The sequence below is a fragment of the Schistocerca serialis genome, chromosome 1 (assembly GCF_023864345.2).
Source record: "Schistocerca serialis cubense isolate TAMUIC-IGC-003099 chromosome 1, iqSchSeri2.2, whole genome shotgun sequence".
NCBI lineage: Eukaryota > Metazoa > Arthropoda > Insecta > Orthoptera > Acrididae > Schistocerca > Schistocerca serialis.
In genome coordinates this window covers 770,455,766-770,527,854 of record NC_064638.1, presented here as the reverse complement: position 1 = coordinate 770,527,854, position 72,089 = coordinate 770,455,766, and the positions used below count along the sequence as shown (strand labels likewise).

At 39.2% G+C, this 72,089-nt stretch overlaps 1 protein-coding gene across 1 annotated transcript; it reads left to right on the top strand.

Moving 5' to 3' along the window:
- Positions 1-12,375: 12,375 nt before the first annotated feature.
- Positions 12,376-55,588, top strand: LOC126482987 (kelch domain-containing protein 4). The gene is made up of 9 exons (XM_050106580.1): positions 12,376-12,620; positions 12,708-12,878; positions 19,003-19,238; positions 28,257-28,423; positions 28,533-28,682; positions 42,733-42,948; positions 49,930-50,072; positions 50,165-50,393; positions 55,190-55,588. Exons 1-9 carry the CDS (start codon positions 12,507-12,509, stop codon positions 55,420-55,422), a joined length of 1,659 nt encoding a protein of 552 aa, XP_049962537.1. The 5' UTR covers positions 12,376-12,506; the 3' UTR covers positions 55,423-55,588.
- The last annotated feature ends 16,501 nt before the right edge of the window (positions 55,589-72,089 follow it).

The window sequence follows — 72,089 nt, the reverse complement described above, 5'->3', positions numbered from 1 at the left end:
ACAACAGAATCTCGTCTGTGAAAATAAAACAAGTTGTCCATCTGGTGGTCCAGATCAGAATACTCTAACCTACTAGCCCACTGGTCCATATCGGAATATCAAATCTCACTTTCCACGCACAACACCCCCAAATCGGATGACTAGCCGCCAAAAATTAGAGGTGCCTCATTACATCAACTCATCACAGTCTGATCTCCAAGCAGTATGCACGCATTTTTGGTGCATGGGAATCCAGTGAGCATGAGAACACACAAAAACATAGCAAAACAGGCCAGCTACGTGGGCGACAGTCGGACGGCCACCTCGCTGTGCCAGACGCACTCTTTCTTGGAAGACGAACATTCACAATGCTTACAGATACAGAATTCAGGGAGTAGGCACTCGGTCATTCAGCCAGCAAACTCCAACAGACGTCCAAAACACCCCTCGCCTGCTGTAAAAAGATTCTGGAGGCTCCAGCTCGGAGCGGCCCATAGTGACAGTAAGACAGGGCCAATGACACAGATAACAACCTAAAGCACTGGCTTGGCATAGCAACAGTGCAGCCGCGCCAGTCCAACGACCCCTCGGTGTCAACCAAAGTCAGACCCTCACTTCCCACCTCGCCTGCTTAGTCTAAGAATTCGTCCGGCGGTCCGGCTCAATGAAAACACCGCTCTTTAAAGTGTATCTCCTGCACAAAGTGACAGTGAAACAGATGCCAGAAAAATACAGAGAAATGAAGGAATAATCCGCCAACTAAGTAACCAGGGCAATGAGTTGTCAAGGCTCTCCGTGCACAATCGCTGTCATTTCATAACATTAACTGATGTTCTATCAATATATAAACACCATATACGCAATGAAAATGAAAGGGTGACAAAGTAAAACGGTTTGACGTCTTTCAATCTTAATCAAAAACTAAGGCTAACTCCTCATAGCTAAGGTTCACAGTCACGTAAAATTTTATAAATCGCATTGTGATCACGTTTCGACTGTAACATTATTTATTCGTAAAACCCAGTATTGCAGTTTTGACATGTGGCCGTGTGAGCTAAAATCATCTGACATGCCGTGAACACCGAAGCTGGTTTCATTGTACTGAGGCTCTGAATGCGACTTTTGGTGTGTATTGCTCTCTTTGAATTTCACTGTAAATATGTTGCTCGTATTTTGATTGATTTTTGCTCACATCCATAATATTGGGTGGAATAAGTGGTTCTATGTTTTCCTTTTTTTTTTTTTGCTTTTTTTTCATTTGAAACAGAATCTGGTTTCGTCACATGGCGTTCTGTGGACTCATGTACATATGTACATCTGTTCCTGCTTTTCAATCCCTATGTGAACTGCTCGATTTGACAGATGATTTGACACAATTGGTATTCAACATTATTACATCTTGTCACAGAATAAGTACGTAATTCTGTTTTGAATGGTGTTGCATGACGGTAAGTATGTTTTGCAGCCTTAGTGACAGTATGCATGTCATTGAACCAGGGATATTGATTTCTGCTGCAGAGCATTTTTGTAATATCTGTCAGTAACATGTGAACATGTACGCGTGATTAATTTTGTATTTTTAACATTTGCAAAGAAGAATGCCCTACTCATTAACACTACAAAACACACTCAGTGGCAAGGAGCAACACCGTTCAAAGCAGAATCAAGAGGTAATAGCGTTGGATACGAATTCCATGAAAAATTGCTAACATGGAGTTCTCTATTAAAAGCGAGGAAGTAAGGAAAACATATACAAACAAAAATAAGTAGAATACAAATGTGTACTTACTGTGCATTTAACTCGAGCAGTTCACAAATGGACTTGTTATCAGGAACAAATATACATGCGTCCACAGAATATCATGCGACAAAACCAGCTTATGTTTTATTCAGGATGACAATTATTGAACTACATGAAATAAAATCGTCATAACTTCTGCACGGTTTGCTTTAGGACATTCAAACTGCACGGTTGGCTGTGGGGCATAATGGGAATTAGCATGCACATCCATGGTTTGGTTTAGCGATGAAGCCCACTTTCGTCAACACGCAAAATTGGAGCATTTTGGAGACTGAAAATCCGCATTTCGCGATCGAGAAGTCTCTTCATCCTCAACAGGAGACTGTGTGATGTGCAATGTCCACTCACAAAGTTATCGGTGCGATAGTCGTTGATGGCACGGTGGCTACCGAACGGTACATGAAGGTTTTGGAAGATGATTTCATCACCATTATCAAAAGTGACCCTGATTTCGACAAGATGTGGTTTATGCAAGACGGAACTCGACCCCATCGAAGGAGGAGAGTGTTTGATGTCCTGGAGGAACACTTTGGGGATCACATTCTGTCACTGGGGTACCAAGAGGTCAATGGCATGGGCCTCGATTAGTCACCATATTCTCCGGATCTGAACACATGCGACTTCTTTTTTTGGTGCTATATTGAAGACAAGGTGTACAGCTGAAAACAGCCATTCAGGAGGTTATCGACAGCATCGATGTTCCGACACTTCAGCGAGTCATGCACAATTTCGCTTTTCGTCTGCGCCAGATCATAGCCAATGATGGCAGGCATATCGAACATGTCATAACCTAAATCCGAATATCTGGAGTGACGTTTACATGTTGAATAAAGTGTGTGCATGCCATAGTTTATAACTAATTTATGTTTCTTCATTGTTGTTGTTGTTGTTGTGGTCTTCAGTCCAGAGACTGGTTTGATGCAGCTCTCCATGTTACTCTATCCTGTGCAAGCTTCTTCATCTCCCAGTACCTACTGCAACCTGCATCCTTCTGAATCTGCTTAGTATATTCATCTCTTGGTCTCCCTCTAGGATTTTACCCTCCACGCTGCCCTCCAATACTAGATTGGTGATCCCTTGATGCCTCAGAACATATCTACCAAAAATTTCTCTTCTCCCCAATTCTGTTCAATACCTCCTCATTAGTTACGTGGTGTCCGCCCCCGGTAACTGAGTGGTCAGCGCGACAGAATGTCAATCCTAAGGGCCCGGGTTCGATTCCCGGCTGGGTCGGAGATTTTCTCCGGTCAGAGACTGGGTGTTGTGTTGTGCTAATCATCATCATTTCATCCCCATCGACGCGCAAGTCGCCAAAGTGGAGTCAAATCGAAAGACTTACAACCGCCTAACGGTCTACCCGACGGCAGGCCCTAGTCACATGACATTTACATTTAGTTATGTGGTCTACCCATCTAATCTTCAGCATTCTTCTGTAGCACCACATTTCGAAAGCTTCTTTTCTCTTCTTGCCTAAACTATTTATCGCCAATGTTTCACTTCCATACATGGATACACTCCACACAAATACTTTCAGAAACGGCTACCTGACATTTAAATCTATACTCTATGTTATCAAATTTCTCTTCTTCACAAACGCTTTCCTTGCCATTGCCAGTCTACATTTTATATCCTCTCTACTTCGACCATCATCAGTTATTTTGCTCCCCAAATAGCAAAACTCATTTACTACTTTAAGTGTCGCATTTCCTAATCTAATTCCCTCAGCATCACCCGATTTAATTCAACTACATTCCATTATCCTCGTTTTGCTTTTGTTGATGTTCATCTCATATCCTCCTTTCAAGACACTGTCCATTGCATTCAACTGCTCTTCCAGGTCTTTTGTTGTCTCTGACTGAATTGCAATGTCATCGGCGAACCTCAAAGTTTTTATTTCGTCTCCGTGGATTTTAATTCCTACTCCAAATTTATCTTTTGTTTCCTTTACTGCTTGCTCAATATACAAATCGAATAACATTGGGGATAGGCTACAATCCTGACTCACTCCCTTCCCAACCATTGCTTCCCTTTGATGCCCCTCAACTCTTATATTTGTCATCAGGTTCAATTGTGCAAATTTTAAATAGCTTTTTCGCTCCCTGTATTTCACCCCTGCCATCTTCAGAATTTGAAAGAGAGTATTCCAGTCAACATTGTCAAACGCTTTCTCTAAGACTACAAATGCTAGAAACGTCGGTTTGCCATTCCTTAATCTATCTTCTAAGATGAGTCGTAGGGTCAGTATTGCCTCATGTGTTCCAACATTTCTACGGAATCCAAACTGATCTTCCCCGATGTCGGCTTCTACCGGTTCTTCCATTCGTCTGTAAAGAATTCTTTTTAGCATTTTGCAGCCGTGACTTATTAAACTGATAGTTTGGTAATTTTCACATCTGTCAACACCTGTTTTCTTTGGGATTTCAATTATTATATTCCTCTTGAAGTCTGAGGGTATTTTGCCTGTCTCATACATCTTGCTCACCGGTAGAGTTTTGTCAGGGCTGGCTCTCCCAAGCCTATCAATAGTTCTAATGGAATGTTGTCTACTCCCGGAGCCTTGTTTCGATTTAGGTCTTTCGGTGCTCTGTCAAACTCTTCACGCAGCATCATGTCTCCCATTTCACCTTCATCTACATACTCTTCCTTTTCCATAATATTGTCCTCAAGTACATCGCCCTTGTATAGAGCCTCTATGTACTCCTTCCACCTTTCTGTTTCCCTTCTTTGCTTAGAACTGGGTTTCCATCTGAGCTCTTGATATTCATACAAGTGGTTCTCTTTTTTCTCCAATGGTCTCTTTAATTTTCCTGTAGGCAGTATCTATCTTACCCCTAGTGTGATAAGCCTCTACATCCTTACATTTGTCCTCTAGTCATCCCTGCTTAGCCATTTTGCACTTCCTGTCGATCTCATTTTTGAGACTTTTGTATTCCTTTTTACCTGCTTCATTTACTGCATTTTTATATTTTCTACTTTCATCAATTAAATTCAATATTTCTTCTGTTACCCAAAGATTTCTACTAGCCCTCGTCTTTTTACCTACTTGATCCTCTGCTGCCTTCACTGTTTCATCCCTCAAAGCTACCCATTCTTCGTCTACTGTATTTCTTTCCCCCGTTCTTGTCAATCGTTCCCTAATGCTCTCCCTGAAACTCTCTACAACCTCTGCTTTTGTCAGTTTATCCAGGTCCCATCTCCTTAAATTCCCACCTTTTTGCAGTCTCTTCAGTTTTAGTCTACAGTTCATAACCAATAGATTGTGGTCAGATTCCACATCTGCCCCTGGAAATGTCTTACAGTTTAAAACTTGGTTCCTAAATCTCTGTCTTACCATTATATAAGCTATCTGAAATCTGAAACCTTCCAGTATCTCCAGGCCTCTTCCGTGTATACAACCTTCTTTTATGATTCTTGAACCAAGTGTTAGCTATGATTAAGTTATGCTCTGTGCAAAATTCTACTAGGCGGTTTCCTCTTTCATTCCTTACCCCCTTTCCACATTCACCTACTACGTTTCCTTCTCTTCCTTTTCCTACTATCGAATTCCAGTCACCCATGACTATTAAATTTTCGTCTCCCTTCACTATCTGAATAATTTCTTTTATCTCATCATACATTTCATCAATCTCTTCGTCATCTGCGGAGCTAGCTGTCATATAAACTTGTACTACTGTGTAGATGTGGGCTTCGTGTCTATCTTGGCCACAATAATGCGTTCACTATGCTGTTTGTAGTAGCTTACCTGCGCTCCTATTTTTTATTCATTATTAAACCTACTCCTGCACTACCCCTATTTGCTTTTGTATTTATAACCCTGTAGTCACCCGACCAGAAGTCTTGTTCCTCCTGTCACCGAACTTCACTAATTCCCTCTATATCTAACTTTAACCTATCCGTTTCCCTTTTTAAATTTTCTAACATACCTGCGAGATTAAGGGATCTGACTTTCCATGCTCCGATCCGTAGAACGCCAGTTTTCTTTCTCCTGATAACGACCTCTTCCTGAGTAGTCCCCGCCCGGAGATCCGAATGGGGGACTATTTTACCTCCAGAATATTTTATCCATGACGATGCCATCATCATTTAACCATACAGTAAAGTTGTATGTCCTCGGGAAAAATTACGGCTGTAGTTTCCCCTTGCTTTCAACCGTTCGCAGTGCCAGCACAGCAAGGCCGTTTTGGTTAGTGTTACAAGGCCAGATCAGTCAATCATCCAGACTGTTGGTCGTACAACTACTGAAAAGGCTGCTGCCCCTCTTCAGGAACCACACGTTTGTCTCGCCTCTCAACAGATACCTCTCCACTGTGGTTGCAGCTACGGCACGGCTATCTGTATCGCTGAGGCACTCAAGCCTCCCCACCAACTGCAAGGTCCATGGTTCATGGAGGGCGGGGAGGGGAGGGGAGGGGGGAGGGACGTTTTTCATATAGTTCAGTAATTTTTTTTCATTGATACTGGATGACAATTACGTTCCTCATAAAGTTCAGAAATAAAAAACGGATATGGAATCATTTACTTCTCCCAATATTACAGATATGAGCAAAAATCAAGCAGAATACAAGCAACACATTTACAATTCATAAAGTGCAATAAACACAAAAAGTCGTAATTAGAAACATACTGCGACGAAACCAGCTTCTGTTTACTACAAGTGGAAGACTAAATCACCCAATACGAAAACGAGATGACTTAGGATCGATAAACTTACAGCACTCTAACTGGCCTTTCAGCGAACCAAGTTCGTGTTACCAGGAATCACTACATGCGTTTCAGCCAACTGGTGAACACAATGAGAAACTGTCTCAGGAGACACTGGCAGCACACCAGACGACAGTTGTATGAACAGCACGTTAATAGGCTCCAGGGATTTATAAAGAAGGAGATACAAACACATCAAAACACGCAGTGGGATCAGAAACTTGCTGAGCTGTATACCACCTAACCAGAAGTGTGGAATCTAGCTCGAGTGACACTGTACACACTCTATACAAGAGCCTGACAGACCCACCCAGTTTATGAAGGAGAAGGCGAACCTGATAGATAGAATACCAGCAGCGTCATACACACCGAATCTGGCTCCCTCAGACCGACCATTCGCTCTTGAAACAGACGAGGAGGTTACGCGACTTTTAGCCCAACCTACGGGAAGCAAAATCAGACGTGCTAGCACACATTAAATCACTCATCTAGAAAAGCCCCTGGTCCTGATGGCATTCAAAACCATGTCCTCAAGGAGTTTACAGATAAGGCTACAGAACACATGTCAAACATCACGAATGTCTTCCACAGACACCAACACTTCCCTGCCTTTTGGAAGGTGGCCAGGGATCCTGATGTTACAGAAGCCAGGAAAACACTACTCCCTCCCACAAAATTATCACCCCATTAGCTTGCTGAACTCGCTCAGAAAGATTGTTGAGAAGGTGATTCGATAACGACTCACTAGGCGCTGTATCAACAACACTGGACTAGAGTATTTTGGCTGCAGGAATCACCACACCACAACACAACTCTTCCACATAACTGAATACATAACAGACAAAAAAAAATGGTTCAAATGGCTCTGAGCACTATGGGACTTAACAGCGGAGGCCATCAGTCCCTAGAACTTAGAACTACTTAAACCTAACTAACTTAAGGACGTCACGCACATCCAAGCCCGTGGCAGGATTCGAACCTGCGACCGTAGCGGTCGCGCGGTTCCAGATTCAAGCGCCTAGAACCGCTCGGCCACTCCGGCCGGCACATAACAGACAGATACAACACAAGCAAAGCAACCGGGCTGTTCCTAGACATCGAAAAAGCCTTCGATCGTCTATGGCACAATGGCCTGGTTAGCAAACTCAGTAATGTAAGATTCCCCGACGGATTCGTACATCTCATACCGAGAGATTCATACATCTCATATACTTACACAACACAAGCAAAATTTTCAGCATTGACATTCAGGGTAACCAATCAACAGAACATGGTATACAAGCCAGGGTATCCCAGGGCAGGATACCCCTCTTCTTTAATTTCTACATTTCCAGTATTCCAGCAACACACAACACAATGGTTACGATGGTCACATGTGACACAGCCATCTTAGTGCAAGAGTGTAAACCATCAAACATAAATTCATGAGTATAGACAGCACTCAATACTGTCGAGCTTTGGTTGGAGAAATGACATATCAAGGTTAACACACCAAGTGTGAGGCAGTTCTGTTCACATGTAGACTAAAACAACTGCACAAACATCAAACTGTAGACAAATCACACTACAGACATTCCCGATACGTTTCCATGTGAAAGTCAAATCCCTCGGTGTCTGGCTGGACCAGAAACTCACATGTGGGGAAAACATACAACACGTAGTGAGTAACGCATACATGAGGTTCAAACAGATGTTTAACAGGCAAGGCACAGTGAATAGGAGGGCGTCGAGGTCGATGTACATGACACTTGTCAGACAAGTATGCAGTTTCAGTCTGGAGCACCAACACGTCTGTGCTGCCTGCTGATGATAGAGAACAAGGTGCTATGAATTATAAGCGATGCCCCAACATACACGTGCACCATGGACTTACATAACTAATTCCGACTCGAAAATCTCAAGGAAATATCCAAAAAACTCGCTACAAGACTGTACAAAAACTCGAGACACTCGAACAATCCCTTCATCCTAAATCTGTGGAACTAAGACCACAACTATAGGTGGAAGCACAACCGCCCAGAAACAGTTTTTCTTGGGGATACTACCCACCTATGACAGGTTAAATTATGCACACAAACACAGCAATTTCGGCGAACCCCAGCTATGCATACAGCCTACCAAATGGCACAGACAGCGAAGCCAAACACACGGAACACGAACAAACCCCACACGACCCAACACGACGAGCGGCCGATTTACGACCAATAGACCACTCAGATGATAACTTGGAATGTCACAGGTATTCTGACGCTGCAGGTGGCCCAGAAAACTTCACCGGACAATAGCTACAACGGGTAATGTCCCACTACTAACCTTTCCAACGTCCACACATAACAATTGTTGTTGGCACAAATCCGCCAGCAGGCCTCCTGCCCGTTCAGACTGCCACAGAGGTTTTTTCCCCATGGGTCTTGCCATGGCACTTTTTTCCCCTCTGCCCATACAAACCGCTACTGTTAAACAGATTACTTCTACTACCTCCTAGATGGGACCGTATTAGTGGGTGGGCGTAGAACGGCTCCACTTCTATTACATTACTGCACTGGCGAACACGATGAATAAGGAGTGGAGTGTGGTTAGCCAATCACATCACTCATTCGTAATTTCCTATGCTTAATGAGTGAGCAAGTATTCGGTTTTACTCATGCCAGTTTAAGCTGTGCTGTTAGGTTCTACCCTAACCACCGCCTTGGAAATAGTGATAAACCTATCACAGAAAAATAGCGAAATGTTTCGATAAAAATAACTGCACATCTTTGATGAGCTTAGCTCTCGGTTCTCACCTTAACACCACCTTGTAAATAGCAACACATTCCGAAAAAACAGGTAGATATTCGTGACAAGAGATTATAAATTCCGTTGGTGCTCATAGCACCCACATATACTTTAGCTGCACTATTAGGTCCAATCTACCCACAGTCTCAGAAATTAGTAGTTTTCAGGTTGTACTCGTCAGCGTAATACCCTATATACATATGGAAAAAACTATACAGTATGTGCCTTATGAAATGGAAACGCACGTAGTTCAGAAAACAGCCAAATATTTGTGACAACCAAGACTATAAATTTATAAGCGATTCTCGTTGGCAACCATATATTATCAACTTATTGTTTGGATACGACCAACTAGAGAGAATTACCATCTGCAGCACGTAACAGAAGGGTTAATTGTTGGCAGCTCAAACATACACCAAATGATGGTACACCTTAGGGACAGAAAGGACACCAAATGCACTCAGTGTGTATTCCTGGGGGTCTCATTCAACTAGTTGAAGAGGCTATTCCAGTAGCCACAGGAGGAACGTGTGCAACCAGCTGTGAATTGTGGAGCACGTTGGAACAAATGACGCATGTCGTATGGGCTCTGCAGTCATACTTGTGTCATTCCATCGATTGGCAGAGAAGGTTGAGAAGATCAGCCTTGCTCGTGGAGTTTCAACAAAGCTCACAATTTGTAGCATTGTTCCCAGAACTGATCGCGGGCCATTGCTTCTGAGTCGAGCAGAAGGACTGGACAGGAGCCTGTGAAGGTTCTGTGACAAGCTTGCTGCGACTTCCACGACTTGCATCCCAGGGTTGAGAACTGTAGGGTCCCCCTAAATGGGTCAGATGTGCACTACATATCAGAAGCTGCTACTCAGATAGCTGGCTGAGTGTAGGGTGCACATAGGCGTTTTTTAGATTTCAAAGTGGTGCAAAGACTAGCAGCTTGCTTTTAAATGTTCAGAAACGTAAAACTGCACTTCACAAAACGAAAAAACGTAGTAACTTATGACTATCAGTGAATCACTGTTGGAATCGACCAACTCATACCTGGGTGTAACACTATGCAGGAATATGAAATGGAATCATCACATAGGCCCAGTAAGGCAGGTGGTAGACTTCGGTTTATTGGCAGAATGCTGGGAAAGTGCAGTCAGTCTACAAAGGAGATTGCTTACAAATCACTCGTGTGACCAGTTCTAGAATATTGTTTAAGTGTATAGGCCTGGACCAAATTGGGCTAACACGGGATATTAAACGTATAAAGAATAGGGTAGAGCAAATTATCACAGTTTTGTTTGATCTGTGGCAGAGTGTCACCGAGATACTGAAGGAACTGAACTGGAAGACAGGAATAAACTAAGTCTATTAACAAAGTTTTAAGAACTGGCCTTAAATGATAACTCTAGGAATATACACACATCAAAAAAAGTTTTGCATCATCCCAATTCCCAGAATTCCTGAAGATAGACGTTGACTGTTCATATTGTATGAAAGACACAGTCCCTTTGACCTTTCAGAGATGTCACCATACCCGCCCAAAGATGTAAACAACCATGCATGAGCAGCGCCTATTAGACGAAGGGGTTCCGACAGCCGATCAGTTCCAGTCATTCCGCCAGGAAGGAGGCAAAAAGCTCATGTTGTCTGTAGTTGAAGCATGCCAAGACCGTCAATACCGCGGTCCGATAGCGTCCGCATTGTTACTTTGTGTCAGGAAGGGCTCTCAACAAGGGAAGTGTTTGGACATGGAGGAGATAGAGAGAGACAGGAACTGTTGGTAACATGTCTCGCTCAGGCCGCCCAAGGGCTACTATTGCAGTGGATGTCCGCTACCTACAGCTTATGGTTCGCAGGAACCCTGGCAGCAACGCCACCATGTCGAATGATGCTTTTCGTGCAACCACAGGAAGTCGTGGTGGACAACAGGCTGCACAATAGGCTGCATGATGCTCAACTTCACCCCCGACGCCCACGGCGTGGCCCATCTTTGCAACCTCGACACCATGCAGCGCAGTACAGATGGGCCCAATAACATGCCGAATGGACCACTCAGGGTTGGCATCACGTTCTCTTCACCGGTGAGTGTTGCATATACCTTCAACCAGACAATAGTCGGAGACGTGTTTGGAGGCCATAGACACACTGTGCAGCGAGTGCAGCAAGGTGGAGGTTCCCTGTTGTTTTGGAGTGGCGTTATGTGGGGCCGATGTACGCCGCTGGTGGTCATGGAAGCCGTCATTATGGCTGTACGTGAATGGCATCCTCCGACTGATAGTGCAACCATATCGGCGCCGTCATTATGGCTGTACGTGAATGCCATCCTCCGACTGATAGTACAACCATATCGGCAGCATACTGGCGAGGCATTCGTCTTCATGGACGACAATTCGCGCCCCCATCGTGCACATCTTGTAAATGACTTCCTTCAGGATAACGACATTGCTCGACTAGAGTGGCTAGCATGTTCCCCAGACATGAACCCTATCGCACATGCCTGGGATAGAGTGAAAAGGGCTGAGGTATTTACGCCAAATCGCCGTTGAGGAGTGGGACAATCTGGACCAACAGTGTCTTGGATAGTATGCCATGACGAATACAGGCATGCATCAATGCAAGAGGACGTGCTACTGGGTATTAGACGTACCGGTGTGTACAGCAATCCGGACCACCACCTGTGAAGGTCTCGCTGTATAGTGGTTCAACATGCAATGTGTGGTTTTCATGAGCAATAAAAAGGTCGGAAATAATGTTTATGTTGATCTCTATTCCAGTTTTCCGTATAGGTTCCTGGAACTCTCGGAACCGAGGTTATGCAAAAAAAATTTTGATGTGTGTACTACAGTCCCATACGTATCGCTCACATACGGATCGTGGCGATGAAATTACATTAATTACTGCACGCGCAGAGGAATTCAAACAATCATTTTTCCCGCGCTTCATACGTGAATGGAACGGGAAGAAATCCTATTAACCAATTCAGTGGGACGTACCCTCTGCCATGCATCTCACTGTTGTTTGCAGAGTATAGATGTAGATATATACGAAAGTCAGTCACTCAAAGAACACCGTCGCTCCGTCCGATCCGCTTGTTACACTGTATGTTTAGCTTTAGCTTTAGCAGACCAGTTGCAGACATGAAACAATCGAATAGCGACACGAGAGTGTTATGTTTGTTTATGTTTTGCTGCCCACATGGTGTGCAATCGTAGTGTTGTAGCGTAAATTGTTTGAGGAAGAGTAACAGTAACAACCGTGTGCCATGGGCAAGAAAGATAAAAATAAGAAAAAGGGGAAGGGAGCTGAGAAAACCGCTGCGAAGACAGAGAAGAAGCTGTCTCAGAAACAGAAGAAAGAACTCGCTGCAATTGGTGAAGTAATGCCGCTAAAAGCTCATTTTCAGTTATGCGCCATAAAAACGCTTCTGTTTCCTGAAATAACTTTTCATATATCTTCTTGCTAGGATGATATTGAAAAAATTGTTGCCCAAATCGAAAAAGAAGAGCAGAAGAAAATGCAAACTGTGGAACTGCGTGTCGGCCCACCAAGCAGAAGAGTGAACTTTTCTTTTGTTCCCCATCCTGAAAAGGATGAGCTTATTTTATTTGGCGGAGAATATTTTAATGGACAAAAAGTAAGATTTCAGCATGCAAACTATTCCAAGTACATGTACGAAACTAGGCATTTTGTTTCAGAGAGATGGCAGGCATCATTTGGCATTCTTATGTTGTGGATTATGGCAATGCATTATTTGGAATTCTCTATCGTTTTTACAGTATTATAAAAGCTTGTTATAAATCAATGAGCGAGGCAGTTAGAATACCCTATAAAAATTGCAGAAATGTTCCACTTTCGATGACGTAGGCCTATTCCTCTGCTGGCATTCCATAAATATTTTTATGATATCCTTCACTCTTATCCTCTCCAAGAAGTTTCCAAATAATTTCATTTAATTCAGTCTATTGTACAATATTCCTATTATCCTTTCCAATTCTTGCCTTTTCTTTAACTTTGCCCTTCGTCCATTTTAGTTTACTTTGTCTTCTTATTGCTTACAACTCTTTTGGTGTTTGTGTAAGTGCCTCAGTTAAAAAGCACCCTTTTTTTCTATGTATAACATGCATTTTTTTAATGTGCTGAACTTGTTTAATTAAACTTAATGTACAAAAATTGGAAAAAGAGAGAGAGAGAGAGTTAGAGGATGGCCTTAAGGAAATTATAGGACATACTTGGTTGTGGAAAGTTGAAAACTGTAATGTATGGAAAATTCTCGAAGAGGCCTGTATCCAGCAGTGGATGATAAATGGGATTATTGTTATTGCCTCCCAAAACTTAAATACTTTCTCATAATCTACACTTCCAGCTTCCTGACTGATGAGTCTGTTTCTTTTCATCTTTGTATCTGTGTGTTACCTCGGAGTTTCTGATCACTTGCAGTTTCCAATTGGTATAAAATCAGCTTATCCTGAACAGTTTCTGTATCGTTACTTAAAAGTTAGTCAGTTTTATGTACAGTTTTTGTCCTACTTTTGCTTTAAAATATCGCATTATCATCGTGTCGGGAGTTGCTTTCATGTACTAGTTTCTGTAACTCACCATAAAGGTTTGTGTGAGCACATTGGTGCACAGACTTGGATAATTTACATGGAGCATCTTTTGTTTATTTTTGAGACAAGTGTTGCTATTCTATCTAAGATTCCTTCACTGTTTGTAATATTGTTTTTAATTTTCTTGTTTACAGCATAGTCATCATCTTAATTTATCCCACCATCTGTACCTCTGTAATAAAACTTATGGAGTGCTTTGAGAACATAACAGAATTCTTTTTTTGAGGGAAATTTTTTTATTCATCCACATCAAAGTTATCCCTTTCAAAACAATTCGTGTTAGATGTTATACACTTACTCCAGCACTTTTTCCAACTCTCAAAACCATTTTAGAGCTTGATTTTTGGGATAGCTTTTAGCTCTCTCACTGATGCATCTTTAATCTCATCTATGCTTAAAGCAAGGTAATCCTTTGTTTTTGAGAACAGAAAAAAGTCACATTGGGCCATGTCTGATGAGTATAGAGGCTGACTCATCATTACAGTATTGTTTCTGATCAACAATTCACAAAAAAGCAACAAAGTTTGAGCAGGTGCAGTATTTTTGTGCAAAAGCCATGAATTGTTTTAAAAACCATTCAAAAGCCAAGATTGCACAAAGCATCCCCCCCCCCCCTCCCCCAACAACTGGTTTCATAAGTCTTAGCTGTCATCTTCAGGTCTTTTTGTAGGAAAACATGTTCATTTTACACTGAACCTCATTCACAAGATGTTAACTGGATAAAGCGTAGCATTTGACACCTTGTGCATGAGGTTCAGCATAAAATGAACATATTAACTACAAAAAAATGTTTAAGACCTGAAGACTACAGTTCAGACTGTTGAAAGTGGTTGTCTTGAATAAAAAAAATATTTTGTACGATCTTGGCTTTTGAATGGTTTTTAACAATTAAAACTGATCACCCATCAATACTCTCCTAATGAGTATTTATTGCAAAGTGCGGTCACAGAAGTTACTGTTCCTGCCCGATGGGCTTGACCCATTGCTGATCTCCCTCAATCCACTATTCCTGGTATTCTTTCAGCCCAGATGGAATACCAACATCCCAGAAAATATGTATGTAATAGTTTGACCTCCTACAATGCTACCAGTGGTACACTACCTTGACAGTATATGAAGAGTTTACAACCAATCTGCACCCTGACAGAGATATACTGGAAGCATTCTCCATGGAGGTCAGAGTGCTTCTAAATCTCAGAGCCAGAGTTCAGAATGATCAGCTTGCTTGCTGATTACAAACCATAATTGCCAATTGTTATTTACCATTCAGACTGTCTCTCTGTACCTGAATGCTCGTATTATCTAACAGTCCCATATTACTTGCTTCAGTCTGTTGTAGATTGATAGAAAATGTTTTATGCGTTCATATTATGACCTTTTTGAAGAAAAAAGTCTCTTGTCCATGAAATCCAGAGGGCCATAGATAATGGTTCCTATGTTGATGCCATGTACGTTGTCTTCCAGAAGGCACTTGATACAGTTGTGCCTTATTGCTTAGTTTCATTTCTGGGGTGCACTGAAGGACAAAGTGTACACAACAAATCCTCACACGATAGAGGAACCCAAGGAATCAATTAATTCAATATCTCGGAGAGAATTACATTATGTGATTAATAATTTCTTGAGTAGTTGTCATAGATGTGTGGAAAATAATGGCAGAGTGTTCCAGCATCTCCTTGCTTGACATGGGTGAATACAAAATTTATTTGCTTATATTTTAAATGTTGTCATGTCGTACTGCACCAGTAGACAGGTGACACAGCATCTGATCACTGGGCAATGGAATGTTCGATGCACGACATCTATGTGCGCCACTCAGATGGTCATCAGATAAATAGAACATCTAGTACGTGGAGATACCACAATCTCATGTAAGACAGCATGGTCAGCACCTAATAGAATGTGAAAGTGGACTCCTTTTGGCTGACTGCTTGACTTTGGCAATATTCAGATTTGTGGAGCATTCAGTTTTGACAGTCATCCATTGTTCATTGCAACCCTTTCACATCTGTATCTGCCAAAGTAATAGACTCCCTGCAGCTTTCTTAATATTGTGCACCATTGGTTGGAGACTAGCAGCTGGCAGACTAGAGAATTGCCATCCCATGCAGCTGCTTTTGGAGTGATGCAGTGACTATGAAGAATGAAATGCTGATGAATGGCCTCAAATAGTGTCCAGCATTGGATCGTGGTTCTGCACTACTAAATGACCATCATCAGCAGGTACAGCAGTGGTCTCGGGAGATATCCTATTCTTCCAATGGTCTGGAGAGGAACAGTTGTGTAACTACTGATATCATGGTGTGGGGAACAGGGAGCCATCCGATATGATTTCAGGTCATGCCTGGTAAAGATTGAGGGAACTCTCACAACACAACAGTATGTCATTGACATCCTGTGTCCTCATACATTACCCCTCATGTGACAGTACTAAGTGCCATTTTTAACAAGACATTGCTTGTCCACACACACAATGTTTTTCTAAGAACTGTGTGCATAATGTTAAGGTACTGCCACAGCCAGCAAGATTCCCAGAACTGCCCCCAGTAGAACATATGTGGGACCAACTCAGGAATCAACTCCATTCCAGTGCCAGTATCCGGGATATCTAGGACAAATTACAACTGTTGTGGGTCAGCTTGCCTCAGGAGAGGATACAATAGCTTTATAACACCCTTCCCAGCCAAAACAGTGTGTGCTTCCAAGCTAGAGGAGGTGCAACGTTGTATTGATAAGTGAGCCCATACTGCCATGTTCTATATAAATTTGACTTGATTTTACAATAACGTCATGTGTCCTTTCAACCCATGAAGTTTCATTTCATTTCCTCCTCTTCTTCTAGGTGCTTCACTTTTACAGGGTGTTTCAAAAATGACCGGTATATTTGAAACGGCAATAAAAACTAAACGAGCAGCGATAGAAATACACCGTTTGTTGCAATATGCTTGGGACAACAGTACATTTTCGGGCAGACAAACTTTCGAAATTACAGTAGTTACAATTTTCAACAACAGATGGCGCTGCGGTCTGGGAAACTCTATAGTACGATATTTTCCACATATCCACCATGCGTAGCAATAATATGGCGTAGTCTCTGAATGAAATTACCCGAAACCTTTGACAACGTGTCTGGCGGAATGGCTTCACATGCAGATGAGATGTACTGCTTCAGCTGTTCAATTGTTTCTGGATTCTGGCGGTACACCTGGTCTTTCAAGTGTCCCCACAGAAAGAAGTCACAGGGGTTCATGTCTGGCGAATAGGGAGGCCAATCCACGCCGCCTCCTGTATGTTCCGGATATCCCAAAGCAATCACACGATCATCGAAATATTCATTCAGGAAATTAAAGACGTCGGCCGTGCGATGTGGCCGGGCACCATCTTGCATAAACCACGAGGTGTTCGCAGTGTCGTCTAAGGCAGTTTGTACCGCCACAAATTCACGAAGAATGTCCAGATAGCGTGATGCAGTAATCGTTTTGGATCTGAAAAATGGGCCAATGATTCCTTTGGAAGAAATGGCGGCCCAGACCAGTACTTTTTGAGGATGCAGGGACGATGGGACTGCAACATGGGGCTTTTCGGTTCCCCATATGCGCCAGTTCTGTTTATTGACGAAGCCGTCCAGGTAAAAATAAGCTTCGTCAGTAAACCAAATGCTGCCCACATGCATATCGCCGTCATCAATCCTGTGCACTATATCGTTAGCGAATGTCTCTCGTGCAGCAATGGTAGCGGCGCTGAGGGGTTGCCGCGTTTGAATTTTGTATGGATAGAGGTGTAAACTCTGGCGCATGAGACGATACGTGGACGTTGGCGTCATTTGGACCGCAGCTGAAACACGGCGAACGAAAACCCGAGGCCGCTGTTGGATCACCTGCTGCACTAGTTGCGCGTTGCCCTCTGTGGTTGCTGTACGCGGTCGCCCTACCTTTCCAGCACGTTCATCCGTCACGTTCCCAGTCCGTTGAAATTTTTCAAACAGATCCTTTATTGTATCGCTTTTCGGTCCTTTGGTTACATTAAACCTCCGTTGAAAACTTCGTCTTGTTGCAACAACACTGTGTTCTAGGCGGTGGAATTCCAACACCAGAAAAATCCTCTGTTCTAAGGAATAAACCATGTTGTCTACAGCACACTTGCACGTTGTAAACAGCACACGCTTACAGCAGAAAGACGACGTACAGAATGGCGCACCCACAGACTGCGTTGTCTTCTATATCTTTCACATCACTTGCAGCGCCATCTGTTGTTGAAAATTGTAACTACTGTAATTTCGAAAGTTTGTCCGCCTGAAAATGTACTGTTGTCCCATGCATATTGCAACAAACGGTGTATTTCTATCGCTGCTCGTTTAGTTTTTATTGCCGTTTCAAATATACCGGTCATTTTTGAAACACCCTGTATTTGTCAGGCCATGTATATAAGGTCCAACATATGTAATATCATTCATATCCACTACCCTAAGCAGTGTCTTATATACAAGAAATTATTTGTTTTAAGCTAGCACTGGTTTTTGTGCTAACTTGCTTAGTTAATGAGCAAATCATCATACATTATTTTCTTGTAATTTATTTTTGATGTTCAACAATTACCATTAACTGGGTGCACGATTTTACACATTTCTTCTCTATCACATCACTTTGTTCAGTTAAGTGATAGATCTATAGCTTGTCTAGCACATTCCAGATTAAACATGCTACCTGATAGTTCTGTGCCTGCTAGTGTTTTCTTTCCCTTGTTAAAATATTGCATACAATAGATATTATAGGAAAATTATAAGTTACTGACAAAAGCATCACAAAATGCAGAAACAGCACGCCATTTTGTATATTATGGGCTGAAAGAGCGATTCTGCACCTAATGTATAGTGTAAATAAACTGTCAGAAACCTTAATTTGAGGAAAGCCCGTATTTTGAAACATTCTTTGTTCATTTTATATTTTCTAACTCATTCGCTCTTTGCTGCATTTCTGGTTCAGTTTTATTACTGAAGCTGACGCTATCATCTTAAGTGCATTGTCATTATGACAGTTTGTTTGATTAGATTTCAGTACATAAGGCTGTAATGTGATTGCTGTGTCTTACTTATTATATGAATATTTATCTTTATTGTAATCTTTCTGATGTCCGCAATTTTTAATTTTCCAGACGGAGATGTACAATGATCTCTTCTTTTACAACATCCCACGCAACGAGTGGGTGTTAGTTAAGTCGCCAGGAGCTCCTCCACCACGCAGTGGTCACCAGGCTGTTGCTGTAGCAGCTGGGAAAGGGCAGCTGTGGATTTTTGGTGGGGAATATGCCAGCCCTTCACAGTCTCAATTCTATCATTACAGAGACCTTTGGGTTTACCATTTAGCTACAAAAAAGTGGGAGAAGATAAGGTATACAGAGTTAATAGATATATTTCATGAAGGAAATGTAGCAATCAGTTGTGTGCAGTAAAATTCAGATTTTGTTTATTTCTGTAGTGAGGGGGAAAACTGAAAGTAAGGAATCTAATATATCTTAGAAAATGTCCACTCAAAATATGCATGCTGTAAATGAAGGTCCACATTGTTCAACAGAGGTAATTCAGTTGTTTAAAAAGCAATCAGATGTTAATGACCGGAACAGGACTACAGAAGAGCATATTTTCTTCCTCAAAAGTTGGTCCATTAAAATAGTGGGAGAGCGGTGGGGCAGGAGTCATATTAAGAAGACCCTACAAAAAACTATGGAATAGATAAGTCATTTCTGTCCTAAAATTTAGAGACCCTGACAGATGAGAGGCTAGAGGAAACTGCAAAATAAAATGCAGTTAATAAAAAATTAAAGGCGAGGAGATCACTATCACATTTTTGGTTTTTCCATGTTTCATGATACATTCACCCTTGATAAATTGGCTTTTTAGAAAGATTGTGACTCAATGACTTTTTTGTGGACCTTGGTCAAGCAGTTCCAATTTTAGCATTTAATGAATTAATACAATTCATCTGTCTTAATACAAATTTTAGAAAAATACACACACTTGTATTCAGTTAATTTTCGAAGGGAAGGTGTAAGCAATATGCAGGGTATTGCACACGCCATGGGCTCAAGACACAAAAATATTTGTAAGGTATTACAGGTATACAACCTAAACATCTATCACCTTCAAGAATTTCACATACAAGGACCATTCACAAAGGAAGACACTGTGGTAATTGTGGCAAGTGGGCAGCAGCATAGATAGGGACCCTAATTATTCAATTGAGGGTGACCTGGTAAAGATAGCTTCAGCAATGTAACATACTGGTGTTGGAAAACAGGCAACCAGAAAGCAAATTTTAATATACACATTTCATGCAAACAGCCTCTAATTGAAACTGGAGATTTTCAGAAACTGACAGAAAAATTAGGGGCTTCCTGTTTTAATCGAGCCAGTGCACAAAATTAGTTATTCTTATTGCATCATAATATCTGAGGACTTAGGGATAAGTTTAATGAGTTGCTTATTTGTGTTGAAGAATTAGATTTGTACAAACCAATTAATATAATCTCTTCTGCAAACATCATGTGACCACTGGTATAGATATGTCGACTGTTACCGCATTTAAGTTAGCCTCTTACATCTATAGAGAAAATATGGAGAAAGAGGAGTTGCCAAATTTGCCAGAAACTGTTTTAATTTTAAGAACACTGTATTAACAAATTTTGCCTAGAGCAGCACTTAGGAACTTGGGCAAAGAAACCACAATTTCATGATAAGTCTTTATAATTGTAAATAGACACACACAACCTTCAGGAAACTTTAGCCTCTTCATAAAAAAATCTGGAAGCTATGCTATCCCAACTTACAGGAAAAAAACAAGGAAGTAGTGGTTGCTGGTGATTTTAAAGGAGAGTTATTGAAAAGCTCTGTCAGTGATCAATTATTGCCATCAGTAACTATTTGAGACTGCTGTTGATAATATTTTTGTAGACAAATCTAGGGGAAAAGAGTCAAATCACATCTCATCTGACTTGTAGCATCTTATGTTAAATGTTGAAACTTGTCAGGATATAAAATCTGAGCATGGGAGGGTACTAAATTAGTAAAAAATTGAGAATTTTAGATTATTACTCAAAAACATGAACTGGATAGATGTTTACAATACTTCTGACTCAAATGGAAAATACAACCATTCATTTATAAAGTTACTTTCTAATTTGGAAATTGTTTTTCCCTAAAGTTACTCAACTCAAACAGAAGTCTAAAAATAAACCATGGATTACACAAGGAATAAAGATATGTGGAAAAAAGGAAACTATCCACTATTTAGGAACAGCTCTGATGTTAACATTGTTATACATCACAAAGAATACCTCAAAATATTGAAGCAAGTAATCCAGAAATCTAATCAGCTTTATTGTGAGAAAAAGATAATTACATCAGGCAACAGAATAAAAACTATATGGGATATACTGAAGACAGAGACAGATGGGACCAGAAAGGAACAAATGAGACATGGGTAACAAGGGTATGCAGTGTTTCAAACATCTTAAACAAGTACTTTGTTTCTGTTACTGACAAGTTGGTGTTATCAGGCTCAGAAAGCAATGCAATGGAATGTCTGAGACCAGTCTCTACAAATTACTTCAGTAATATGGAAATGACTCTCACTTTTTCCAAAGAAGTAGCACCCTTTGTGAAATCCTTAAAATCAAAGTATTCTTGTGGTTATGATAACATATCAGCAAAGTTAATCAAAGAGTGATCATGCAAGTTGCATTGTATCGAAGTTATTTGTGTAATAAATCTCTTTATTAGTGGAACATTTGCGAATGCCTAAAATATGCTGAAGGTAAGCCTCTTGACAAGAAGGGAGATAGAGAGATGCCATCAAACTATTGACCAATTTCACTTTTGCCAGCTTTTTCAAAAATATCTGAAAAGGTGTATTCAAGCATTGTCTGAAGCGTTTAGCTGCAAATAATGTTTTTTCCAAGTCACAGTTTGGGTTTCTTAAAGGTTCCAACACAGAGAAGGCTATTTACACACACAGTGAGAATGTACTGTACTTAATTCATTGCATGACAAATTAGAGGCTACTGGGATTTTTTGTAACCTGTATAAAGCTTTTGACTGTGTGAATCACAGCATTCTTTTGAGTCAATTAGAATATTATGATGTCACTGGCAGTGCTGCAATATGCTTCAGCTCTTACCTGCTGAACAGGTACAGTTGGTGCCCTTGTGAAATACCTATGGAGTAAGCAATCTGTCTTCAACTAATTGGGAATTAAGTACATGTGGTGTTCCTCAAGGTTCCATCTTGGGTCCATTGCTTTTTCTTTTGTGCATTAATGATCTCTTGTTTGTTACATTACTAGATGCTAAGTTTATTTTCTTTGCAGACGATGCAAACATTACAGTAAATAGCAAGTTACATACATATTTAGAAATGGCTGTTAATCAAATTTTCGCTGGCATTAATAAATGGTTTAAAGCTAATTCACTGTCATTAAACTTCGAAAATACCGACTATACACAGCTCAGAATTAACTACTGCTTCTCAGTATATTTATTCCTTAATGAAATTTGTTGCAAATAATAAATCTCTTTCCAACAAATAGCTCGATACATAGTATCAGTACTGGGAATAAGAACAATCTACATAACGACATAAATCCACTTACCTTTGTCCAAAAAGGCGCCAATATTCAGGAACAACATTTTCAATAAATTACCAGCAACCATTAAAAGCTTGGCTTCATATAAAGCAAAGTTTAAAGGAAAATTTCTGTTAGATTTCAGTTTTGAAAGCACTTGGTTGCAACAGTCAAGATTAGGTATTTTATGTATGATAAATTTATTAAAAGTGCCTGACTGTTTCATTCTGACAGCGTATTAATTCTGTAAATATTACCAATTCCACTTTACTGTAATGAACTCACATCTCCTGGCAAATGCTCAGGGAAGTGGATTATTATGTTCAAATGTTCTATGTTTTTTATGTTATACTTTCTTATGACATGTTCCACACCCATCAGAATCATCTCATTTTGGGGTCTATGGAATGAAAACTAAGTCAAATCTAATCAATTTTATGTATAGTGTAAGCAAATTGTGCTATGGTTTCTTCATTCAAATGCTAGCGTTGCTGCCTCCCTCACACGTTACAAACTTAGACCATAGATGACATCATTATATTGAAACCAGCATCTCGATCAGCTGACTGTTGGGGGCAACCACTTGCAGGTGACTGCTGCAACGCTGATCAATTTCGTTTTCAGTAAATGTTTCTTTATTAAAAGATGGAATCGTGTGCAGTATTTAGTTGCTTAAAAGGTATGTGAAAAGAAGTAATATTTAATTCTACAGGTAAAAATATACAATAAAAATAAAAATTGTGACCCGTTTTACAATATTAACTCTGTGAGCTTTCAGGCTGAAGGTAAAAAATGATATCATCACAAAGCATATGCGAAAGATATTCTATTTGAGAGTATGTATTTGTGTCTAAATAGTATTAATTGAATGATATGGACCATTATATATCTATCTTGTAAAAACACAGTGGTCCCCAATCTAAAACCAGATGACTGGCGAAGATCTGAGATGAAAGAACATTTATATCTAACTCACTATAAGAATTTTCTCTCTGATAACCATTTTCTGATATATGATGCTTCTTATCTCGATATCATTCCGGTATGTGCAATGGATTAAGCAAAAGTCATAAATGATAAATTCTTATTTTGTATAAAAACCAGACGTTATGGAGAGAAATGAATGTCATTTCTGGTAAAGGTGTAATAAAAGTAAAGGTGTTATAAAACATATCAAATATATTGGTGAGTAATGATCAGAAAACTAAATGCTTCCTGCCAAACTGATATCTTGTCCTGTGCTCCTGTGGAACCAATGAACTAAATGGCCTCAGTGCTACAAAACCAGAAATTTACCAAAGAATTATACAATACAGTGTTCAAACGTTTGTTATGCTTTCACCTGGCAAAATATAAAGGTGATAACCACCACAGTAATATTGGGAATTTAAGAGAAATTAGATTAACTGCACTGTAACATCTGTAATGCTAACACATAAGCTTACCATATTTTGTGTGTCCAACTCAGGATGTATTGCCATACATTAGTCTAACCCGTAACATATTTTAGAAATTAATTTAAAGCCTTAAAAGTTTACTGAAACATTAAATTTTATTTATTGAGCTGCACTTTTCATTAGACATGGTGTTTTTCAGAAATGGCTTACGTACAGTGTGGGCTGCCCAACCAATTCTTAAACCAAGTCTATCTAAATCACTTTTAACTTTTCTAAACACATTTTCATCCCCCTTTCTCTGCACACCACCATCATTACTGTTAGTGTTGTAAGCAGTACAATAAATCAACTGTTCTTCAGGTTCACATTTCTTTACGCACTGCAAAAGACGCCAAATCAAAATTTTAGTAGTGTCACCTGACACTTCATTGAAACTTAAAAGTTATCGTTTATGACCTAAAATTTTCAAACTAAAAAGTTTGACTTGAATTCCCTCATTCAGACTGAAATGACTTGCAACAACCGGAGCAAGTTTTACTTCACTTCTGTTACATAATTAATGTTTCCCAAAGAGCACAAAATATTATCAAATAAAAATTGCAAAACAACGTTAACAATAATTACCTCTGTTTCGGTTCAAACAGTTGAAAATTTTGGTTCATGTAATGTTTTAACTGGTTTAGATGTGCAGCCTGATGTTTTGAAATTTGAGTTTGTACGTAACAGTGTGGTATGAAGATGTAACCTTGTGAGCAGATCACTCCAGACCACAATTCGCAGCCTTGAGTTTAAAAAAATGTCATATGTTTGGTGTAGTAGTAGCACCAATAGCACTACTATGTTTAGCTGTTTTCACATGGTCTTCATATGCAACAGAAAATTCTCCAGTACGTAGTCTGCAATACTCATTGTTGCTGTCAATACACAATTTCAAAAATTTGTATTCCACTTGCAAGTTAAAATTAAACACACCCTTTCTTTTACCCATAGTCACATGATAAGACAAAACAAGTAGAGAGAAAATGATCAGAAAGTGTAAACAAGTTACTTCACACACAAAAACAGCACAAACACATTGTACCTAATGTGTTGCCGAATGACTAATAGTAAGTGAAAAGTTGTGGCAGAACTGGTGGCCACACTTTCCCATTGATGTCACTGGTTGCTCCAAAGTCAGCTGAGAGAGGCACGACCATAAGAGAGTGTTTAAAAATGTGAGGGTAAACATATAGGTCTAAAATTAAAATAAATCATCACCAGTCAAAAAATTCTCTGTCCCCAGTTGTTTTTGCAAGCCTGGACAGCACTAAAGAACTAGGACTGTCTGGGCCAATTCCAGGCGCATGGTAAGTGTACTAATACATCAAGTCATTCAGTGCTTGATTTTAGCTATAAATGAGAAAAGCTCTAAATGTCGGTTCCACTTGAGATAATGCTTAATGACAGAAATTCAGATTATTAACCTCTGTCATGTGACTTAGATATCGGTTTCAATCTTAGACACAACAGAGACTGAAGTGTACGCAGTTTATATGCAACTGAGGTTTAAGGTTCAAATGCAGCTTATGTCACATACGAGGAGAGACTACCTTATCTAACTTGTTGGTAATAGTTTTCTAAGACCTGTACTTCTGCTTACTTATCAGTTACTGTCAGTTTCTTCTTCTTCAATGCTATAGCCCTTGATGGGCCAAGGCCTCTACAACACTGTGCCTCCATGCGTCTTTGTTCTCTGACGTTTTCTTCCAAGTATCATTTTCTGCTCAATATAGTCGTAACAGCTGGACACAAGACTATTTTCTGCGTACAGCAGTCTCTGGTTCCAAAATTATGAATCTCTTATATGTTGTGCAAACACAGCAGTGTCAGGGATATATTGGGTGCATTTATTGGAATACACTTTTAATAAAACACGATTTGTGTAACATTGTTATGCATCCCCTGAAGCTTGTAGACATTTCATACACATAACTTAGGACATGACTGATTAAAAAAAGAATGTTCTTTCACAAAAGATTGTACTCTGTGTTTGATTTATGACTCAAACTTTTTTGTCTGTGTCATTGAGACAAATTGTAGAATTAATATTCAGTTTTTCAGTAGCTGCTTCCAGCTGGTATATAATCCTTTAATAAAAATATTGACCGCTTAATTTCAGTTTCCATTGTACTTGATCTAGAAATTCTTCATTACATCAGCATTTGAGCTACACCAAAATGTGTTATTTATAAAATATTACACTTCATAAGTAACACTAATGAGCCACTTTATGAACCATTAATTCAAAGCTGGCTTGACTCTTAATTCAGTTCATAGTGAAATCAATATAATTTATGTTACTTTATATTATTTTAATCATTTTTAATCTCTCTCCATTTTAAACACCAACCTTCGTATCTTAACATAATCACTGTGTACATTTTGGGTCATTTATTCAGGTATACCAAGCTGAATATAAAAAAACTAATTCAACTGAATGTCAGTACACTGATTATAATGTTGCTTCAAACTGACGGAGGAAGGTTAAGAATTGTAGAAGTTAATGCATCAGTGTTAAGGCCGTTAAAAACATAGAATTAGCTCACTTTGACAAGATTGGGGATGGAAATTGAATGTTACTTGTTTAAGGAACTGTTTTGATATTACCAGGGATTGCACAGAAATGGCCTCTCATATGTAAGCATGCACATTGGTAATTATAGAACTTTCTCTCCCCCCCCCCCCCCCCCCTCCTTCTCTTTCTTTTAAGATTTTGAATTTGGTTTCATTGCAAAATTGTATGATGTCTATTGTAACAAAAAAAAAAAAAAAAAAAAAAAAAAAAATTGAACCATCACTTGTCCATCACTGGTCCTCATCACCTTAGCGGACATTCTGTGTTGCTTTTTGTTGGCTGTCTTTGAAATAATTCTAACAAAACCTCATTTTTATTGTATACGAGCTTTTGCCCACAATTTCTTCCACATGGATCTCGAACATACATGAATTTTGAAAATTCCTTAAGCTTATTATCAGTGAGAAAAAGAGACATAAAAGACTGAAGGCAAAGCTGTCAAAAATATGCAAGAGTAAAGAACTGATGTGTTTGTAAGCACACATACAGACGTATGAAGTATGAATTGTTTTATGATAAAACGTTCCAAAATACAACTTTTACAGATTCTATCAATTCTGTCCTGGTTTATTTAGTTTAGCTTTATAAAACTTCTGCTGTCCCGATTTTTTTCCTTCCAGTGTTATGAAATGATCCTTAAACAAAACTGAGTTGATCCACATAAAAAAGAGAAAAGAAAATTGCCAATTTCACTCATTTTTAGGGACAACTCATGCTTGACCAAAAATCTGAATATTTGTTTTAACAAAAAAGCACCTTAAGTTTCCTAAGACAATTTCCCTTTATCTCCCGTGGGTCGCAGTTTCTCCATACTGACCCAGTTAAAGAAAATACTGTTTACATATAGATAAGTTGGCTTCTAGGTGGCATAACAAGATGAAATGTGCACCAGATTTTAAGTTAGATCTCCAACAACACAACTGTGAAAACTGCATCCAATTTTGTGGAGTAGTTTTTTCATTATACACATACAAACTTACGGACAGACAAACAAAAATTCTAAAAATAATTGTTTTGGCTTCTGTTGCTGTTATAAAGTCCCCCATATTAAGTTTTCTTAAATATCTCCTATGTACAAGCACTGACCAGTTAAAATTTTATGATATGTATAGATGTTGCTATAAAGCTTCACTATAGTTTATACTGTGGGCAGAGTCTGATAATATAAGCTTCATCACTTGTCTTGAAAACAAACAAATGGGGAAAAAACTGCTGCATGAAGTTCAGCTAAAAATGTATTGAATAACAATTTTGTGAACATTATCACTCGTTATGCACATATTTTTCCCTATATCCTGTCATTCCATAACTAGTTTCCATGTGTCAGCAAGAAATTTCATTTGAGTTACGCTTTTCCTTGAAACTATTTCTTTTTTTTATTTGCACTTACCTACAAAACAGGCCTCTACTCTACCTAATCCTCCAGTAATAAATGTTGGTTATTCCTCATTTTGACAATGACCATCTCTATCCATTTACTATTGTTGTTCAGACTCTGTATCCAAATTACCATCTTCCCATTTCACGTGACAAATTCTTATTTTCTTTCGATCCAGATTTAGATTTTCCATGGTTTTCCTATGTAATTTAGTGCCATTTCCAGAGTGGTTTCTTTGAAATCCAGGCTTCCATCTCTAATGATCTTGTCACTGTGATGGAATATTAAATGTTGATCTTCCATCACTTATACTATGAGTAGTGCTTAGGCTTGTACAATAACTATTTCAATTTTGTTTTCAAGTGTACAGATACCTCACGATAAATATTTGGTACTTTTAGTGCTCCTGGAGGACCAAGTGCTAGAAGTGGACATAGAATGGTAAATGTGAAGAAAAAACTCATGGTGTTTGGTGGTTTCAGAGACAATGTAAGAGATTACCAATATTTTAATGATCTTTATGCTTTTAATATGGAGGATTACACATGGAAAAAATTAGAACCATCAGGTAATAATGTACAGCTTCTAATAGTATAACCAATGTCACTGATGATAATATGTAAAGTACTAATCAACCGATTCAATACATTGTTTAAACTCATTATTTCTTCATACAGGTACTGCTCCTGTTCCACGATCAGGATGTCAGATGCTTGCACTCTCAGACAACAGAATATTGATCTTTGGAGGTTATCATAAAGAAAAACTCAAGAAAGATGTTGATAAAGGAGTGATCCATACGGACATGTTCTTGTTGTCCATGGACAGTAAGTAATAGCTTTATTTAGAAGAGGAAACATACTTGCATTATGTCAGCAGCGCAGCACCTACTTTAGGTTAGGAAGAACAGAAACTGAGCAGCATAATTGTAGCATACTGAATCCATTCAAACAGCTGTTTGTTACTTTATTAAAATGATAGTGTGTAGGTCAAACTGTATTTTTACTGTTAACAAAACAGTGCTTGCCTTCAGTGAATTCCTTCACTCATTGCCAAAAATCTTTATATTCCATTTTTTGGGTGGAATATTTGCCCTAAAAAAATTTTTCGCAGTCCTCTGGGTAATGTATCCACACACGTTTCTTCTTTCTCATAACTTCAGAACTGCTGTTAATTGAAAATTGCTACTTTATTGGCAAACTGGACTGCTTCTTTATGTTGTCATTATGCTTTTCATTCTGCACATGTTGAAATACTGTTTTTACACTACCATGAAATTCTGCTGTCACAATATTTACAAAAAGTCATTGCTTTATCAGAAGCATAAAATGCTTCAGTTCCAAATTCTCATGCTCTATGGTCAGCAGTCACAGCCAGTAGTGGATACAGAGAAACCTCAAGGAGGGGAAACTAAAGATATCTTGAGCTACCTTTACTTTTACTGTAATAAAAAATAGTAAAGTCACATGCAAAGTTGAAGAAAGTTTTATTTAAACTGATTATACACATATACAAGACAATGCCATCTTATGAAATAAAAAGCTTACAGTCGTGATTCTCTTCATTAAACAATGAATTCGTTGTGCCTATTCTTCCTGACAGCGGCCCTACAAGGGGGGGACGCACGCCCCCTGTATGTATCTGCCACTGGTCACAGCAGGCTTTGGCATTTTCATAATTGTGAATTACTTAAGCACATGTGTTCATCACTGAGTTTAAGATACACTGAACATAGACAGAATTTGTTCTCACACAAGATTTCACAGGAAAGGGAAAGCATCAACAGCTGCCAACTTTGAACATCTGTGAACAGCTGCATGACCAAAAGCATCTAGCAATACAAATTATGACTGACTAAATAATTGCATAGTTTTGATGTGACTGCAGAAACTGTTCCAACAACTTTTAAAAACTATATTCAAATAATTATGGCTATATTATATAATATATTTGTAAGTTAATATGTATTATGGGCTGAGTTTACTCTGTGATGGATAAGAGTTTGTCTTGCTTTTAATCAAGTAACAAATGCTGAAAGGTTTCATCTAATTGAAATATAAATTGCATAATATATTTAAATTTTTGATAATGTTATAGAAATACACACCAACAGCAGTAAAACATACCATTCAACCTTGACTGCCACCTTACCATTGCACACAATATTGTTTAATCACTAAGGTTGGCAGCAGGCAGACACAAAAATACCTCTTAGTCTCATTTCTTAACACAGGAAATGAACTGTTACTTTAAACTAGGTCATATGCGACAATTGGCCCTGGCAAGTCAGATTTACCATTTTTTTTGTATCGAGGAGCAGGGAAAAATGCTATTTTCCATGACATTTTGGTAAAAATAGCTGATTTCACAACTTATTTGAAGACTGTTTTCCACCAAAAGTAACTCGGGTTAGACTAAAGTCTACAGAAGAAACCATAGTTTCTCAAGAAATGAAGGAATCTTGAAGACACAAGGAAACTGTGTATGTCAGGCAGAGACAGTGTTCATACTATAACTCATTACAACATGTACTGCAAATTTTGAAGGTAGTAATACACACTTCAAATCAAATGCATTATGAGAAATAGGTAGTCACATCAATTAACACCACAGGATACAGTAGAGAAGGAGATTGTTAGAACCAGAGATGAGGAGAAGCAAATACCTTTAAGAGCAAGTGATACAGTCCTAACAGATGTGTGCAATGCCACAAAACTATTTAACAAGCATTTCATGACTTACTGAGAAGATAGTCATCACATAGGGTTCAGTAGATACTGCCCTGGAATCTCAGACAGGCCATTACAAATAGTAACTTTACTGGTATGAGTATGACTCTCATTACACCAGAAAAAGTGATGTCCATAATATCTTTAAAAAAACTAGTGGTAATGATGAATTTAGTAACACACAAAGTTATTTGTGTAACCACTCATTTATCACTGAAACATTTCTCGACTGGTTGAAATAAGCTAAAGTTAAGCTTCTGTATAAGAAAGGAGAAATAGACATACCGTACAACTTTTATCCACCTTGAAAAAGGTAGTATACAGGTGCCCTCTTAACCACATGACTGCAAATAATACATTTAAAGTCACAGTTTGGATATCTAAAGGGTTCCTATATTGAGAAGGCTGTTTATGTATGCAGTGAAAATGTACTTAATTCATATAACAACAAATTAAAGGTTACTGGCATAGCGTGATCTGTTAAAGATGGTTTGACTGTGTAAATCACAATGTCCTTTTAAATACATTACAATATTATAGTGTAGCAAAAGATGCCATCACATGGTTCAGATCTTATTTCTCTGACAGGAAACATATGGTTACAATAGGAAAGAGTCTTGTATTGAGCTATCAGCCATCATCCAGCTGGGGAGTAATTGATGTGGTGTCACACAATACTCCTTCTTAGGGCTCGTACTTTTTCTTTGTGTGTGTTAGTGACCTTTCATCAGTAACATTACAAGATGCCTTCTTTTATATACACAAACTTTGCAATAGACAGCAAATCATATTTTAGAAAGGGTGGCTAATGAAATTTCCACAAACATGAATAAATGTTTGTAGTCAATACTTGGTCTCTAACCTTTGAAAAGACACACTGTATGCAGTTCAGATCTGGAAAGAAGTGTCCTGTCCCTCCTGCTGCCCCAAGTGTGTGTCTAAAATATGAAACTGACCGTGGCAAATTCTTGGGATTGTGACTTGTAATAAATACAATTTTGGGGGAGCATACTACATAACTGATAAAGTGTGTAACCAAAACTTTATTTACAATTCAAATGTCAGGCGCTGGTGATTAAAAATTTTAAAAAAAGCTTTCATATTTTGCTTACTTCCATTCTGTAATGTCATATAGATTATTTTTGGGGCACCTCATCAAGCCAAGCTAAGCTAAAGTTTTCTGAATCCAAAAATGTGTAATGCAAATTACTAGTAGTATGAACTCAAGAGTGTCCTACAGAGGTCTGTTCAAGTTACTGGCAATGTTAACTACTGCTTCCCAGTATGTTTATTCCATGGAGAAGCTTGTTATAAATAATTTAAAACCTTGAATGGAATAATGACAATGTTATGAAAAGGATAGATTGCTACTCACTGTATAGTGATGATATTGAGTCGCAGGCAGGTGGAACAAAACGACTGCTAAACAAGCAAGCTTTCCGTCAAAAGGCATATTACACACACACACACGGCCAAAAGCTTACTTGTTTAGCAGTCTTTTTGTTGTGCCTGCCTGTGACTCAGTATCTCCACTATAGGGTGAGCAGCAATCTGTCCTTTTCATAAACTGTCATTATAAATAATATATATCTTTTGAAAATGACAGCTAAGTTCATGGAATCAATAATAGAAATAAGAATTATCTATATAAAAATTTAGTCGCGTACCTTGGTCCAGGAAGGTTATTCAAATATACTCATTTCAGTAATTTGCCAAGAGCAATAATAAATTTTAACTGCTAATGAAGTGAACTTTAAGAGGAGCTTAAAGTATTTGTAAGTGGCCAGCTCCTACATCATAAACAAATTTCTTAATAGACCATTTGGTATATGTAGAGCGTTAAATGCATTAAATATACTGTTTATATTAAGAAATGTGAATAGTAAGAACAGTTGAATGAATCAAGATATTGGACATTTTATTTAAACATTGTGTAAATATTACAGAAGAAACAATTTTCAGTACGGTAATGTAATTGGTGTAAAAAAGTAGTGCAAAATTGCTTTCTTTTTGATGATGAGTGGCTGAGATAGCGTAAGAATTATTAGTGTGTATACATTTACATGTTTGCAACAAGTTTTTTTATTACAGAATGTTGAATCAAAACACCTATCAGCTGTCTAAATTTTCAAATCATTATTTTATTGAACAACCAGTTTTGGCATTATATTACACCATCTTGAGGCCCCCTGACTGACTTGTAGGAAGTTTCCCACCTCTAGTTTAGTCAAAATAGGAGGCAGCATTCAATGACTGGTATCTGTAGATTCTTGAGACAGCAATCACTTCATTCACCACCTGCTGACGCCATCTGTGTGGAGACTGGCATGCCATTACCTCTTAAATGAAGCTATGTTTCAGTTTTCCATTCACTCGCATCCATGAGGACTATTTCACTTAGGATCTGTGGAAATATATTAGCGTAGCTCTCTTATTTAAAAAAAATACACATGAAGATAAAAAATGATGCTCCACAAACAAATTATACGAATGGGATGGAAATCAGGAGATGTGGTGTATGTGTGCAGATAAACAAATTATTACAATTTCGGAAAAATTGGATGATTTATTCAAAAGAAAGAGCTTCACAAATTGAGCAAGTCATTAATGCACTGGTCCACCTCTGGCCCTAATGCAAGCAGTTGTTCAGCTTGGCACTGATTGACAGAATTGTTGGATGCCCTCCTCAGAGATATAATGCCAAATTCTGTCCAGATGCCACATAGATCTTCAAAATCTGGAGCTTTTTAAAGGGCCCTGTCTTACTGCTCCAAATATTATCAGTTGGGGAGAGATCAAGTGACCTTCCTGGCCGAGGTGGGGTTTGGCAAGCACAGGGACAAGCACTGGATACTCTCGCCATGTGCTGGTGGGCATTATCTTACTGAAATGGAAGCCGAGGATGGCTATCCATGAAGGGCAGCAAATGGTGTGTAAAATGTTGTCGAATTAACACTGCACGTTAAGGGTTTCGGATGACAACCGAAGGGATCCAGATAGGAAAAGAAGTGGCACCCGAGACCATCACTCCTGGTTGTCAAGCTGTGTTGTGGGTGATAGTCAGGTTGATATCCCACAGCTGCCCAGGGCATCTCCAGCTTCGTCTTCAGCCTTCATTGATTGAATAGAATTGTCTTCAGTGTTGAGTCCCACTTCAAATTTAGCCCCAATGACCAGCGAAATGGGCATGACGACCAGGAGTGACAGTCTGGGGTGCCATTTCTTTTCATAGCAGGACTCCTTTGGTTGTCATACATGACACCCTTACAGCACAGCACCACATCAACAATATTCTACACCTCATTTTGTTGCCCTTCAAAGCCAGCCTCCTGGGCTTACATTTCAGTAAGATAATGCCTGTGTGCACACATTAATAGTTGCTATTGCTTGTCTTCGTGCTTGCCAAACCCTACCTTGGCCAGCAAGGTCACTGGGTGTCTCCACAATCGTGCAGATTCGGAGCTTTAATGGCAGGGCCTTCCAACCAGCTCAGGATTTTCAAGATCTAACACACCAATTGAACAGAATTTGGCACAGTAACCCTCAGGAGGACAGCCAACAACTCTGCCAAGCTGAATAACTGCTTGCACTAGGACAAGAAGTGGATCAATATGTTAACTTGCTCAATTTGTGAAGCTCTTTGTCTTGAATGAAACATCCAATTTTTCTGAAATGACAATCATTTGTCTGCACATGTACATCTCACATCTACTGATTTCTGTCCCATTCGAATATTTCCTTTGGGGTGCCTCATTCAATGTATTTCATGTATACTTGTTTTATGCCGTGTTCAACACCCTTGTCCGTTTCCTTACTATGCAAGGTAGCAACTTGTCTGGAAAACTGAGAATTCTCAGAGAAACGAATTTTCCCAGAAAAATTCAGAGACTCTGTGGGGAGTTGAAAAGTGCAGAATCATATTGTTACAAATCACTCTTAACATCATGCTTCAGAAACAATCATTTGCAGAGTCACATAAGGAAAAATGAAGAAGGGCAATAAATTGTTGTAATGTTTGTTTCTCAGTCAGATTTACCTTTGGGGCATTCACCGAACTGGAGGAATATTTTTTACTGTCCATAGGTTCTTGGGCTCCATGTTTGTTTCTCATTGCATGATTCTGAGTGTGACAGAGAGTAAGGCCCATGTCAGTCTTTAGCATGCAGCTGTAAATTCTTAATTTGCACAAAAGCAAAGACAGGTTTTTGATTTCCACATCCGTATTTTGAACATACATTTCGTAGATAACCATTGAATTTTTGGGCTTTGGTTCTTTTTTAGTTACTTCAGTGCAAAGTAATACTTTGCTGACTTTCTCATAGTGTCATTATTTAAGCCAATAATGACCATAGTGCATTCAGTTTGAAACTTGATGCCTCATTATTACGAAAGTCTATTGACATTATATTGCATTGACAGTAGTTAGAAGCATTTTCTTTCCTGTTAGGAATTCTCGTATACTTGAGTTTATAGCCCGGTAACATGGAATGGTGACAAACTACAGTAACAATGGAATTTCCAGGGCTATGAAATCTTACAGCTTGGAGAACTGTTGAAAAAACTGCAAATAAACAGTTGATTCATTTTCACTATTTTGATGTTGTTGGGCCCTCTATTTCTTATTTTTATTTTTAGTGTGCAAAGTTAATCCAATGTGTCGTGGGAGCTAAGCTTTGTGAATTTAGTCAGCAAGTAATTGCACGACATAGAAATGTATCACTGCCATTGTAATATTTCACGAATATGTTATAACACTAGTCAGGGGAACTAATTGCTGGTTATTATTATTATTTAAGACTGCTATCTAAGTTTTTTTTAAATTGTCGATGTACATGTACCATGTAATTATATGCATATTACACAAGCCAGTGATAATATTGGATCAATTGGTAACAATATTTCAAATCGCTGCACTCTTGTCATTAAAATATCACACCAGCAATCGTCATCTGACACTACCCTCCTGTACGTAACAAAATTTTAAAACTAAATCCACTCAGCCTAACAAGAAAAATGTATCTGGCTAATCTTTTTGTAGAAGTTGTCACAGATATTTGAATGAAACTAATTTTGCTGTAAGAACCTGAAATATTTCATGATGTTGTTTACCAGCAACTAAATTTTTATGAATCGTTATCTTGCGTTTCATTAATAAACATTTTTTGTGTATAAAAACACTTACTTGGATATTAAAGTTTCTCTTTCCACACATTCGTTTCCTTTTCAACTAAACCAGGTTATAGTGGGCAAATTTAATTTTGTTTTTTAATATTTTATCATGTACAGGCTCATAATGGTAATAATGTTATACAATTTTTCTTATATTTTAGATCAAACTATGAGAATGATCTAAAATATAACTGTCATCTCACAGCCCATATTCCTGAAGAAGTCAATAATGAAATGCCCACGTTTGCTATCTATTATTAAAAATTCAGCTTTTCTACAGAGTGTCATTCTGAGCGACCTAACAATTGTATTCCCTCGTAAACCTATTGCCTCATAGCTGCCGTACAGGGGAATTATTAGCATAAATGATTTCTAATCAGAGGTGCCACTTTTAAACCACCAAACAAAATTTAACTGTTCTACTTCAGGCGCAATCTGTCTACTCTAATCTCATCCCAAAATTGAAGTACAAACTATTCAGTTCAAATGTTACCCACTGAACCTCAGAATAGACAAAGCGGTTTAGTTTGCCATATATTGCTGCAAAAGTGTTACAGAAGTGTGAGTCTTGCTTGGTCCAGGTCTTCTCCAGACATCAGACAATAAATAACCACTAATTTTTGAATTGGTCAAATTGAAAAATGCTTTGACCCCATTACAACAATACATTTTATTGTAACATTATACAAATGAAGTGTTACTTTTGGTCAAGCCAATTCATGATTTATACAGGGTGTATCATAATTAATAGCGTAAATGCATACAGTTGAAAGTACACAATACTAGAAGCAAAAAAGTCTCCGTAAACCTAAGGTCAAAATGCATACCTTAAGAGCTACATGCAATTTTTCATCTTCGATACTGTGAAGCAAATCTCTTCTGCTGCTAGCTCTTTGCTTTCCACATTGTGGAGCAAAACAATAAAAAATGTCCAGTAAACATTTGCTCTAAAATGCATACCTTAAAAGTTATGAGCAAGTGTTCATTAGAAGAGTTGTGTTTCCAAGTAGCGAAGTTGAGCACGTGCATTTTAAAGCACATGTTTACTGGACATTTTTTTCTTGTTTTGGTCCACATTACCATTTCCCAAAATATGGAAAGCCAAGAGCTTTCAGTAAAAGTGATTTGTTTCACAGTATCAAAGATGGAAAAATTACTCGTAGCTCTTAAGGTATGCATTTTCGACCCAGTGTTTACCGAGAGTTTTTTGCTTCTAGTATCGTGTGATTCCAACTGTATGTGTTTATGCCATTAATTATGATACACCTTGTATAATATTCTGGTCCAGCTTCATTTCTCACAGGGGCTGGTTTCTTTACTGACCAACATACACTGCTACCTCTGTAGCCGACCAAGTTTTGGTTCTCGTCACTACCACAAGAAGTCTCTCCATACACCAACAAAACAAATTATAATATCCAAAAACAAAGATGATGTAACTTACTAAACGAAAGTGTTGGTATGTTGATAGACACACAAACAAACACAAACACACACACAAAAATTCAAGCTTTCGCAACCCATGGTTGCTTCATCAGGAAAGAGGGACAGACAAAAGGATGTGGGTTTTAAGGGAGAGGGTAAGGAGTCATTCCAATCCCAGGAGCGGAAAGACTTACCTGTCCTTTTTTCCCCCTAAGGTAAGTCTTTCCGCTCCTGGGATTGGAATGACTCCTTACCCTCTCCCTTAAAACCCACATCCTTTTGTCTGTCCCTCTTTTTCCCTCTTTCCTGATGAAGCAACTGTGGGTTGCGAAAGCTTAAATTTTGTGTGTGTGTTTGTGTTTGTTTGTATGTCTATCAACATACCAACGCTTTCGTTTGGTAAGTTACATCATCTTTGTTTTTAGATATATTTTTCCCATGTGGAATGTTTCCCTCTATAAAATTATAATATCTGTACTAAACATCTGTAATTCTCATAAACAACATACATTCTTTGTGTGTATATACCTTACTGTGTACCACTCCTGGTACGAACAGCTTACAGCAGCAGATTTCCTTCTTAAAAAAAAAAAAGAGAGAGAGAGAGAGAGAAGATTAAATAAATGGGATTGTTTTGGCACTAGAAGGTATTTACTTTTGAAAAGTGCATGTGGTCCTTTATTTTCCTGTCTTGTGGAGAGATTGGGGGGGGATCGACTGTTGGCATGATTATTTGTTTTGTTTTCGTCTACTATAAAATGAGCAGAGCTTCTCACCAATAGATGTATTGTCAAAGCCTTCACTTTTGCTTCATTTGGAATTGTAAAAAATGAAAAACCAAAGTTGTATCGTAGTTAGAGCTGATTAGATACTACTATGAACCACACATTTTTTGAAACATTTTCAAATAAACTGGAATGTTGGTGCCTTTTTTTGCAGTGTTGTTGAGCATGATTTTTTTCTAAAATATTTTCTGTTGTTGCTGTAGTCATATATTAACACAGTCAATAAAATCATTCCAGTTTCTTCCCGTGTTAATACCTTATTAATAGTTACTGTTGTGTTAACCAATTGCAACGACACATTGAGGCTGTTTGCATTTATGATTGACCACACTTGATATCCAGGTGACAAGCTTTTTTTTATTATATCCTCTGATAGTACTAATACTACTACGAGGCGTGTTTTTTAAGTAAGTACTGTTTTGAAATTTAAAAAAAGGCGTGCTAAGATATCTCAATAATTTTGTTTTTACATGAAAGCCTGTTCCGTAATCTGCTTTGCTACATAATTTCTGTCAATATTGAGGCACTTGTCATATCGTTGTACCAGCTTCTGAATACCCTCCTCATAGAAGTCTGCCACCTGACTTGTTAACCATTGCATCACCACTGTTTTGACTTCATCATCGCCTTGAAGATGCTGACCACCCAGGTGTTTCTTCAAGTGCAGGAACAGATGGTAGTCACTGGGTGCAAGATCGGGGCTGTATGGAGGATGATCGAGAGTTTTCCGTTGAAAAGATGTGATGAGATCTTTGGTCTGATTTGCCACATGCGGACGGGCATTGTCTTACAGCAAAACGATGCCCTTACTCAACTTCCATGGACTGTTGCTTTGATTCTGGTGTGACGTAGGCTACCCATGTTTCATCGCCCGTAACAATTTGTCTTAAGAAATCATCACCGTCATTGTGGTACCGCTCAAGGAAAGTCAATGCACTGTCTAAACGTTTGGTTTTGTGCACATCCATCAACATTTTTGGTACCCAACGTACGCACAATTTTCCGTAATTCAAGTGCTTGGTCACAACGCCATACAAAACACTATGAGAAACATTAGGAAAGTCATCTCACAAGGAGGAAATCGTAAAGCATCTGTTTTCTCTCATCTTATTGTCCACTTCCTGCCCCAAACTTTCATTAACGACCGAAGGACGCCCACTCCGTTGTTCATCATGCACATTTGTGCAGCTGTCTTTAAATGCTCTCACCCACTTTCTTACCATTCCATCTCACTCATAATGTTTTCTCCGTAAACTGCACAGATCTCACGATGGATATCAATTGCTTTTAGCCCTTTAGCACTAAGAAATGTTATAACAGCCCGTACTTCACAGTCAGCGGGACTCGCGATTATCGGAGGCATCTTAAACACTCAGTACACAATGTAAACAAGGAAGAATCAGACTGTAATGGTGTCAGTGCGTAGATTAAGGTACAGGCTTTCATGTAAAAATAAAATGATTGAGATATCTTGTTGTTGTTGTTGTTGTTGTTGTTGTTGTTGTTGTGGTCTTGAGTCCTGAGACTGGTTTGATGCAGCTGCCCTCCAATATTAAATTGGTGATCCCTTGATGTCTCAGAACATATCCTACCAACCAATCCCTTCTTCTAGTCAAGTTGTGCCACAAACTTCTCTTCTCCCCAATCCTATTCAATACTTCCTCATTAGTTATGTGATCTACCCATCTAATCTTCAGCATTCTTCTGTAGCACCACATTTCAAAAGCTTCTATTCTCTTCTTGTCCAAACTATTTATTGTCCATGTTTCACTTCCATACATGGCTGCACTCCATACAAATACTTTCAGAAATGACTTCCTGACACTTAAATCTATACTCAATGTTAACAAATTTCTCTTCTTCAGAAACGCTTTCCTTGCCATTGCCAGTCTACATTTTATATCCTCTCTACTTCGACCATCATCAGTTATTTTGCTCCCCAAATAGCAAAACTCCTTTACTACTTTAAGTGTCTCATTTCCTAATCTAATTCCCTCAGCATCACCCAACTTAATTCGACTACATTCCATTATCCTTGTTTTGCTTTTGTTGATGTTCATCTTATATCCTCCTTTCAAGACACTATCCATTCCGTTCAGCTGCTCTTCCAAGTCCTTTGCTGTCTCTGACAGAATTACAATGTCATCGGCGAACCTCAAAGTTTTCATTTCTTCTCCATGGATTTTAATACCTACTCCGAATTTTTCTTTTCTTTCCTTCACTGCTTGCTTAATATACAGATTGAATAACATTGGGGAGAGACTACAACCCTGTCTCACTCCCTTCCCAACCATTGCTTCCCTTTCATGTCCTCGAGTCTTATAACTGCCATCTGGTTTCTGTACAAATTATAAATAGCCTTTCGCTCCCTGTATTTTACCCCTGCCACCGTCAGAATTTTAAAGAGAGTATTCCAGTCAACATTGTCAAAAGCTTTATCTAAGTCTACAAATGCTAGAAACATAGGTTTGCCCTTCCTTAATCTTTCTTCTAAGATAAGTTGTAGCGTCAGTATTGCCTCACGTGTTCCAACATTTCTACGGAATCCAAACTGATCTTTCCCGAGGTCGGCTTCTACTAGTTTTTCCATTCGTCTGTAAAGAATTCGCATTAGTGTTTTGCAGCTGTGACTTATTAAACTGATAGTTTGGTAATTTTCACATCTGTCAACACCTGCTTTCTTTGGGATTGGAATTATTATATTCTTCTTGAAGCCTGAGGGAATTTCGCCTGTCTCATACATCTTGCTCACCAGATGGTAGAGTTTTGTCAGGACTGGCTTTCCCAACGCTGTCAGTAGTTCTAATGGAATGTTGTCTACTCCGGGGGCCTTGTTTCGACTCAGGTCTTTCAGTGCTCTGTCAAACTCTTCATGCAGTATCGTATCTCCCATTTCATCTTCATCTACATCCTCTTCCATTTCCATAATATTGTCCTCAAGTACATCGCCCTTGTATAGACCCTCTATATACTCCTTCCACCTTTCTGCTTTCCCTTCTTTGCTTAGACCTGGGTTTCCATCTAAGCTCTTGATGTTCATGCAAGTGGTTCTCTTATCTCCAAAGGTCTTTTTAATTTTCCCGTAGGCAGTATCTATCTTACCCCTAGCGAGATAAGCCTCTACATCATTACATTTGTCCTCTAGCCATCCCTGCTTAGCCATTTTGCACTTCCTGTCAATCTCATTTTTGAGAAGTTTGTATTCGTTTTTGCCTGCTTCACTTACTGCATTTTTATATTTTCTCCTTTCATCAATTAAATTCAATATCTCTTCTGTTACCTAAGGATTTCTACTAGCCCTCGTCTTTTTACCTACTTGATCCTCTGCTGCCTTCACTACTTCATCCCTCAAAGCTACCCATTCCTCTTCTACTGTATTTCTTTCCCCCATTCCTGTCAATTGTTCCCTTATGCTCTCCCTGAAACTCTGTACAACCTCTGGTTTAGTCAGTTTATCCAGGTCCCATCTCCTTAAATTCCCACCTTTTTGCAGCTTCTTCAATTTTAATCTACAGTTCATAATCAATAGATTGTGTTCAGAGTCCACATCTGCCCCTGGAAATGTCTTACAATTCATAACCTGGTCCCTAAATCTCTGTCTTACCATTATATAACCTATCTGAAACCTGTCAGTATGTCCACGCCCCTTCCACGTATACAATCTTCTTTTATGTTTCTTGAACCAAGTGTTAGCTATGATTAAGTTATGCTCTGTGCAAAATTCTACCAGGCGGCTTCCTCTTTCATTTCTTATCCCCAATCCATATTCACCTACTACGTTTCCTTCTCTCCCTTTTCCTACTACCGAATTCCAGTCAGCCATGACTATTAAATTTTCGTCACCCTTCACTATCTGAATAATTTCTTTTATTTCATCATACATTTCTTCGTCATCTGTAGAGCTAGTTGGCATATAAGCTTGTACTACTGTAGTAGGAGTGGGCTTCGTATCTATCTTGGCCACAATAATGCATTCACTATGCTGTTTGTAGTAGCTTACCCGCATTCCTATTTTCCTATTCATTATTAAACCTACTCCTGCATTACCCCTATTTGATTTTGTGTTTGTAACCCTGTAGTCACCTGACCAGAAGTCTTGTTCCTCCTGCCACCGAACTTCACTAATTCCCACGATATCTTACTTTAACCTATCCATTTCCCTTTTTAAATTTTCTAACCTACCTGCCCGATTAAGGGAGTTGACATTCCACGCTCCAATCCGTAGAACGCCAGTTTTCTTTGATATCTTAGTGCGCCTTTTTTTAATTTCAAAATGGTACTTACTTAAAAAACACGGCTCGTATTACTACTCAAGCTGAAAAGGAAAGGGAATTTTACATAAAAAATTACTCATCGAGAACATTCAAAAATTCATGTAAGTTGTTTTATATTCATAAGCGATGGCCGTCGGTTCTTATTGCTGAGATCTCTGTATACACCTCATAACTAGTAGCATTGTGACAGTTTACCTCTGTATGATACAGTTGTATTTTTCCATGTTATTGTTGGCATATTTTAATTTTTATTTCTCTGTAAAACTAATATAAGCATGAAATAAAATGCCAGATGGGTTAATTCAAGCTGTTCTTGATATTCACATTTCTTAATGTGAGCAATACAATACCTCACTGGATGACATGCAGTTGTAACCTCTACAGAAAATGTGTCTGAATGTTTGTTTATTTTCTGTGAAGACAGTGTGTGCTTGTAAGTTTGTGACTACAAGACTATGTACAAACTTTAAAATAAGACCAAGCATGTTTTTCTAGAACATGACCAAAGTGGCACAAAGTGGAAGTGGCAGCCAATCAAACAATCAGGATCAGTGCCTATGAGATGTGGTGTCTCTGTTGCAATGGCCACAGGAAATAAGGCTTATACATTTGGTGGTGTGTGTGATACTGAAGAAACAGAGGAAGAATTGGCTGGCACATTCTACAATGATCTGCATGCAATTGATCTTGAGAAAATGTCATGGAGGAAAGGTAATCTTACATGAAGTCATCCACTTCCAGCAAAAATTTAAATCTAGCCAATAGTACTTCAGATAACTTTAAGAACATATCAGGCTTGTGCAATTTTAATACTTTTTTTATTATTTTTTATTCTGATGTGTTGTGAAATATTAAGTGACTGTCAGTTAGATAACTAGTAACACCATCAGTTAGATATCTAGTAACACCAACAGTTGGTATATAATTATTTAGGCTAAAGTAGTTTCATAGGAGATAAACTAGCACTTACATCCTGTTTTTTAGCATGTTAACCAAGTGGAACACCTGTGACATGTTAGAGCTGGGCATCTGATCTGTACTCCAACACTGACAGCTGCATGTCATTTGTAGTACTTTTGCATACAAACCATTCATATACTTCTCATGGACCATAAGCAACACAGACACTGATACTCTTCCTCAAAAATTGTATTTGGGCTACATAGTGAATTATGTCATGTCTGTTCTGATTCACAAATTATTCATATGACACATACATTATTGATAACCCTTATGACGTGGAACCCATGGGATACATTCTCAACATGACTTAGCAGTCCCTCTTAGATGTATTTCTGCTGGTTTTCTGTATCTTACAGAACACACCGTCTTACAAAACACTCTCTTAATGGTGATTATCAACTTCCTGGTTTAACTGGAAATCACTATACCCATAATTGCCTTAAGGATTCCCACACATTGACTGTGCATGCTGTTTCTAGACAAAAAAATTCACTTTTGCAACATACTTGTCATCCACATATTGATAAAAACAAGGAATCTTCATTATAATGTTTTGAAATTCACACCAGAGCTTTTAAAACAAAACTGTTCACCTGTCCATGTTCCTAAACAAATTACATAAACATCAGCATTATAGTATACTGTGAATCTGGATCCGTGCCATCTGCTGATAGATGAGAACTTTCATGAGTTCGAGAGACAAACCCATTATGACTTATTTCATTTCCAGCCGGAAGTTTTGAGCCTATCAGTGGGGCATGCCTAGACTGTTCCCCTAGAAGGAACACTAGCCACAAAATCAGATAATTTGGGTTATTTTACATATTCATGTACATCCATACTCAGCAAATAATGGAATAGTGTATTGAAAACAGTTGATTAGTGTTACTTTAATCCAACCCCTCTCCACTTCTCGTTTGATCCATTCACAAATGCTGCACAGGGAAAATTACTGCCAGGAGTGTTGGTATGTGCCCTCATCTCACTGAGGGCTACCAAGCCAGGTGGTGTAGTGGATAAGACACTGAATCCATATTCCAAAAGAGGAGAGTCAAATCCCTGTGTGGCTATCCACATTTAGGTCTCTTGAGGCAGATACTTTTGTGATTCCTGTGAAAAGATGACAGCCAATTTTCTTCCCGTTTCCACCAGTCATTATCCAAAAGAGCGAGCTTTCTGTAGGTAATAACATTGTTGTCAGTGTGATACTAAACTGCAGCTTTTGTTCCTTTCCCATCCTCACTAACGTTATCACCATGATAGTGTTCATCCAAATGTATCTATGATAAAGTGCACAAGTCGTGTTGAAATTGTTTACAGATTTAACTTCATAATGTTTCCAGGCAGTAAAGTAATCCTTAAAGATAAATTGCATGATTCTTTTGTGCAAGCTACTTTTTTCATGTAGAAGTTACCTACCCCATATATTGTCCCAGCCAAGGACACTAACTTCAATAGAAGATTTTTAGATTTCTGTCCACTTTGCATGGCACCTGCAGTTTGCTCAAGTGAATGAATCATAGTTTACTGCTGTGCACTTTGTTGTCAAGCATGTCGCTCCACGGGTATAAGAGGCACATGTTGCTGGTGACAGAGCTTGAAATATCTCTATGAAATTCCGGTGATCTTTCATTTTATGTCAGGTGGAGACCGACTGTTAGTTCAGAGCAGCATGTCTCCTGAGGTACACTGATCACAACACTATATTCACCATTGGCTTTTGCAGTTTAATTACATCTTCAGAAGAATTTTTCAACTCATGACCAAATGTAAAACACCCTTTACTCAAAATTCTAGAATACACCTAAAATGTCACGTGTTTGCCACATTCAGTCAAGACAAAACCTTGTTTGGCATTCTTCAGTCGATTTTCGTTAGTAGTTATTAATCTAAATAATAGGCCAAGAAACAAAAACAAGTTGTACCCATCCAACTGCTGCAGATTATAGCAGATCTCCTGTTAGTTGCTCAGATTGGATGTACAGTTGTGAAACCATCTGCCTGGTACATTTCTATCAATGTTCTACCTTTTTAACGTGTTGTAAGTATCAGTAAACAATCAGTGGAAATATATTATTACATCTGCATCCATTGTGAAGTGCATGGCAGAGAGTAGATCTCATTGTACCAGTTATTAGGGTCTCTTCCCATTCCATTCATGTATGGAAATTGGGAAGAATGACTGAATGTCTCTGTGCGTCCTCACAATACATGTGTGAGCAATATGTAGGGGGTTGTAGTATATTCGCAGAGTCATTATTTAAAGCTGGTCCTTGAAACTTTGTTATTAGATTTTCTGGAGATGTTATTGGTTGGTATTCATGAGACATAATGAGTGTCATCGTTATCGATGATGATGTAGGCCAAAGCAGTGAATTAAAATTTGTACCAGCGCCATGAGTTGAACTCAGGTCTCGTGCTCATTAGGCAGATGTGGTGTCCATTAGGCCACTCTTTGGTATCTATGGTACCAGTGTGGTGCAACAGATAAAGCATCTGCTTCATAAGCAGGAGACGTGGGTTCAAATCCCAGCACTGCTACAAATTTTAAATGATTGCTGTGGCCTACTTCATTATCGTTTCTTGCAATAGTTTGTCTGTCTTCAAAAGGCTGCCAGTTTCTTCAACATCTCTGTAACACTCTCCTGTGGGTCAGACACACCTGTGACCATTCAAATTGCCCTTTCTGTATACATTCAATATGCCCGTTTGTCCTATTTGGTACAGGTACTACATATATGAGCAATATTATACACTCCTGGAAATTGAAATAAGAACACCGTGAATTCATTGTCCCAGGAAGGGGAAACTTTATTGACACATTCCTGGGGTCAGATACATCACATGATCACACTGACAGAACCACAGGCACACAGACACAGGCAACAGAGCATGCACAATGTCGGCACTACTACAGTGTATATCCACCATTCGCAGCAATGCAGGCTGCTATTCTCCCATGGAGACAATCATAGAGATGCTGGATGTAATCCTGTGGAACGGCTTGCCATGCCATTTCCACCTGGCGCCTCAGTTGGACCAGCGTTCGTGCTGGACGTGCAGACCGCGTGAGACGACGCTTCATCCAGTCCCAAACATGCTCAATGGGGGACAGATCCGGAGATCTTGCTGGCCAGGGTAGTTGACTTACACCTTCTAGAGCACGTTGGGTGGCACGGGATACATGCGGACGTGCATTGTCCTGTTGGAACAGCAAGTTCCCTTGCCGGTCTAGGAATGGTAGAACAATGGGTTCGATGACAGTTTGGATGTACCGTGCACTATTCAGTGTCCCCTCGACGATCACCAGTGGTGTACGGCCAGTGTAGGAGATCGCTCCCCACACCATGATGCCGGGTGTTGGCCCTGTGTGCCTCGGTCGTATGCAGTCCTGATTGTGGCGCTCACCTGCACGGCGCCAAACACGCATACGACCATCATTGGCACCAAGGCAGAAGCGACTCTCATCGCTGAAGACGACACGTCTCCATTCGTCCCTCCATTCACGCCTGTCGCGCCACCACTGGAGGCGGGCTGCACGATGTTGGGGCGTGAGCGGAAGACGGCCTAACGGTGTGCGGGACCGTAGCCCAGCTTCATGGAGACGGTTGCGAATGGTCCTCGCCGATACCCCAGGAGCAACAGTGTCCCTAATTTGCTGGGAAGTGGCGGTGCGGTCGCCTACGGCACTGCGTAGGATCCTACGGTCTTGGCGTGCATCCGTGCGTCGCTGCGGTCCGGTCCCAGGTCGACGGGCACGTGCACCTTCCGCCGACCACTGGCGACAACATCGATGTACTGTGGAGACCTCACGCCCCACGTGTTGAGCAATTCGGCGGTACGTCCACCTGGCCTCCCGCATGCCCACTATACGCCCTCGCTCAGAGTCCTTCAACTGCACATACGGTTCACGTCCACGCTGTCGCGGCATGCTACCAGTGTTAAAGACTGGGATGGAGCTCCGTATGCCACGGCAAACTGGCTGACACTGACGGCGGCGGTGCACAAATGCTGCGCAGCTAGCGCCATTCGACGGCCAACACTGCGGTTCCTGGTGTGTCCGCTGTGCCGTGCGTGTGATCATTGCTTGTACAGCCCTCTTGCAGTGTCCGGAGCAAGTATGGTGGGTCTGGCACACCGGTGTCAATGTGTTCTTTTTTCCATTTCCAGGAGTGTACAATGGGTCACACAAGTGATTTGTAAGCAATCTCCTTGTTGACTGATTTGCTTCCCCAGTATTCTACCCACAACTGAGCCAGTGTGATCAATCCAAACTTTAGCAAACAGGTACGTGTATGAGTTTGCCTGTTCCAGCTGTGACTCAGTGATATTGTACTCATAGGATACTATGGGTTTTTTTTTTTTTCAGTTTGTGAAGTGCACAATACATTTCTGAACAGTTGAAGCAAGTTGCCAATCTTTGCACCACTTTGAAATCTTATCAAAGTCTGAATGAATATTTATGTAGGTACTCTTTCAGACAGTACTTTATTATAGGTAACTGCATCATCTGCAAAAAGTCTGCAGTTACTATTAATATCACCCGCAAGTTCATTAATATACAACATGAAAAGCAAGGATACCAACACACTTCACTAGGGCACACCCAAAGTTACTTCTACCGCTGATGATGATTTTCCATCCAAGATAACAGGCTGCATACACTCTACCAAAAAGGCCCAATCCAGTCACAAATTTCACTTGATTCGCCATAAAACTGAATTTTTGATGTAAGTGTAGGTGTGGTACTGAGTCAAATACTTATCGGAAATCAAGAAATACTGCATCTATCTGAGTGCCTTGATCCAAAGCTTTCAGTATGTCATATGTGAAAAGCGTGGGTTGGGTTTCACATGATCAATGTTTTCAGAATCCATGGTGGTTGGCATGGAGGAGGTTATTCTTTTCACGATACCTCATTATGTTTGAGCTTAGAATATGTTCTAAGATTCTGCAACAAATCGATGTTAAGAATATTGGACAGTAGTACGGTGGGATCACTTCTGTTACCCTTCTTTTAAATAGTTGTGACCTGTGCTTTCTTCCAACTGTTGGGCACAGTTCTTTGTTCAAGGGGTCTATGGTAGATTATAGTTAGAAGAGGGGCTAACTCAGCCACAGATTCAGTATAGAATCTGACAGGGATTCCATCAGGCTCTGAAGTTTTGCTCAATTTTAGTGATGTCAACTGTTTCTCAACACCACCAACATTAATACTTACCTTACTCATGTTTTCAGTAGTACAAAGATTTTGGGGCAAGTCTCCTGGCTTTTCATTTGTAAAGGAATTTTTGAAAATGTAGTTAAGCATTTCAGCTTTTGCTTTGTTACTCTCAGTTTCACTTCCTGTCTCTTTTGCTAGGAACTGGACACTAACTTTGGTACCACTAACAGCATTTCCATATGACCAGAATTTCTTTCAGTTTTATGAAAGATCATTTTACAATATTCTGCTACAGTAGTCATTGAAAGTTTTATGCATTGCTCTCATGACAGCCAAACATGTTCCATTCTGTGTCTCATCTATCTATAGTCCTATCTTTTGGTGTACACATATTATGCAGTAGTCTCTGTTTCTTTACAGTAACTGTAAACCACGGAGGGTCCTTCCCATTATGAACTGTTCTACTGGGTACATATGTATCCAGTGCATGATCAACTGTTCTTTTAAACATGAGCACATGCTCCTGGCCTGTGCTGAGAGTCTGAAGTTCCATATTGAAATATGACACTACTGAAATTTTATCTATTTTGCTGAACATATATATCTTTCTGCTTGTATTAGTTGTCCTTTGTTCTTTGGTAATCATTGTTGTCACAACCGCACTATGGTCACTGATTCCAGTTTTGATGTGGACATCCTCAAAGAGGTCAGGTCTATTTGTTGCCATTAGATCCAATATATTTCCTTCGTAGTGGGGTTCTGAACTGCCTGTTCTAGGTAGTTTTCAGACAAGGGTTTTAGTAATGTTTCACAGAATGTCTTATCATGCCCACCATTAACAAAACTATAATTTTCCAAATTGATTGTTGGATGATTAAAGTCTCCACAGATGAGTACAGTATGATTGAGTAACTTAACGTACAAGCAAACTGAGGTTTTCTGGAAAGGTTTCAGTTACATCAGAAGATTAGTTCTGATAGAAGGATCCAATTATCATTTTATGTCCACCCCTGATACTGAGTCCTGCCCAAACAATCTTACATGCAGCTTCAGTTTCTATCTTGGTGGATTTGAGTTTCTTGTCTACTGCAAAAATTACACTACCTCCATTTCCCATTAGCCTATACTTTCGATATGCTTTTAATTTTTCCCTAAAAGTCTCACTGCTATCAAATTCAGGTTGCAACCAGATTTCTGTACCTAGCATTATGTGAGCTTCACTGCTTTTCAGGAGCACTTCAAACTCTGGCACTTAGTTGTGAATGCTTCAGCGCGTTACCCCTTGGAATTTTAATAAAAAAAGAAAAAAACTATGTATGCACCCCCACATAGTCAGCTACCTGGGTAGCTGTGTCTGATGGGTAGTACACACCTGACCAATTTAGGGGACCCTACGAGTACTTTTGAATAGTGCCTATCACCAGTTGCACCAATCAGAATTCCACGAAAGCAGTTGTGTTCCCTGTTGTACTATTTCACGCAGTGAAAGAAACCAAGATGTACATTTAAGTTGCCCATCTCTAATTTAAAGAAATATTTATATTTTCAACTATTTTGTATTTCAGTTACTTTATGTAAGAAAGATATGACAACATCAAAAAGAAGAAGAAAAAAGGAAAAAGATGTTGCTGGTGGTGATGAAGTAGAAAGTGAAGGAGAGAGTGCAGAAGAAATGGATGTTTCCCCAACAGAGACAGAAGTAAATGAGGTAGCCCCTCCATTAATGTTCTGTGTAGTAATTCAAAGAAACATCTGTACTTGTAAGTAATAATAATAATAATAATAATAATAATGTTTCAGGAATGCACTACTGTTGCTGATGATGGCGTTTTCAAAGTCACTATTGGGAAACCTGTGCCCTCTGTTCACAGTACAACAGAAGAAACAATTGTTAATGAAACTAACACTTTTTTTCCTTCACCTAGAATTAATTGTGGCCTTGCCATTAAGCGAAGTGTGCTCTACTTGTACGGTGGCATGGTGGAAGATGGAGATAAGGAGTTTACATTGTCAGATTTTTACACCTTAGGTATGGGTAATATTTGTATGTTTTAACTTTTTTGTTAGCATTCGTTTAAAAATTTGGTTGTAAAATTATGTTAGCTTTTCAATGTTGTTAGCTCAGTACACTCTGAGCTATGGGAACATCAGGGTGGATATTTTCATGAAGCTCCTGATAGTGCAAGCGCCACAATGCATGATGGATTCAAAACTCAAAAGGATGAAATCTACTAAATGATGCAGAAAGCCTACAGGGGTTCTGCTTTGTTGGAATCTCTGGTTTCGAGGTGAAGAAGACATTCAAGCCGGGCTATGAATAAAAGGCAGTAAATCCTGCCTGGACAACAGTCAACCAGGAACCATGTGTCTCGTATATATTTTGAACACTGGGCTGAATATGTGGATCACAACAGAAACTCCCAGTATTTTAAAAATGACTGTGCCCAACATAATTATTGTCAATTTGAACACGTGGGAAGTATGCCCAGCCGCTTCCCAAACTGTTGACTGTCAGTCACAAGAACAACCAAGTGGTGATTGCAAATGAACTTATGGAAGGTGTGCAAACTGGACCTCTTTCTTGAAAATTGCTATAAAACATGAGTATTTGAGAACACACCCAAGACAAAATTTCAATCTGCTGATGTCATTACCCTCATCTATAGAAGGCAAGAATTAGCAATCAAAAATTGAAAACTGTGCTAATTGTCTTTTTCAAACCTAGTGTGTGGTTCATTATAAGACCCTATGCAAAGGGCAGTCACTCAATTTTGCCTAGTACAGATGTGGGTGCTGGAAAGATTAAGAAAAATTATTATTATTTGAGATAGCTCTTTGCTCATTCCAAAATGGAGATTGCCATAACCTTGCAGGTAAAACACGACATGTCTTTCTGCGTGACAGGGAGTTTCCGGCCAATTGCAGCTTGGTGATGCTATGCTAGCCTCCCTAATCTTGACCTGGTATATTTACCAAAAGGGATTTACTTTGAAGTATTTTAGATGTTTGTAACAATATGTCACAAATCTGTGTATGTAATTGCTTTACTTTCCAATACTTTCATATATGACACTGGAGATTATTTTCGCTTCTGGCGTTGTCTCCTCATTAAGAATAAAATACTGGGTTATGTTAACTAGTAAATGGTTTATTCCAATCACATTGCATGAGCATGTATTTGTTTAGGTGCAGAACAGTCCAAAGGCTTTCTGGGTGTGAAGAAATGCTACAAAAATTTGAGGTCAATTATTTACAACCTTCCGGATCTTCTGAACAGACAAAGGAAGCTTGGTTTGCCGTAGAATTCACATTTCTGCTGAGCAGTTGCTTTGAAAAAGATTTTCATACACAAGCAGAAAATATATTCCATAATTTGACATCACTAATGCATATATCATGTGACACTTCTTAAATACTGGAATAACCTGCACCTTTTTTCCAATCACATGGATACTCTGTTGTTCTAGCACCCTACAGTAGATTATTGCTAGAACAGGGACCAATTCTTCCCCATATTCAATATAGAATGGAATAGATACAGCATCAGTTTCTGTTGCCTTACCTCTGGCAGATGTCTACAGCTGTTTATCATGTCCATCCTCACTCAATTCTGCGTTGCATAAAAAATAGGCTTTCCTGTCAGCTGTTTTATTTATTCTGCTATTCTTATGCATCTGCATGCATTGCAAAGCATTCGGTGTGGAAAATGCGAATTCAGTTCTCGCTGCTGTCAGGATTTTTCCTTGCTGCAAGGACTGGAAGAGGCTCATGAACTGCATGAGAGGTAATGGCTCCATTGTCTGAAAGCTTACTGCAGCTGTCAGAATGGTGTGCTGACCCCATCCGCTCCATACGTCCATACAGCATCTGAATGAGACTATTGCCAAATGACAAAATGGCAACGGGTCAGAATTGCATGGTCCTTGGGACATATTGGCGATTTTTTTTTTTTTTTTTTTTTTTTTTTTTTTTTTTTTTTTTTTTAAATTGACTTTCTACTGAAATTGATGTCTGAATTGTATGATTCCATCTAGACAGGTGCTCAGAGTAATCAAGAATTCACAAGAAAGCAGAAAAGTTTCCTGTATCCATCTTGTGCTAGGATCACTGCCAGTTTCATTACTAATAGTCACCTTCATCCCGTAAAAGTTACCTATGTTGAAAAGCACAGAAACAAATAACAGCAAGCAGTATTCACTCAAACTTTTGAGCACTAGCTCTTTTTCTAGCAATAGTACACACACACAAACATGCACACTCCCAAGTGTGTTGACACATTCACACACACAAGCTTGCACACACACCCAAATAGACACTGCTGAGTGTGCCCTTGGGTGTCTGTGTGGTGGAGTGTGTGAATGTGTGTACTATTGCTAGAAAAAGAGCTAGTGCTTGAAAGCTAGTATGAATGCTGCTTTTTTTATTATGTTTTCCTGTGCTCCATGCATTGATCCACTATGGGCAAGTGGTTGCCTTTCCCTAATATTACATATTGCTCCAACAGGGAGTATCCTGTATTTTTACACTGTGTTGAAGAGAGTAGTACTAATTGTGAATTCATTGTGTTTGAATTCATTGACTGAAGCAGTATTACAGAGTACTCCCTAGTTATGAGTGTGCATGCTTTCAACTTGGTTTTTTTGAGAGAATTTTAGCTTGTGGAGATTATACTTTATGGTTCTCTGAAGATGGAATCATCTTATTCTGACTGAGTAATGTGACACTGGGAAACACTGAACTTCCATACTAGAAGGCCATAGTTCAAATTTTCATATGGCCATCCAGATTTAAATTTTCCACATGTTCCCTAAATTGCTTAAGGGAAGTGCTGGGATTATTCTTCTGAAAAGGACATAGCTGATTTCCTTCTGGAAGTGTGCTTGTGCTCCATCTCTCATGGTTTTAAACAAGTATTACAGAAACCAGGGAAAATATTAAAAATGGTCTACACAGATAGCAAAAATGAAAAGACAAGTAAAAGATCATTACATAGAAATTTCTTGCCTGTAGCAAGAGCAAAATCTTGGGCATAGGGTTCATCTGCTTGTTCATCATCTTCTACATGAGCAGTGCATATGCAAAGGCATTACCATTGTGGAACACAGTGTATCTGTTATCAGATATTTGTATCACAGGAAACAGTTACTTACGTAAACTGTTCACTAAACTTTGTATTGGGAGCATGGCAGGAGGACCAGTGAAACAATGCATCCAAAAATGGGTACATATAATACCCCTAATGTAAGCTTATTTTCAGAAAAGGCTGAGTAATGTAATATAAATGGCTGCTTCTTCTGTTCATGTCTTTTGTGAAACCATGATTGAAGGTACCATTGTACCAGGGCCACGGACCTTCAGGTTAGTGTATTTGTGAATTCTGTGAAAGTAATTCAGACAAAAAAAGTGTAGTTTCTATCTTTGTCAGTTAAATGTGCTACTGAAGTGTGACAGCCATCCAGGAGTCAGAGAATCTACCGTATGTACTTGAATGTAAGCCGCACTCGAATCTAAGCCGCACCTGAAAAATGAGACTCGAAATCAAGGATAAGAAATTTACCCGAATCTAAGCTGCTCCTGAAATTTGAGACTCGAAATTCAAGGTGACAGAAAAGTTTTAGACCACCCCTCCAAATCGAAACAAAGTTGGTCCATTGTAACGTGAAACACAACTGAGGTTGAATTGGTTCGAGTCGTAAGCTTAACAGTTAAGCTTTACCAAGTAGCCATTGCTACGTGTCAGGTGCTCCATCCGTATTTATACGGGTACCCTTCCTTTTTCATGTGCTTCGTCTGGTTTGAATCGATTGCTTAAAGAGAGGAATTATCTCATTAGCGAAACAATGGCAAGAGACTGCTATTTGTTGTTACTTACACTGCTGCTTTCTCTGATAATGATCAACAAGAACCAAATAATAGCTGCGTATGATAGATGTTCTGAATGAGAGTTTAGCGAAAATTTTTCTCTGTTTGAAAATCTTTGCAGACGCCTCTTTAGTACATTACATTCTGCACAGAAATTAGTCACCTTAGATTTAAAAATTTAGTCAGTTGCCGTGCTTCATTTCTGACTGTACCGCTATTCAGCATAAGAATAATATGAATATAAACATGACATGATATGTACATTAATCCATGTTTGCTGTTGTCTTGGTCTAGTTTCGGAGTTTATTAGGCAGACAGGATTTAAATGAGATAGCAGCGAACACGAAAGAATACATGGCATAATGTTTATATTCTTCTACCTTTTCTTTTAATTTATTTACTGACACAGAGGTTTTGGCGCCAGTATTTATCTTTGTGCCTGCAAAGCATACCTGTGTTGTGCTACATATATTTGATTGCAGAAGTTAGTTGTGGCGACACCTACCAACATTTTTCAGAACTTCCGCTTACTTTGCACTCGATTCTAAGCCGCAGGCAGTTTTTTGGATTACAAAAACCGGAAAAAAGTGCAGCTTAGATTTGAGTAAATATGGTAAGGCCGTAATTTAGTGAAAATACCCTACACATAACGACATGCCTACACGTGGGGTAACCTTACCTGCCATTTCACTGTTATATTCTTTTCTAATCTTCTCTTTTGTGCTTGTTTGTCTGATGATTACACAGCCATTGCAGTTAATTTACTAGATAAGTAACAGAATGAATGGCCCATGTAATGATTAGTTGATTGGGAAGCAGTTACAGATGATAGTACCATGATGTTCAGTAGTTATGATAAATGGAATGTTCTCTAACCTGTAAAATGTAAAAACTGATCCTTCACTCAATTTCAGAATATCATTTACATCATTTCATTGATACATTTTCTTTCTAATTTTTCAGACCTCCATAAGCTGGATGAATGGAAAACCCTCATAACAAGTGACTTAGCCACACAAGAATGGATTGCTTCAGACAGTGAATCGGATGAAAGTGATGATGATGAGGAGGAGGATGAAGATGAAGATGAAGGTGAAGATGAGGATGATGAAGATGATGAAGAGGAAGAAGAGGGTACTGCCAGCAAAAAAACTGAAAACAATGACAAAAATAATTTGAAAATGGAAACAGACTGATTGTGACTGACCAAGTTTTGTTGTTATTTAAAAACTTTTTTTTTTTTTTTCAAATACATTATCACATATTTTCGAAAAAATATGTGGGAGGTCACTTTTATTCCCTTACACATATGCACACCCAACCGAATGTGATGTTCCCATGTATGCAGATAATCTGTTTAAAAAAAAAAGGATAAATACAGTAAGTTTTAGCGGAGTATGTGAAATGTTCATTGGTGGCAATAATCAGTTCCTTGAAATTTTTTCCCCACTACTTCAGGAATAAGGAAAAGTTGCTTAGAACTAAATCTACAGATCTGCACATTTGTTGTTGTGACTGGCACTGTTTAGGGCAGGGATTCCCCGATGAAAGGGCAAGTAACATGCCAATCTTGATCACCAATCAATCCAACACTGACCCATAATTGGCCCCTGTTGTGCTTCTGTCCATTCCCAAGTAATTTATTAGTATTTTATCTTATCACCAAATAGTAGAGCCACTGAGACATTGGCAGGCTCAGAAACAAAATTAAAAACATAAAACGTCAAAACATAAAAAAAATCTGACACCACACAGATCGACAGATTGATAGTCAAATCGAAACCAGCTGTATTTTGACCGCCGTCTTGTCCACTGCACTACAGATTTGTTTTTGTGACCATGTTTCCAAGTTACTGGTACTTTTGTGTAAATTTGTGAACAGTGATCAAGAGAGCCACAGAAATGGAAACACCTCAGCTCGTCACAATGAGACTGCCACGCCACATGAACAAAGTGACTGACTGTTACAAAACATTTTCATGCAAACACCAGTCCAGCTTACAAAGTGACATCGCCTCTTATTAGGTTTTCTCTTCTTCCACAGGATAACCACAGAATTTATGAACAGACTGTTTAACATCTGCATGATCCTATTGTGAAATTGTTTTTGTAATGCCATGTAGCCTTATGATGAACCCCTCAAAACATGCCACACAATAAATAAATAATACATTAGTTAACAAATTTTGTGACTGGTAGTGGTTGTTAACAACCATTACATATTGACACCTTTTGATATGCTGAAAAAATCAGAAGGGGCACTTGTCTTCACATTTATGAGATTATTGTGTAGACTTTTGATCAGTGCTGTCAGATGATGTGGGACACCGAACACTGTGAGCACGTTACAGCTTTTCCCGGACAACACAGTCAAAGGCTTTCCTATACTCAAGGAAGCAGATGGAAACAGGAACACAGAACTCTCTGAACTTCTCGATTTGCTGTACGTTGAGAACCTGTTCAAGGGTTCCTTTTCCTTCAACACATTTTTTTCCGTGGCCAGTTTTGGTTGAGAAAATGCAGAATTTGTAGTGGGGCATTGTGGAATAAGCCCACTTCAGCACCTATAGTTTCATGAAGTTCCAATAGGTGGTGACGCTATATGTAGGCTTCAAAATGAAATCTGTAATGGTGATTTGTTCCAAGCAGAGAGCTGCCTTTGAGTTTCTTTTGGCAGAAACCAGTAACATCACAGATATTCATAGGTGCTTTCAGAATGTCTACAGAGGACTGGCAGAGAACAAAAGCAGGGTGAGCTGTTGGGCAAGACATCTGTCATCATCACAGTAAGCTCACACAAACCTGTCCCATCTCCCACTTGACCACCAGCTGCACACAGCTGTGACTCCTGCAATATTGGAAAATGCGAACATTTTCATTCCGAAGTAGTCGACAGATCACAATCGGACAACTCGCTGCACAACTAGATGCTGATGGTGCTAATACACTCATCCACCATTTGGGTTCCTCGACCATAAAGAGCAATGGTGGACCATCTATGTGGAATTGCTTGCACATTACAGGGATGATGGTGACAATTTTTCGTCAAACATCATTACAAGCAATGAAACGTGGGTTCATTTCTTCGACCCAGAAACAAAATGACAACCCATAAAGTGGCACCACACCACATCTCCTCCGAAGAAAAAGTTCAAACCATACCCTCGTGTAAAGTCATGGTGACAGTCTTCTGGGACTCTGAAGGGGTTACGCTGTTTGGTGTCCTCCCTCATGGTGCAAAAATCAACTCTGGAGTGTATAGTGCTATCCTCAGGAAACTGAAGAAATGACTTCAGCATATTCATCACCAAAAAAATGCAAACGAACTTTTAACTACTTCCTGACAACGCAACACCTCAAACAAGTCTGCACACCCAAGAGCTCATAAGACACCATTCGACTATTTACCCTCATCCATTGTACAGCATGGATCACGCACCTTCCAATTCCATCTGTTTGGTCCAGTGAATGATGCACTCCATGGGAAGCAGTATGTGGATGATAAGAAGGTTATTGATGCAGCAAGACATTGGCTCTGACGTCAAGTAGTAGAGTGGCAGTGTGTGGGCTTACAGGCATTGCCGGTAAGGTAATGTAAGGTTGTTGCATTGCACAGTGATTATGTTGAAAAATGGGGTTATGTAGCCAAAAGAGTGGGAAATAATATGGTGTATTGGAATCTTGAATAAAACCAACCTGCTTTCAGAAAACAAGTCTGTTGCGTCACTTATTGAGTGCCCCTTGCATAAAAGTAATAGAAAATATTATTACAGCTTCTAGTATAAGTTTTACATCATTTTGTTTTGAAATAGTTTGGTATCGATATTATTTAATCAATAAAAAATGAATGGAAAAGCTCAAATTTACGTCACTCATACTTGGAAAAAGTTGTCGATACCCAATGGCATCGGTAGTTACATAAGATACTGGACTTTATTATATCATGGGAGCCAACTGCCCCTCAGTGTTGTATCCTCACAGAGATTTTCTAATTTGATGATGAATGACTAGCTGTGAGGGGTACTAAGTTGCAACGTGTGAAGCCTTAAACCAGATCTTGCACTTCTTCCATTGTGCTACAAGTAAGGGACAAAGTTGGCTCATGCCAATGTGTTAATCACACTCCACCTGCTTGCGGGACTTCAAAATATACTACTCTCGGTAAAAAAAAATTAACTGATTGGCATTTTAAGTAATTATGGGACGTGTGTAACATGCATTTTAAAGTTTTGTGAGTTGGCACAACTCCTCCTCAAAATAGCAGGAAGGAGATTTTAACGTGTAAGTGGTAGGTTCATCATGAACACTACATGATCAACCAGCCATTTACAAGGCATAACAAAAATATATCAGGAGTCATTGAGAGGTTATTGGGGTGCCTTGAGGAACAACTTGAGGATGCAAACCCGTGTCCAGAAATGTCTAATTATGCCAAAGAGCATCAAAGTTGGAGTCAAGAACACCTGTCACTAGGCTGCCCTGAGATGTTACACAGACCAAACTCCTTGCAATCATATTTTAATGAAAATTTATCCAAATCAAAATAATTCATTTTTGTTTGATTCTGGTAACCAGTTTGAGTCTAGAAGATCATCTTCAGACCAGGAGTTCCAGATAATGTGAGGATTCAGTTAACAGAGCTGTTGAGTAATACCTGCAGTTGCTACAGGTACCAGTAGGTAGTGCTCAGCAAGTCTGTGAACTGAACTGTCTCCTCACATCATGTACTGTGATTTCAACTGGTTTTTATAGAAACTGTAGTTCTACAGTGATGTCAAAAACTATTTCCTTGCAGTTGTAGCTTACCCATTTTTACCTGTACAGATTTGCCCTTGGTAGGTTCACCTCCAACAAAGCCAGCTGAAAGTTGGTGATAGGAATAATACTGTCAATAATGTAGTCCACACCAAAACCAAAGTACAAACACTTTACTTGCACTATGATGTTGAATGAACTACTGTTTGTGGCCCCTTTAAGTCTCATCTATTTAAATTTAAATGAGTAACTACTTGGTCGATCTCCCATAATATTGCTCAAATGGAGTAATCTATCCATAATATAATAAATCACAAATTTTACATGTGGCAAATAAATAATTGACACAGTAGTTGAATAAAACTTGTAAATCACTGCCTTTCAGATCTAATAGTCATTTCAGTATGAAAACTAAGTGCTCAGTAATTATCATTTGGAAAACACACTGTTCATGCTCCAGCATCACTGTTGGTGATAATCATTACTGAAGCTTAACACAGTTCACGTGAGGATAATTATACATTAACAGTCCAGTACATTTAAAACAGTCACTAAATTATTGAATAAATGCCCAGACATGAAATTTAGATAAAATGTGGTACATTTTCCAACTTGTAATCTCTATGAAATTGACTGCAGTATATTATCCCATACTGGTAGACATAGACCTTGCTCATTTCACAATTAACCACTGACTAAATTGAAACAGCTTCCAAGTTTTGTACCAGATTTTCACAAACTACAGTTAAAAATTTACATTCTGAGTAACTTAACAATGGATGGAGATGTGTTTGAACATTAACTTTCAGACACAGTAGTAATTTCTACTGAGTTACACCACCTATGTGCCTAAATATGATAAAGTGCTCGAAGTTTTATCAGTATCTTTTCACATCTTTTATATATTCGTTTTAGCCCATTTCTTCTGTTTGGAATATTTTGAATTGTAGGATTTTTATGAATGTTGGCTAACTATTTCAGTAATTTTTTTTGTGTATTAGATCTCATCATGTGAATGTTGAGACAACCACCGTCTATCATGGGCAGCCATTTAGTGTGTGGTTTAAACATTCTCAATTTATGATCCATCAGTGCAATGTTGCAAGCTGTTACACATTAAGAACAATGTGAGTTGGTTTGTTGCTGCTACTAAACCCAGTAGAAAGATCAACTCCTATAGTATAACGAATAAGCCATACCCAATCATGTCATAATCTCAGTCCCCATGTCAGAAAAGTTTCCACGTTTACAGGAGATGATGGTCAGGTCCTGAAAAGATGCCGAATAAGCAATACCCTATCACGTCATAATCTCAGTCCCCGTGTCAGGAAAGTTTCCATGTTTACTGGAGATGACTGTCAGGTCCTGAAAAGATGTCTGCAAAGAGATATAATAGAGTTAAATACTCAGTCCAGAGGATAATGCACTTTACCCTCCAATGTAGTGAATTTTTGAATAGCACAATGAAAGACTAAGATAAGTACAGTTTAGATAAAATGGGTAGTGATAAAAATTAGTAAGAGGGACAGTCAAATGACTGGGAGCCAAAACTATCAATTTCTGTTCAGTAGAACACAGTCAGCCGCTGACAGATCCGCAACCACACTCACTCCTGCTCTGACTGAAATCATTGGTCTACCAGGATAAGGTCATCAATTCACGTCATCACATCAGCAGTAATAGTTTGATGCGCAGGTGCAGATTGTCTTGCAGTTATGTGAACCCTTCCTGGCATCTCCTCTGCCACAGTGGACATGTGACAGTGAATGTTCTGTACACCAGCACCCTCAGCCACCAGAAAACAAACCACACCTGTCTTCTCTTTTGCTTGTCTCCATGTCAACAACTGGACAAACACACTAGATTAGTGCGCCAAAAACCACTGTCATAACCCAACTACTGTGTGCATCTACAATGTGGCATTATGCTGTTCCCCTACCACAGTGGTGACAGTATCAAAATGCAACAACAGTGTGGCCACCTACTGTCGGTCTGTGAATTATGGTGAGTGTTCGGTTTTTATTTGATTTCCACAAATATGTTGAGATGTCATGAGAGTTAAATGACAACCAGTGAAAAGTTCACCTAATGGAATATCTTAAATGTATAAGACAGATTGAGGACAGATATTGCCTGTTCTACAGTAAGAGTACCAAATTTTAGGACCACATTATTATAACCTATCTGTGGAGGAAATATCTGGTGAATATTCATACCACCCATCTTTGTGAAATAGGTAGTCCATATCGGATGACACTACTTAATGATCACTATAGTAGGGAGAATAAATTATGATAGTGTTCCAAGAAGTTTTCAATAACTTCAAACACAATTACATAATCGCTTTTAGGAACAAATTCCATATTCCTAGATTTCCAGAAAGTGTCTGACATGGTGTCCCACTCCAGACTACATCTACATGGATACTCTGCAAAGCACATTTAAGTGCCTGGCAGAGGATTCATTGAACCACCTTCACAATAGTCTATTATTCCAATCTCGTATAGTGCACAGAAAGAATGAACACCTATATCTTTCCATACAAGCTCTGATTTCCCTTATTTTATCGTGGTGATAGTTTCTCCTTATGTAGGTTGGTGTCAACAAAATATTTTTGCATTTGGAGGAGAAAGTTGGTGATTGGAATTTCATGAGAAGATTCCGTCACAACAAAAAACGCCTTTCTTTTAATGATGTCCAGCCCAAATCCGGTATCATTTCAGTGACACACTCTTCCATATTTCCCGATAATAAAAAACATGCTGCCCTTCTTTGAACTTTTTCGATATACTCTGTCAGTCCTATCTGGTAAGGATCTCACACCACGCAGCAGGATTCTAAAAGAGGACAGACCCGTAGTGTAGGCAGTCTCCTTAGTAGATCTGTTACATTTTCTAAGTGTCCTGCCAATAAAATGCAGTCTTTTGTTAGCCTTCCCCACAACATTTTCTGTGTTCCTTCCAATTTAGGTTGTTCATAATTGTAATTCTTAAGTATTTAGTTGAATTTACAGCCTTTATATTTGACTGATTTATGGTGTAACCGAAGTTTAACGGATTCCTTTTAGCACTCCTGTGGATGACCTCACACTGTTGACAAAGATCTGAGCATATGGATTAGATTCTGTGATACATGAGTAATAGAACTGAGTATGTCGTCTTCAGTGGCAGGTGTTCATCAGAGAGAAGAGTGCCCAGGGAAGTGTGATACAGCTGCTCTTATTTTCTGTATTCATGAATGAATTGGTTGTCAGAGTGAGCAGCAATTTACAGCTAGTTACTTATGAATCTTCATTAACTCAAGTGGGAATCCCTGGAGGGAGGTTCTCTTCATGTGGCACTATTGAGGAAATTTAGAGAACCTGCATTTCAGAATGACTCTATTGCTGCCAACATACATTTTGTGGAAGGGTCATAGAGATGAGAGAAATTAGTGTTCATATGGAGGCCTATAGACTCTCATTTTTCCCTCACTCTATTTGTAAGTGGAACAGGAAAGGAAATGACTAGTAATAATGCATGATACTGTCTGCCACGTATTGTACGGTGGCTTGAAAAGCTGTAGGAACTTACTCTTCACATTGTCTAAAAGCAGCATTTGAAAAATGGAGACGAGAAATCATATTTTAAGCGTTGCAAAGGAACATTTGGCGGAATGTAGAGAAAATTCATTTCCCTAATTTCACATACCCAGAACTTATAAGAGAGGTTACATATCCAGACTAAAAGCTTCTCAATACAAATAACTTCTACACAGTAATAGAAATATGCATACTAAGTACCTATCAACAGAACTACTTTAAAAAACAAACTTCTTTCATTAGAGGCTTGTTTGTCACTGTGTTCATACTGAGGAGAAGAATTAGGCCCTACTGACATATCACTCAAGATACATACCATAAATCAAACGTTCCAGCTAACTGCTTATTAAGCAATATTAACAGTCTTATGTGTGGGGCCAGCAGAGAAGAAAATCCTTATTCAGTTAATGTAGAAAAATTTACATAAGCTGAAGTATCATTCTGAATGGTTGTCTAGTAGCAACCTTTTCCAACTCTGGAGTACCTTTCCCAGGTTGTTAATATGAATATCCAGAACATACTGTATGGTAGCAAATGAGTGCACATTACCATATGTATAGTCATACGAAAGAAGTAAATTCAGTCTTTGAATACACAAATTTGGAACAGTGCAGTCACACTGTCATCTCTGGAATAGACTTGTGTCTTCCCATTTGTTACACATACCCAGAAGCTGTATACTCCAAAGTGAAAGGTAAGGCTGGCTATATAATACAGCAAACAGATTTTTTTAGATTAAGAGAAAAAAATCACCATCACAGTTTCTGTGATAATTAAGAATAACAAGGACATACATCATCCAAGGCCACAAGTACTCACAGTAAGTAAGTCTAGTAAAATTTACAGTTCAGAATAACTGCTTGGTAGAAAATTGCTTCCTTGGGCTGTAAGAATAAGCAACACAGCCATCTATGATAAAAGTAGCAGTAAAGATTCACAGAATTACTGCAGTGCATTACTGTGTTTACAATCTGGCATGACACAATTTTGGTGCCTGCTGAGGGAGCTACTTGACAGCTGACATCATCACCAGAGCACTGCTCACTGTCTGTATCACAAGCACCTTGCAGCAACCAGCAATGACAGTGTTAAGGCAGCAGTGTGTTTTTGTTAAATACTGTCAGTAGCAGCCAAACAAATGGTCACCAAGATGTTGTTTATACATGGCCATGTATCTACCAGTACAATGAGCCAGAGTCCACAATAACCAGATGACTGCCACATATTGTGCGTTCGAGCAGTTGGCCGGATCTTCCATCTGTCCAGAAAAAACTGGGCAGCAGCAGTCCATCACCAAGTGCCACATGACGCAAGACGCAAGGTTCAGAGCTTTGCCTGGCTAGTGCTATGGCAGTAGTCTGTCGTGTTAACCAAGCTACAGGACCCTCACCACTAGCTGCCTGAAAGTCAGTATCAGCAGCATCTGGCATAGCATTACTTCAACCGGTGCCATTTTTCAGAATAAGCGCAGCAGCACAAACTCATTTTGTGTGAGCCAGAGGTCGATGCCTGATCACATCGGTGCTGTGTGGATGCCTACCCATCTTTAGCAGATCTACGCGAGATCCTGTGGATAATATAGAGTTCAGCCCACCTGTTGGCTCTTGCTGATTGGTTTACATTCTCCATGGCTGCCATTTTAAAACACAACACCTGGGTGGGAAGCAGTGATGGCAGAAATGCTCCCCACACTTCCGGTAACACTCATACTAATCCTGCCCCGCACATGTGGTGACAGGAGTGGAATGGCTCAAGTGGTGACACGGCCTGTAGTCTTCCGACACGTTTTACATTTTGTGTCAGAATAGTGCAGCTTGCCCATGGAAATAATACCCAATCTCAGCATTACTAAGAATAAAGAACAGCGATTGCAGTGGCTGTGTAAAGGCAGTCTTCATTAGAAGGGCGCACATGAGTGCCGATTGGAAGGAAGGAAGATCAGGGTTTAGTGTCCATTTGACAACAAGGTCATTAGAGATAGAGCAAAAGTTCACATTAGGGAAGGAAATCTGACCTTTTCTTTCAAAGGAACCATCCTGGCATTTGCCAAGAAGCAATTCAGATGTGTCAGCTTGAAATTTTGTAAGGGCTCATGGAGTCCTTCAGCATTTTACTATTTTCCACATGCTTTTTTTCCTTTCTCTGCCAGATTTCGTAGATTGTAAGCAAAATGGCACCAGGCTCTCAGGATGAGAAGCTGATTACCCAGGGTATGATCGAGCACTTATTTGATCAAGTTCCTCAAATGTGAGCAGAAAATATTGAGTTGCATAACAAGTTAGAAAGATTGTGGGAAGAGAGAGGGGAACAATCTTCTCGTAATGTTCCCTTATCCATCCTAGGTTCTAGCACCACAACATTAGTTACTCTTTTTTCAGGTAAGTCATAGAAAGTGTTTTGATGTTTCTGGACAACCTAGAAAGGGCAAAGTTAGGAGTATGGAATGGTGAGCTTAATTGAGGTTGGGGTAGCAAGCGCATTTGTTGCGTGCCATGAAAAAAACTGCAAGATGCCCGTTCCTTCACAATTTGTGGGAAGGATTGTTGAAGTGCTATAGGAGGAAAAATAGATCTAGGCTAACAACCCTGTTCCCACAGTTCAATAACCATGATGATGATAAAATTAACATATTTAAGTTTCAACATTTCTGTCATCATCAACTAACACAGAAACGTATACTGGACTGATGACAGGCACGCCCTAAGGTGATTGATTCAGTAATCAGCAGTCAATAATTACAATCATTTTGATCTCTCATAGGTTTCATTTGCTCAGCTCATTGTCCTGTAAAATTAGGAGTATGATTCCTTCACAGACCCTGGTCTTGACATGAATACAAAAAGAGCATTAACCTGTTAACAATGGATGATCATGTTATATTCCTGAATTCAACTTGGACATTAATATGGTTCTCCTCAAGTAGGTAAAAATGAAACTAGATTAAAATGCTGACTTTCAAATTAAACACTGTTTTTAAGATTCACTGGTTTTATATTTTCTGCTGTCACTGATATAAACATTAACATTCTTGAAATACTCAGATTTTACCATACACATTTCACAATACAAAATTTCACATTACTAACTCTGGAAGCAAGTCACAGACTTCACTTCCTGTCTGCCCTCCTTCAACTCTTCACAAAGACTCCTCGAAAAAATTACAAACAGTAAATAAAGATAGCACACTTTTACAGTATAAAGAGTTTGTGAGGTAACATTACAGCAATTCTGAGAAAACATTTATAAAGAAAATAATATTAAGAACATAAACATATTTTATGGGGAAAAAACAAATGACCATAAGCATGATTTTTAGTAACGAAATTTTGTGATTTCAGTAATGTTAAATATATAATCATCTTCTGGTTACTGATAAAGGAAACAAATCCAGTTTCATAGGGTAATTAAAATTTTCAAAAGTGACAAAAATTAAAGAAAGAGATTTTCAAAACTTGAAAAGATAAATTAAGTTCAAACATTAGTCACCAGATAATACAATAATCCAAAAACTCCAACAACCAAAATAAGATATGCAATTTTCAAAGAAAATATGAATGGCATCAAGCGGTTAATTAAGCAGGGACTACTATTGACTAGGTGAGACAACAGTAAAAATTCGTTTCAAGGTTCTATCAGGAGCAGCTACATAACATATCTCAAGAACAAGGAGAATTCATAGAAAATTCTGTATATACGAGTAGGAAACTGAATATAAATACCCATGAACTTCTCGGGTGATGACAGCACTAATAAAGATCTTCTACAAAAAGCAGAACAAAGGACACTAGATGCTTTCCTGAGAGGTTTGCCTGCTGAAGTTTCTTGTAAGGCTCAACCAGTTTCCAAAATCATTGAACGAAGCTATGGTAGCTTAAGCGACCCTTACAGAAATAGAACCAGTGATCAGATTTAAAGTAATAAGGGTAGTATTTAGCACTGAAAACATGTTATCAGTGTTGTCAGCTGTGCCACATTTGGCTAAGTGTAGACAGATTTAGCATTCGAAAAGGGGAATGTCATCAGTGGTTTATGCATGGGAAGGCAGATGGATACAAAGTGGATTTTGTGCCCTGCTGTTAAACAGAAACAGGAGTTTTGCAATCCCTGTGTGGCATTCCTCATAGGCAGACAAACACAGAAGATAACTGTATTCGTGAAAAGCAAGAGAGGGTGTATGGCATACCACTTTTGTTGTGATTATTGTTGGATTGGGGTTGACTTGGAGGAGGAGACCAAACTACGAGGTCTTTGGTCTCATCGGATTAGGGAGGGATGGGGAAGGAAGTCAGCTATGCCCTTTCAAAGGAACCATCCCAGCATTTGCCTGAAGCGATTTAGGGAAATCACAAAAAACCTAAATCAGGATGGCTGGACGAGGGATTGAACCGTCATCCTCCCATATGTGAGTCCAGTGTGCTAACCACTGTGCCACCTTACTCGGTTGATTATTGTTATTTAAATCAGTTCGCAGGCACAAGTGCATACCTATGCTGAATGTTATGGAAACTTGGGATAACCTCAAGCAACGCTGATATTTTACAGCTCTGGATTTGTGAAGTGGGTACCACCAGTTAGAAGTAGCACCAGAGGATGAGCCCAAGACCATGTTCACAGTTTTGTCTGGTCATTAACAATACCACTGACAGCCATTTGAACTGAAGAATAAACCAGCAACTTGCCAGCTCATGTTAGACAGAGTGCTATGAGGTCAGAAACCAATGCAGTACATGGCGTACTTGGATGATATTACGATGTTTTCCAACGGCATCCAGCACCATTTAGTGTGGTTACAAGATGTATTTAGTCAACTAAGACCTGCATAGATGTCACAGAGTTTGGAGAAATACAACTTCGTCGTTAAGGAAGATAGCTATTTAGACCATGTTATTGGCTAGGACGGTCTACGCCCCTGTAAGCCATGCAGGGATTTCCTACTGCTAATATAGAAAATGAGCTGCAGTCCTCCTTAAGCTCAGCTAAATATTACTGAAAATTTGTGCCAAAATTTGCTAGACCCCTCACACAGATTGTAAAGAAAGCTACAAAGTTTCATTGAACACCAGCTAGTGAAGAAGTCTTCATATAGATGAAGAACTTGTTGATCACTGGTCCCATCCTAGCTTTTCTGGATTATCAGAAGCAGTTGGCAGCAACCATATCTTAGGATTCGTCTAAGACAAGAAGCAGATGGGACAGAGGACCTGATAACCTATGCTTCTAAGCAATTGAAAAAGGCTAGGACTGACTCCAGAAGTTATCAATAGTGAAAATTACTCAACAACAGGTGAAGTAGCATTAACTCTATCCCTCTGTTTTTTAACACAGGACAAATTCAAGCAAAAACCTCCATCTGTATTTACAAGGTTACTTGGTAGTTTAATTTCAGCTGTTTCCGTAATAACATTGCCCAATATCTGGAAGCATGTGGCCGAATGTCCTTGTTGCTATATTCCATAGGATGACTGGTGCCAAGACAATGTTCTGCAATAGCCGATTTGCTTGGGTGTTGTAAATATGTGTGACACGCTCAGTATGTTGGTCCTCTGTGGTCCTGATAATCTGACCAACACATGACATGCCACAACTGCAGAGAATATGATAACACCTGCCTTATGCAAAACAAAAATTATTTTAGATGGAAGCCAGAAAACACATTTCGCAACATAGGCCATGGACCTTGGTGCCAACTCAGTATTATCATCACTCTTCCGGTGCACAGTTGGTCGATCGTACCTTTCACTATATCCATTCTAATGGAAGGTGACCTCAAGATGGATTATTTCAGTTGAACAACTCTCAGTGTGTGAACCAAGGTACGAAATAATCCTTCATGCTGATCTGGATAGTGACAACTATCTGCGTGCAGATACAAGTGAGTGTTAGTAGCCTTTCTATAAACAGTATGTCCCACTGTACAATCAGCCTTCCTCCAAACCAACACATCAAGGAAGGGAAGAAGGCAGCTGACCTTTTCTACCAGACTGAATTCAGGTGTTTAAAAGATTGTTCAAATACTCACTGCCATGAGGCCAAACAACAGAAGTATAATCTACATCTCTGAAAAAACATACAGATTTCAAAGCCACCAACTCCAGCGTACATCCCTTGAAGTCTTCCTTACACAAATTTACAATAATAGGTGACAGTGGGCTTTCCACCATAGCTCCATCTGTCTGCTCTTGTCATGGAATAAAAAGTAAATGGAAGTCAACATTTGTTGAAATAAGTTCATTAATTCATCAACAAACTGAACCTCAATTGACCGTAACAAATCAGACAGGAACATGAGTGAAGAGAGACCACATTAAAACTTTCTCAGTGTCATTCAAACATAATGTAACAAGGAGACGAGGTACTGGCGGAAGTAAAGCTATGAGGATGGGACATGAGTCGTGCTTGGCCAGCTCAGTCGATAGAACACCTGCCCGTGAAAGGCAAAGGTCCCACATTCAAGTCTCAGCCCGGCACACAGTTTTAATCTGCCAGGAAGTTTCTTATCAGCAAACACTCCACTGCCGAGTGAAAATTTCATTCTGGAAACATCTCCCAGGCTGTGGCAAGCCATGTCACCGCAATATCCTTTCTTCCAGGAGTGCTAGTTCTGCAGCACTGCAGGAGAGCTTCTGTGAAGTTTGGGAGGTAGGAGATGAGGTACTGGTGAAAGTAAAGCTGTGAGGACAGTGCATGAGTGATGCTTGGGTAACTCAGTCGGTAGAGCACTTGCCCGCAAAAGACAGCGGTCCTGGATTCAAGTCTCGGTGTGGCACACAGTTTTAATCTGCCAGGATGTTTCATATCAGCACACACTCCGCTGCAGAATGAAAATTTCATTCTGGATAATCCATCTAATCAACATAATAAACCCACCAAGTTCTTAATGTGATGCTCACACTATAGGGCTCAACAGAGTAGCAAGTTATTTTGCTACACAATATATAGGAGCATTGTTACTGGCAATTGGACAAAGAGGAACCTCTCCTCTGTGTATCTTCGGAAGACCATATAACCCAGGAGGAACAGCACAACAAGTATTAAGACTTGATAGTCTCCTGCAACAAGGAAGCTGTTAGTCTTTCAACACTTTTTGTGATGTCTGCACCACTCCTGTGATATGCTAAATCAGATAGTGAACACTGTATCTTTTGACTGTAATACTGCTTGTCCAGGACAATTACAGCATTGCCCTTGTCTGGGGGTATAATACCAAAATCTGGATCAACTCTAAGTGAATGTAAAGCAGGCCTCTCTGCTGCTGTTATTTTTCTGTTGGGTGGGTGTGCACCAGTCAACACATGACATGCCCCCCCTCATAGCCTCAAGTTAAAAAACAAACTAATAAAATTAATTACTGGTGAATACTTGGGCATCAGTGCAAAATATAAACCTTCGCCAACACGGATAAAGCTACGTCAACAAAAACCTTCTCTGTGAGATTTAAACAGATCGTCTAGAGTCCAAGCCATGGAAACATACAAAATTCGTCAAAGGCTGGGAAGATACAGAATGAAATTCCCAGTCAAACTGCAACCTTGAAGCACCATCCAACAAATCCCAAGAAAAAGCTGATACTTTTTAAGTTATCATTATAGTCGTCCAACCATGCACTGGGAGAATAATGATAATACCGAGTTGGGACCGAGGTCTAAGACCTTCCTACCTTACACAAGGAGCGTATCCAACAAGACTGGTCATATTTTGTGGAAATATGATGTGAAATGTGTTTTCTGACCTCCATCTAAGGTTAGGGTCCTTTTAAGTTACATTGAGAATGATCTTAGTTTGCATAAAGCGAGTGTCTATCATATTCCTTGCAGTTGCGACACGTCACATATTGGTCAGATTATCAGAACCACGGAGGACTGGTGTACTGAGCATACGCGTCACACATATTACAGCTGCTGAGCAAATCAGTTATTGCAGAAGATCATCTTGGCACCAGTCTTTCTTTGGAATATAACAACACAGAGATTCTGGCATACACTTCCAGCTGTTGGAACAGTGTTAGTAAGGAAGCAGTTGGCTTAATTTACCAAGTAACCTTGTATATAAAAATTGAGGTTTTTGATTAAATTTTGCATAGAATCCTGCTCTCTCTCTTGTCAAAAAACCGAGATGAAGCATTCCAGAATTGCTCTACCGAGGTTTTAAATTCACTTGTACAGCACTTACTTGCAGCAGTTTTGCCTTGAAAATGACAGGGTGGTCACTTATCGAAACATTGGCAATGTCGACAATGGCACCCAGCTGCATTCCCATAAGTTATCTGAACATCAGTGACCACTTCTTGCATTATTTATCTTGTGAAACCAGAGGTTATGAATAAATGCATTTCATCCGCAATCACCTGAAGAGAAGTGTGGGGGCACAGACCGTAAGCAAGATCCTAAGTCATTAAGTGAACAGCCATTACACTTATTGGGATGCCTTGCTGCCGTATATTGTAGCAGCATGTAACTCCATGATACAGGAGAGCACAGTGCTTTCATCATATGGGGTCATCTTTAGGCAGGAAATGCCTTCACATTTTATGTTAATCAATGACCTCCTCGGGAATACATCAACCAACTGTGGATTGAAAAAGACATTAAAAGCTATGTGATGCCACATTCAGAAGGCAAACACTAAAGCTTCAGAACATCAGAAAGGAGCACTACAAAGGAAAGCCATATTGCCAGAATTCCCTGTTCGTCAATGGGTAATGAAAATTACTCCACATACTCCTAAAGAGACAATGAAGAAGTTTTTCATGTGATACCCAGGTCCCCACCAGTAGTAGAAATGAGATAGTGAATGTGAAACTGCAGCCTTAAAGTCAAACCACCATGGCACATGTGCAGTGCATTCAATCTTTCAGATGCACCCCAGAAGTTCTCCCAGCCATACAAAAAGAGCGGGAGAAGGTTACAGAGAGAAGATGAATAAGGCATCAAAGTGAGCAACTACCTCTTGAAGCTACACATAGCCCCTCCACATGCAACGAAATTGCACGGTAGTCCACTGCAGACATTGGAAGAAACTGACAGTAAATTTCAGTCATAATGGAGTAAACAACATTGAACATCACCTGCTCCACACTCTTACCTACCTGATCTTCCCTTTGAAATCTTATGCACTAAAAACCTTATCTATCTAAACTCCATCAAAGATCTTACTCTTCTCCCTTCTCAGAGCAATTAATTGTTCCTCAGAACAAGTGAATCAGCATGGACAATTATTTCAACAATGCACCAATATTGCAAGGACAGCCCGCACCAGGCTACCGTGTTGGGAACCTCTTCATTGGCTACCTTCTTAGTACTACTAGTTGTAGGTGCAGTAGCATTCAAATCCCATCTCATTGTCCTTTTGCTTATAGGCCCAGAGAAACATCAACACTAGTGAAGAATCAGCAGAGGGAATGGAGCAGTGGTTAAACTATATATCAATGTACCGTAAGTCTTTTTGAAGGTATTTATCTGAAAGTTTTGTGTACGAATGATACACAGTTTAGACAAGAAGAGAGTAAAATCTTTTGAAATGTAGTGCAAC

What these genes read in the sequence shown, in the direction of transcription:
- LOC126482987 (XM_050106580.1), top strand. Translation starts at nt 12,507, where the DNA reads ATGGGCAAGAAAGATAAAAATAAGAAAAAGGGGAAGGGAGCTGAGAAA. An exon ending in AAAAAGTGGGAGAAGATAAG is followed by an intron (nt 19,239 to 28,256) that starts GTATACAGAGTT and finishes TGGTACTTTTAG; the next exon opens with TGCTCCTGGAGGACCAAGTG. An exon ending in GAAAATGTCATGGAGGAAAG is followed by an intron (nt 42,949 to 49,929) that starts GTAATCTTACAT and finishes TTTGTATTTCAG; the next exon opens with TTACTTTATGTAAGAAAGAT.